General features: G+C 39.3%; 4 protein-coding genes across 6 annotated transcripts; all 4 read left to right on the forward strand.

The window, feature by feature from the left end:
- The first annotated feature begins 1,263 nt into the window (after positions 1 to 1,263).
- zgc:66474 (uncharacterized protein LOC327500 homolog) lies at positions 1,264 to 21,455 on the forward strand. 3 transcript variants are annotated; one of them, XM_053613680.1, is made up of 10 exons: positions 1,264 to 1,653; positions 4,423 to 4,883; positions 5,180 to 5,566; positions 10,768 to 10,971; positions 11,180 to 11,389; positions 12,203 to 12,784; positions 13,123 to 13,338; positions 13,423 to 13,653; positions 17,150 to 18,562; positions 18,799 to 21,455. In XM_053613680.1, exons 1-10 carry the CDS (start codon positions 1,464 to 1,466, stop codon positions 20,449 to 20,451), a joined length of 5,547 nt encoding a protein of 1,848 aa, XP_053469655.1. In that variant the 5' UTR covers positions 1,264 to 1,463; the 3' UTR covers positions 20,452 to 21,455. The 3 variants fall into 3 exon arrangements, with proteins under 3 accessions (XP_053469655.1, XP_053469666.1, XP_053469675.1); XM_053613691.1 differs by having other exon boundaries at positions 1,266 to 1,653; positions 17,150 to 18,935; XM_053613700.1 differs by lacking the exons at positions 17,150 to 18,562; positions 18,799 to 21,455 and adding an exon at positions 15,993 to 16,971 and having other exon boundaries at positions 1,273 to 1,653.
- Positions 21,456 to 22,666: 1,211 nt separating this feature from the next.
- LOC128600912 (zinc finger protein 281-like) lies at positions 22,667 to 27,273 on the forward strand. Its single transcript, XM_053613714.1, has 7 exons — positions 22,667 to 22,741; positions 22,828 to 23,166; positions 23,910 to 24,045; positions 24,138 to 24,221; positions 24,299 to 24,396; positions 24,513 to 24,588; positions 24,939 to 27,273. Exons 2-6 carry the CDS (start codon positions 23,002 to 23,004, stop codon positions 24,585 to 24,587), a joined length of 558 nt encoding a protein of 185 aa, XP_053469689.1. The 5' UTR covers positions 22,667 to 22,741; positions 22,828 to 23,001; the 3' UTR covers position 24,588; positions 24,939 to 27,273.
- Positions 27,274 to 34,642: 7,369 nt separating this feature from the next.
- LOC128600919 (myoneurin) lies at positions 34,643 to 42,677 on the forward strand. Its single transcript, XM_053613727.1, has 8 exons — positions 34,643 to 34,904; positions 37,053 to 37,210; positions 37,968 to 38,846; positions 40,781 to 40,913; positions 41,006 to 41,089; positions 41,172 to 41,269; positions 41,363 to 41,439; positions 42,351 to 42,677. Exons 1-7 carry the CDS (start codon positions 34,715 to 34,717, stop codon positions 41,423 to 41,425), a joined length of 1,605 nt encoding a protein of 534 aa, XP_053469702.1. The 5' UTR covers positions 34,643 to 34,714; the 3' UTR covers positions 41,426 to 41,439; positions 42,351 to 42,677.
- Positions 42,678 to 46,188: 3,511 nt separating this feature from the next.
- LOC128600929 (uncharacterized) lies at positions 46,189 to 51,741 on the forward strand. The gene is made up of 2 exons (XM_053613739.1): positions 46,189 to 46,632; positions 50,719 to 51,741. The coding sequence occupies exons 1-2, from the start codon at positions 46,443 to 46,445 to the stop codon at positions 51,453 to 51,455; spliced, it is 927 nt and encodes a 308-aa protein (XP_053469714.1). The 5' UTR covers positions 46,189 to 46,442; the 3' UTR covers positions 51,456 to 51,741.
- The last annotated feature ends 11,696 nt before the right edge of the window (positions 51,742 to 63,437 follow it).

Here is a 63,437-nt window from a genome sequence, read left to right on the forward strand (position 1 = left end):
AATCAGGATCTTTGGCTTGAAAATGTTGAATGGTTTTATGCTTTTTTTTATACTCCTGGCTTTGAGTGCAATGTGAAATGTTTTTTTTTTGGCTCATTTGGGAATGGGATGGGGGGGTGTAAAAATAATGGTAAGAAATTATTATTAAAAGAAATTATAATAATACAAATAATGGTGAAAATAATTTCATAATTGGTCAGTAATGGTTTTATTTGCCTGGGCATACCTGGCAACACAGTCAAGAATCACAGATTCAGAGATGACAGAATCAGACAGATGATTATAGAAAACAATCATTTGAAACTGCTGCCTCACACTTCTGGGGCTGGGGGATTCAAATCCCGCCTCCACCCTGTGTCTGCTCTCCTCTTGCTTTCGGGGTTTCCTCCAGGTACTCAGGTTTCCTCCCCTAGTTCAAAGACAGCCGTTGTAAGCTGATTGGCCTTTATAAATTGTCCAGAGTGTGCGTGTGATTGTGCCCTTGTCCAGGGTGTCCCCTGCTTTGTGTGCTGGGCTCCCTGGACAAGCGACCCTGTTTAGGATAAGTGTTATGGAAAATGAATGAATCATTTGAAACTGACTTTCACAGATTGACAGTGCTGGACAAGGAGTACCCCCTAGAATACTGCACATTTTAGCGTTTGCTCTGGTCTAACACACCTGATTCAAGTAATCACCTAGATTACAGCTTTCCTGAGTTGAAGTGGGGGTGTGTTAGAGCAGAGAAAACACTCAAATGTGCAGGATGGGGTAATTCCAGGGCTGGGAATCTGTGCTAAAGTTTCAAACCCTATAACAGATGGTTTCATGTTTGAAAAAAAGTATATTTAAAAAAAAACCCTTTTAGGAAATTAGACTTAATCATCCAAAGATCTCTTGAAATGGACTGACAAGAACAGGTGCACGGTGGCTTAGTGGTTAGCTCATTCGCCTCACGCCTCCAGGGTTAGGGAATCGAATCCTGTGTGTGCAGTTTGTATGCTGCAGGGGGTTCCTCCAGGTACTCCGGTTTCTTCCCCTAGTCCAAAGATGCACTGTAGGCTGATTGGCATGTCCATAATGTATGAATGTGTATGTGATTGTGCCCTGCGATGGATTGGCACCCCATCCAGAGTGTACTCCGCCTTGTGCCTGATGCTCCCTGGGATAGGCACCAGTGACCCAGTGGTATAAGGATAAGTGGTATAGAAGATGGATGGATGGACTAACAAGGTAAACCAGATTATATTTTGCTCTAAATTGAGTAACAAGGTAAACCATATTATATTTTGCTCTATATTGACCGCGCTCCATGCGCTAGGGGGCAGTAGAGATCCTGACACTGTACACACTAGCGGAGCGCTACACTGCCATAGGAAGAAGAGCTGCGCTAACGCGACGATAGCTAGCTAGTTATTATTATATATTTTTTTATATCCTGCTTCAAATCAGACACTGATCATTCTGGAGCAGAAACCTCGAAAATGACCAAGTTGCAGCTCTTGCACCGTGCTCTAAACGAGCGGCTGATGGCGGCGGTGGAGCAAATCATGGAGATGGTGGGCGGCACGGTGCTGGAGTATGAAGAGGAGACGGTGAGAGCGCGCAAAGAGAACGAGATCCTCAGACGGAGGCTCCGGTGGATGGAGGGAGAAAATCCGACCGACTGGCCAGGTAGTGAACATGCGGCCAGCTCGGCTTTTTTTCGCCCTTTACAGGCGATGCGTTTGCGCTCAGGTTGTGACATGAACCATATAATATATATTTCAGCCCTTTTCTATGTATACCAAATGACTATTTTGATGTTTAGCTAGCATACTGACACAGTAAACTAGCTTATTCTCTGTTATTATTAGCCCGGGTGTTTATGGTACGGCGTTTGCATGCTGTACACGGGGCTTCATCTTACATAATCTATAACCTGCACGGTTCCATCCCTAAGTCAATAAAATATTCTCAGTTGCACTAACAGCTTGCTATTAAATCAAATGAAAACAACTTATCGTTGTCTATCTTTGTCAGAGTCGTTTTAGCTCCGAAATAACGGTATCAGATTCGAATGGGAATCGTTGAATCATTTGAATCGGTTCGTTTAAATGAATCAGGTGACTCGGTTCACAAGTATTTTTTCTAGTCACGTTTTTTTTCTAGGTAAGATTCACGTTATTAATTGACTAGTCCTAATACATTAATTCGTTATAAATGAATTCATTAGTAATATTTATTAACTAATTAATTCACCTTAAATAATGCTTCATCTCGATCAAGATGAATAGTTTTCATACAAGTTAATGGTACATTTTCACACTTAATAAAAACTCAGAAAAACTATGAAACTCATAAAATTACAAGAGGTTTTGGGCTGCAGCTAAGGATTAGTTTTGATAATCGATTTTTTTCAGTAAGTGATTAGTTTGATTCATTTTAAAATATATTAAACACCAAAAATAATTATTTAAACATATTTCTTTGAAGTATTTCAAGCAACTAATCCTACGACAGAACTCTTACCAAGGCTTAATTAAACATCACGTCTGTAACTACAGTACAGTATTACTGATATTTATTAGATAACAGAACTGTCACACCATGACAATATTATTAAATGCTAATGAGGCACACAGACTAACGTAATGTATTCTGTACATTTTTACTGGTTACACACACTTATTTGTAACTACATGCGTTTCAGGCTCCGATTCCAACCAGACAAAATCAAAATAAAGGCTATATATAAAATATATTTTCATGACGTGCGCGCGCGAATCATTTTTTGGTTTGTGGAATCGACTCCGAAGCTTCAGGTTTGACTCTTAGTTTTCAATGTATGGAATCAGTGAATCGACTCTTTTTTTGGGGCTCGACTTCGATTTGAATCGAATGCAGGATGGCGACCTGATGACTTGACACTAAACATATAAAAATGTATATAATATATCGCTAAATAAATTAAGCAATGTACCGTTGCCAAGAATAGTTCAACTGCTTACAAGCTAGTTGACTCAGTTAGACTAGACACAGGTGGACATGGTAAACTACGTTTAATAAACATGATTCAAACAGGTAAACTCCGCTTACACTGTCTCTCACGATGACCAAAAAACAAATGATTACAAATCGAAATATTACTCATATGAAAACTTAATGTGCTGAGGCGAACAGAGCAGAGTAATGCAGAGTTTGCATGCTTTAGAGGAGGTTTTCTCTGTAGTATCCGCCATTTTCAGTCAGATGTGTTGTAGTGACGTAGCGTCGCGCGCCGCAGCTTGCTTCACAACACAGCCCAGCTAATCGATAATGAAATTCATCGCCAATTTTTATTAGTATTATATACTTTTTTTAAAAAAAAAATCGATTTCGTCCATTAGTTGTTGCAACCCTACATAAGATATCACATTGTAACCTTTAGATTAGGTCTTAACAGATAATAGTTTTTCCATTTTCAATACAGTGACAGAGCTCTGACTATTAGTCCATAGTCATTATGTACTGATCTTAATCTCAGTAATGATCTGAGTGAAGCTCTGCAAACCTCTCTTGCTAATTCATGCTAAACATCAGAGACATGATTATGGCATGTTAAATATCCAAATCTGATACCGATCCAGTGTTTCAGGTTGGTATCTGCCTGATACAGATGCTCAGTATTTAGACTGGTGCATCCCTATATTAAGTACAACCATTTTGAATTTGCGTATATTTTCTTTCTGTAGACTATAAACAGGACCTGTTTTTTTTGGTTGTGTTGTGTGCATACCACATCACTTCACCAATCTGATTTGTGAGTAAGTAGAAGTAACAGACATCTCAGACTTCTTTTCCCATGGTGGGTTTCCACTGAACTAGTGAACTAGCAGGTTGATTTTAAAATAAGTGGGATGTCAGCATTTGAATGAAACCAGTTTTTCTTCTAAATAAGTAGGATAAAAGTCTGTATTGTGGCCAGATGTGTATAAAATAGCAGGGATATGTGGATATGAAGTGTGAGGCGTTATACCAGCTGTAGCTGTCATTATAATGGCCAATTTGATCAACCTGCAGAATCACACACTTTGCTTCCCAGCAAAGATGCAGCGTGCAGCATAGGAGATTCATTCCAAAGCAAAACATCATCCATCATTCCATGATTTATACAGCTGTGGAAGTGAAAACGTCTGGTGGAAATTTGGTTTGTAATTGATCACACAGGGTCCCATTTTTCCCCTCAAAACAAAGTTAAGCCCATCTGCCTTCTATTTATTATTACTGCACTGAAACACAGAACTCTTGTGTTTTGGGCTCAGAGACTGCTCCTAGTAACTTTCACTTTTCTGTACAAACTGGTTTGACTAATGAAACACTGCCCCCTAGTGTGAATTCTTGAGTTTTGTGTTAAGAGAAATGAATGAACAGGAATTAAACTTGGATGCTTTTTGTGTCTTCTGCTATTTCTATGCCCCACAGATCCCGCTGCTTTCCCTGTCCCAGGTGAGGCCAGCCTGACAGACACACTAGCGCTAGAGTCCCTAATTATCAAAACGGAGCCCATTGACTCCTCAGATTTCCAGTTATATGGACCTGATGCAAGTCTCACAGCATCGGTATGCACTGGCAATATGGAAATGGTTTATCCTGGTACCAGTGCTCCTGTTGATGCTGGCATTCCTGACGGTATGGTATGGGACTCGGCACAAAGCTATATGGCTCCTCTAGACTTTGACCCCACTCTGTCCACCATGGCAAGGAACAGGAGTCAGAGGAGGTCCTTTGCCTGCCCAGACTGTGGGAAAGTCTTCGGGAGGGAGCAGAGACTGATGTTCCACATGCGTGTCCACTCTGACGAGAGGCCCTATACATACCGCAGGCGTAAAACATGCTTTTATGGGGACAAGAAACGGAAGAAGAAATTACGAGGCCTTTCCAAGGTATATGCAAGTTTGAAGGCTTCAGTCTGTGCATTAATGCTCATGTTCAAGAGCATGATGAAATGTAGCAGAAGCCATTGTCAGCATGACATAAAAAATTTTTTTGTGTTAATCTTTGGCAATAATAAACCCACAACCAATGTGAAAGAAGCCTTAGCAAATAGTTAGATTGTCTCAGCAGACCTAGTCTGGGTTAGATCTCAGAAAAATGCCCTGTCTATGTCCGTACAGTTTTGTAAGTGTACAAACTTTTTAATGTTTAAAAACTCACACATAATCGTTTCATTCCCATCTAGACATCAAGAGAGTTCATAGAGGACCTGTCTGACTCTTCAGAGCAGACAGAGCACAGTACTGGATCGGCTAACGTTGGTATCTCAACAAGTGCTGGCCCCACAGCTCCAGAAGTAGAGCCAAGCGAGGCATCAGATGAAGCCAGTGAACACACCAGCAGCAGCAAGCTCTCTGAGACCAGTGCAGCCAGACCTGTAGGCCTTAAAGCTAAGCAAGGAAGAGAAAAGGCCAAGACAGCTCAGTGCCTGCAGTGTAACAGAGCCTTCACTAATTTATCACGGCTGGCAGTTCACATGAAGACCCACAGAAAGCCACTTCCCAGCCAAGATGAACAGAATATACAGGGTGACTCCGACAGAACAGACAGTGGATCACAACATCTTGCAAAGGTACAGGAATGGAGGAAGTGTCTGTAATTAGCATAAAAACAAAAACCGAATGCGGTAGTGGTACTGGAGGGAACATTTTTGAAAAAGAATCCAGTTACAGGCATGCAATTACTATATAACCATCCTGATTTCTTCTGTTTTTGTGTACATCTCATACTAAATTGTTTCAGAAATGAAAACAAAATCTAAGCTAAAACAAAGGCAACCTGAGTAAACACAATACAGTTTTTAAGTGATAGTTATTTATTGAACAAAAAAGTTATCCAATACCAACTGGGCCTGTGTGAAAATGTATATGCCCCCATAGTTACTAATTCCCCAAATCTATGAAACTACATTCATAATGGGGTTCAACTGGACTAGACACAACCAGGCCTGATTAGTGTAAACCCTGTTCAATCAAATCAACACTTAAATAGAACTTTTTCATCAGCATGAAGTTGGTTAAAAGGTCTTACACAGTTACACACTATGCCAAAGTTGAAAGAAATTCCAGAAATGCTAAGGAAGAAGGTGATTGAAATTCACCAGTCTGGAGTACCAAAGCCTTTGAAATAGCTTTGTAACCCTTACAAAGGACACAGTGAGAGCCATTATCTCCAAATGGAAAAACTCTGCACGGTAGCGAACCTTCCCAGAAGTGGCTAACCTTCCAAAATTCCTTCAAGATCACAGCACCTGTTCATCCAGCAAGTCATAAAAGAGACAAGGACAACATCAAAGGACCTACAGGCCTCTCTTGCATCAATAAAGGTTACTGTTTATGACTCCACTAGAAGAAAGACACTGGGCAAAAATCGCATTCATGGAAGAGTGGTGAGGTGAAAACCACTGCTAACCCAGAAGAACATTAAGGCTCGTCTGAATTTTGCCAAAACACACCTTGATGATCCTCAAACATTTTGGGAGAATATTCTATAGATTGATGAGTTGAAAGTGGAACGGTTTGGAAGACAGGGGTCCCGTTAAATCTGGCGCAAACAAAAACACAGAATTCCACAAAAAGAACATCATACCTATGGTCAGGCATGGTGGTGGAAGTGTGATGGTGTGGGGATGCTCTGCTGCTTCAGGGCCTGGACAACTTACAGTAATTGAGGGAAACATGAATTCTGCTCTCTACCAAAAAATCCTAAAGGAGAATGTCCGGTCTTCAGTCCGTAAGTTGAAACTCAACTGCAATTGGATTCTGCAGCAAGACAACGATCCAAAGTATAGAAGTAAGTCCTAGTCCTAGAAGTAAGTGAAACACTGATCTCCAGTTATCGGAAGCGTTTGGTTGTAGTTATTGCTGCTAAAGGTAGCACAACCAGATTTTAAGTTTAAGGGGGCAATTAGTTTTTCACATAATAAAAAATACTTAAAATAAAAAATATTTTTTGCCATAAAATAAAAAACTGTAATGTGTGTTCACTCATTGCGTTTGTTTTATGTTGTATTCGGTTTGAATATGTGATATACACCAAAACAGAAGAAATCAGGATGGGGCAAATACTTTTTCACAGCACTGTGTTTAGAACCATGGTATTACAAATGAAATACATTGGTGGGGGTTTTTTCCACGTTGATACAACAATGCGTGGTTAAAATCAGGGAATGAATAAAGCTGACCTATGATAAGGAACAACATGACCGATCTGAAGGATCATTTACAGCAGCATCTTCGAGAGATGGTACAATGGTAAGAATCTCCACACCTCACTATTTTGTTGTGTTTATTTGTGTTGCATGCTGTGCATACCAGAGTATCAATATCTAATGCCTGTTCGTTAATTGTTGATGAAATTACAAATAGAAGAATGACATAATTGTTCTCCTGTTGTGTAGTTGATTTACCGTGAGTTGTTTTCCTTTTCAGATTTCTTAGTCAAAAGAGTGGAAAAAAGGGGTGGAGAATGAAGGAGAAAGAAGTGGCAGCATGTTATCTTGGTTTCAACATTATCTAGAATCTCTAAGCTAATGTGCTTATTATCAAAGTAGTTTTTAGGGGGCTTCTTATGTCATTAGTATTAATTCCAACTTAAATAATTTCACAGAACACATAAACCCTAATAAAATCCATAAGAAACATATCTTAATTTAATGCCATGTTATATTTTTTGTTAATCTTGGTTAATAAATGTGGTGTGGTCAAGACTTTATGGTTTTGTACCTATATATGGATTTATGTGTGTATATACACTCAGTGATCACTTTATTAGGAATACTATATTAATACTGGGTAGTGCCTAGGGCTGGGTGTTACAGCTAAAAAATTTATCAGGGTATAATGTTTCATATGATTCTGTATTGATTAATTATTGATCAATTTTAATCTTTTTTTTTTTTTAAACAAGGACCAGTAGATAAAAAGGTTTGAATTTAACCACTGTATTTTTCATTTACCCACTTTATTATGGCAAACAATAAATCATTTTAGTTGTAACAGTCAAAAACAAAATAGAATTTAAACAAATATCTTAAGAAGATGTAAAAACTGAGTGATAAAGAAACTCTTCAACTTATTTTGTAGCATTTTATTTATTGTGCACAATGTAAAAGTGTAAACGTAAAACAATCAAGGCAAACTTAATGGGAGATCAACATCGCAGAATGTGACTCTGGCTTGTGCTCAGCCTGTTAGCATAGTTAGCCTAGCCTCATAGAAATCTTCCACTTTATCACTTACTTCCAGATAACACTGTGCTGAGGTCTGCGTCTGACGAGTCGAGCTCCTGCTCTGGGGACTCTCACTGTCCTCCCCAGAGTCGACATTTTAACAGAAAACACAAAAAGCGACAAAATGTGACATTTCTTCTTTGCCCGCTGTTCAGAGTCACACGCGCTATACATGTGTGGAGCACTGCGCATGCGCACTACAAGTCTATCGCAGCTTGTTTCGCTGTATTTGGCTGAGACTTTTTTTTTTTTTTTTCTCTCCAAAGCTTACACACAACGGTGTTCTAATGTTATTCAGATAAAAAGAAACTAAAAAACTGCCACAGGGGTGAGCTGGCATGTCCTTTTTTATTCACAATCCTCCGACAGGCACTGAACTTCTTTTAACATATGTTTGTGTGTTCTGATGTCACATGGCGATGACTCAACCGAATCCCACAGATACGCAACTTACTGGCTGTTTGCTTTTCACTCGTAGCACATTTTATCTAGCGTTATACCGAACATTTTTTCTAGCGTTACTGATGAAGGTGTACCATCGATAAATACCGATAACGTGTATATATATATATATATATATAAAATCAGGTTGTCCCATCTATTCAGAGGACATCTGAAGCCCTTCTAGCCTGGTTACATAGATTTGACTTGAGTCCTGGTGGCTTCTTCTCTTTCACATTGATGGAGCCTACTGTGCTCCTAGGAACATTGCTAGCTTGCCCAGATCTATGCCTTGACACAATTTGATCACAGAGGTCTATGGAGAGTTCTTTGGACTTCATCCCTGGCCCTACATCCCAATTGGTGTACTTATACTATGTATTAAATGTATGTATGATTTTTGTGAAGAAAAATTACATAAATTTGAGTTTGTAGTAAAAGAGTATGTAAGTACTGGGATATACTAACATGTCATGTAACGGAAGAGAACATTGTTGCCCAGTGGAGAACACTATCAGCATAAACAAAAACGTTTCTTTATACATTCATTATTCCTTATATAATTTATACTACATAATTTTAGTCATCATTCCCTTAATTTATTTTTCCACATTTTATTTACACCTCTCTAAAATGCATCCTTGAATTCAGTGAAGCAATCAGTCACAAAACTCCTCCTCCTTCGTTGTGGCCAATATAACTTGAAAACGTGTCCACGGTTCCACACTTCAAACTCTACCGGAAGTAGTAGACCATGCTGGTACCTTTGGGATACTTGATTCAACATACTACGATTTGGGACACTAATTCTAATCTCGGATAATATTTTGTACAGATAGTATGCCAGTTGGGATGCCACTGCGTGCTGTGAATTGTGGGGCTTTATACACACAGGTCTGTGTGACTTTCTAAACGATGTCTGATCAATTGAATTTGCCATCGGTTGCCTCCAGTCAAGTTGTAGAGACGTCACAAGATATTCATGGCATGCAGTTGAGCTCAATTTGGAGTGCCTTAGCCAAGGGTCTGAATATGTATATAAATAAGAGATTTGTGTTTGTGATATTTAATACATTTGCACAAAATGTTTTGACTTTGTTGTTATGGGTTATTGTGTGTAGAACAATGATGACAAAAAACATCTGTTTTTGTTTGTTTTTTTTTCATTTTAAAATAAATGTAGACCACAGTAAAGTGTGCAGAAACTAAAAGTGTCTGAATAGTTTACAAACCCACTGTATGTATGAATGTAGTCCAATTCAATCCAATTTAGTCCAGTTAGCTCTCAATCTATCATTCATAGTTTGAGAGCTAAATTTATAAGTGCTTTATTGGTTTTAAATATTGAAGGTATAAACGGTAACTTTACCATTTAGCTTAATCAGATTGAAAATAACTAGAAACAAGTCACAAATATCCGTCTTTCGGATGAGACGTTAAACAGAGGTCCTGACTCTCTGTGGTCTTTAAAAATCCCAGGACACTTCTCGTAAAGGAGTAGGGGTATATCCCCAGGTCCTGGCGAAATTCCCCCATTGACTCTTCTAAATCATGGTCCCCTAAAAATCCCAATCCCTTAACTGGCTACATCACTCTCTCCTCTCCACTAATAGCTGGTGTGTGGTGATGTTCTGGTGCACTATGGCTGCCGTCACATCCTCTAGTTGGATGCTACAGACTAGTGGTGCTTGAGGAGATTCCCCCCATACTATGTAAAGCACTTTGAGTGTCTAGAAAAGTGTTATATAAATGTATCTGTAACTAACTAACTAACAAATAGGTAGATAAGGAATTGGGAACGTGACGTAGGCATCACCATGTCCTTTTTGCAGGGAAAAAAAATTCTATGGGTATTAAAGGACAGGAAAAATAACCCATACTTTACTGATAAATGTAAACGTATTCATTTTCATAAAATTCAGATGTCCTGTATTTCTGTCATTCTGTATTATAAGTAAATAAGTAAACAAATGTACTGTAATGTTGTATGAGCTGACAATTGCAATGTTTCTTGAACTTAACATAATTCAAATAAGTATTTAAGGACAGAATATACACAGTAACACATGCTAACCCCCACCTTCAACTTCCTCTTCTTTCAGACAATAAGGAACAACGACACTGAGGTGGAGAAGGCAAAAGCAATAGGTCAGAGGCTGTTTCAGTGCCCCGAGTGCAAGAAGATCTTTGCTCGCTCCTGTTGGCTCACCTTCCACTTGAAGTCACATGAACGAGAACGTAAGCGGCAGAAAAAGAAGCAGCTTCAAAATAACAGCCTGAAGGACGTCCCCCAGGTCTCAGAAGAGGTAAAACTACTCCGTTTTTCTCTCACAAAATAAAGAAATGTTCGATATAAACAGTTGTCTGTACGAAAAGTGTCTTTTCATTTAGTGTCTCCTGACTATCCAAAAATATCATAATATATCTCCTTAGTCAAGTTTGTTTTTAGACTGAGCATATTCTGATTCTTAACTTTTTTTAATATATACACATATATGTTTCTGCTCCATATAGCCGAAGAAAGAGGTAGCTACTGAAAGCAGCAAAGTTCAAGTACTAAAGAAAATCTTTGCTTGCCCGTACTGCGATAAGGTTTTTGCTCGTGAAGGGTGGCTTGGACCACATATTCGGAGTCATACTGCTAAAAAACAAAAGAGTGACATTATTTCCGACGCCATCTTGCCTAATTCTACTAAGAGAAGGACTCGGCGTGTCGATACCCAGGTTGGTTTTGGTTCTTTATATTATTTCCTATATACATACAGTGACCAGCACTATAACATGTAAGAAATAGCAATAAAAGTTGCTATATACACAGCTTATGATGTAAAAAGATGTATGCGTCCTTATATATTGTATACACACACGCACACACACACACTATGGCTAAAAGTAGTGGACACCTGACCATCACACCCATATTTCCCATTACAGATTTTATTGTAACCGTAACTCTTCTAGATTTTGGAGCGTGGCTGTAGGGATTTATGCTCATGAACAAATGTCGGATGAGAAGGCGTGGTCAGTCAGCGCTCCAGTTCTTCCCAAAGGTGTTCAGTGGGGTTGAGGTCATGGTTCTGTGCAGGACACTCGAGTTCTTCCACTCCGACCTTGGCACAACATGTCTTCATGGAGCTCGATTTGTACACAGAGGCACCATCTTGCTGGAACATGTTTGGTCCTCTTAGTTCCAGTGAAGGGAGATTGTAATGCTACAGTATACAAAGACATTAATTCCTATACAGTTGTGTGCTTCCAACTTTGTCGCAACAGTTTGGGGAAGAACCACACTGTGGGTGTGATGGTCAGCATTAACAAATATTTGACTATACGTATATGTGTGTGTATATACATATTATAAGCATATTTATGGTTAGGAATACATTTTTATGACTGTCAAAAACATTATGTATGTAAATATGAATTAGATACATACACTGGAAGTATATTCAATAACAAAGACAATACTGTGTATAAGTGTATTGTAATGATTTAAAATAATATATTTCTCTTCCCATTCTCTTTAAACCTGTTTAGCCATCAATAGAAACTGGCAACGAGCAAAAGAAAGTCTCTGAACAGTCATTAGGAGAAACTGAAAATTCTGAAATAGTCGACGAACAACCAAAAAACGACACTTCTGTATCTCAAAACATCACCGTGGAGTCAATAACAAACCCAGAAACCCAAGTAATAATCAGTAATAACTCTGAAGATATCAGTATTGAACCTGAAAGTATCAGTAATGAAACTGAAACAATCTCAAACAAAATCACAGAGGAATCGACTCCAGTCCCTGAGGAATCTTCCGAACAAAAAGGAGGAGTCAAAAAATCAAAAAAGAGATTCCCATGTCGAGAGTGCGGCAAAGTTTATTTGCTGGCCGGTTGGTTGAGGACCCACAAGAAGATGCATAAAAAAGAGAGAATTCTGGAGGAGCACAGGAGACAGCTAATGATGTTGAAAGAGATTGGACCAAATGACAACGAAGATGGAGGACAGAGCCTGGTGGAAACAAATGTCGTCGAAAAGAAGCAAAGGAAGAAAAAGAAGACTTTGGGTCTGCAGGATAGTCTTGATGACAAAAAGAAGAAAAAGAGCCAGCTTACAAATGCAGTGGTATGTTGTTTTTGTTGTTGTTTTTTCCATCCAGTGACTTTTCATTTGTCTATGCCATTTGTTTATTAGCATTAAAATGGATTTAGCTTTTATACTGTAGAACAAGCTGACTAACAGAGGAGCAAACTAGAAATGTACATAAGCCTCTTGTCAGGTCACGTTATATACATGTCAGCTCACAAAATCCCTAAGAATTAACCTGACTAAGTATGATTGTTGAACTGTAACACTAATGCAACTGTAATGCACAATGTTGTGTGTGGTGTAGTTCATGTTAGATTAGTTTTTGTTTTTTTTATGTATATATGTATGATTTTTTTTTTCTTTCTACTTATAAGCTGCTGAAGACTATGGATAACTCTTCTGATGTTCAGACAGCCGCAGACAAAAGCAAAAAACCTGGTGGTGCAACTCGTGGCCAGTGCGTCTGCAAAGACTGCGGCAAAGTGTACGCTAGAAAAAACTGGCTGAGCTTGCACATGCTTGGCCACAGAAAAGCACTAATGGCCTTGCCTCAAAAAGCAAATGATGAGGCACCGAACAATGATGGGCAGGTATTTGGTTCTTTAGTCATTCATTGGATGATTTGTTTCATTTTTCATCAGTGTTCAAACATAGATTTCTTTCCCCTGTTTCAGACGACACAAGAGGGTTCATCCACTGAGAATTCGAAAGGTCAAAAAGGAAAAGACGGTGGTAAAGCATCATTTCCGTGTCCCTTTTGCGATAAAGTCTTTCCACGAGCAATGCGGCTGATGGTGCACATGCAGATCCACTCGGGCGAGAAACCGTACTCCTATAGACAACGTAAAGAACAGTTTTACACTGACCCAACAAGATCCAGAGTGCCAGATACAGCCAAACAGGAGGTAGGAAAATATATGCTGAAACCCATGATGACAACACAAGACTGCATGTCAGACTGACCTGATTCACAAATATGTGTTCTTTTTTTTTTTTTTTTTTTTTTTCTTCCTTTGTAAATAAAATCAACTGTTCACTTGTTGAAGATGTACAATCCCAGACAAACGGGCTGGGGATTGTTGATTTTGTTGTAGTGTTAATGGAAATTATTTTAATGACCGTTTTAGAAGTATACGTTTTCACAGTTCATCTACAGTGCATCAGGAAAGTATTCACAGCACTTCACTTTTTCCACATTTTGTTATGTTACAGCCTTTTTCAAAAATGGATTAAATTCATTATTTTCCTCAAAATTCTACAAACAATACCCCACAATGACAACGTGGGGACAAATGTTTGTTTGAAATCATTGCAAATTTATTAAAAATAAAAAACCAAAAAAGCACATGTACATAAGTATTCACAGCCTTTGCTCAATACTTTGTTGAAGCACCTTTGGCACCAATTACAGCCTCAAGTCTTTTTGAGTATGATGCTACAAGCTTGGCACACCTATTTTTGGGCAGTTTCTCCCATTCATCTTCTCAGGACCTCTCAAGTTCCATCAGGTTGGATGGAGAGCGTCGATGCACAGCTATTTTCAGATCTCTCCAGAGATGTTCAATCAGGTTCGAGTCTGGGCTCTGGCTGGGCCACTCCAAGGACATTCACAGAGTTGTCCTGTAGCCACTCCTTTGTTATCTTGGCTGTGTGCTTAGAGTCGTTGTACAGCTGGAAGATGAACCTTCGCCCCAGTTTGAGGTCCAGAGCGCTCTGGAGCAGGTTTTCATCAAGGATGTCTCTGTACATTGCTGCATTCATCTTTGCCTCGATCCTGACTAGTCTCCCAGTTCCTGCTGCTGAAAAACATCCCCACAGCATGATGCTTCCACCACCATGCTTCACTGTAGGGATGTTATTGGCCAGGTTATGACTGGTGCCTGGTTTCCTCCAGACATGACGCCTTCCTTTCAGGCCAAAGAGTTCAATCTTTGTTTCATCAGACCAGAGAATTTTGCTCTCATGGTCTGGGAGTCTTTCAGGTGCCTTTTGGCAAACTCCAGGCGGGCTGTCATGTGCCTTTTACTGAGGAGTGGCTTCTGTCTGGCCACTCTACTATACAGGCCTGTTTGGTGGAGTGCTGCAGAGATGGTTGTTCTTCTAGAAGGTTCTCCTCTTTCCACAGAGACATGCTGGAGCTCTGTCAGAGAGACCATCTGGTTTTTGGTCACCTCCCTGACTAAGGCCCTTCTCCCCCAATCGCTCAGTTTGGCTGGGCGGCCAGCCCTAGGAAGAGTCCTGCTGGTTCCAAACTTCTTCCATTTATGGATGATGGAGGCCACTGTGCTCATTGGGACCTTCAATGCTGCAGAAATGTTTCTATACCCTTCCCCAGATCTGTGCCTCGATACGGTACTGTCTCAGAGGTCTACAGACAATTCCTTGGACTTCATGGCTTGGTTTGTGCTCTGACATGCATTGTTAACTGTGGGACCTTATATAGACTAGGGATGTCACGAGAACCGATACTTAGGTACCAAGTCGGTACCAACATTCTTAAAACGTGATGGTACTTGTTTTTCTGCACTAGCGTAGAGAACCAATTCTAATGGAGGTACTGAGGTTGCAATTCTTCCAGACCTGATGGGGGCAGCAAATAAGTGCAAGTGTTTTAGTTGGTCCACAAGTGGTGAAGAAGAAGAATGCCTGCAAGCACACGGGAAAAACTACAGAAGATTAGCTTAGCTTAACAAGTTTAGCTCCGCCCCGACTCGTTGAGAGGAAAAGAGAGGAAAGCTAGTATCGGTTTCCGGTGTGCAACCGATGCTATCGTTCGTTTCAAACAAAGCGAGGAAGCACCTGGAATATGGCGAAGCACCTGAAAGACGGTTCTATATTATGTTTGTTTGAGGCAGATGGAATTGTTGCTGTGAAACCAGCTAACGTTATGCTCCATGTAATGTTTGCGATAGCCTGTTATTTGTTCACGACTCTAACACATTGCAATGTTATAAACTACCTCCGAATGGGCCCCCATGCATCGCTATTCAGCCCGTGTCCTGTCAGCTAAATGTAGCCTAATGTCACTAATAATTATTCAAATGTTCATGCTTTTAATAAATCTTTTTGGCCTGCCACCATATCAGTGAATTTAAACTAATGCTTGCATTCAGAGTATAAGGTGTGTGTGTGTGTGTGTGTGTGTGTGTGTGTTTAGGAGTGCACCTCCACTCATTGTCAGACAGTGTTTGATAACTAAAATACTCTCTCTCTCTCTCTCTCTCTCTCTCTCTCTCTCTGCCAGTATCAGCCAGAGGAGGATGTACTCCAGGAAAGTTTTTAATTAATTTTATTTTATTTTATTTTTATACCACACTGTGGTATCAACTTTGGTATCGAGTATCATGTACTTTTGGTGGTATCGGTACCAACTACTAGATTTTTGATATCGTGACATCCCTAATATAGACAGGTGTGTGCCTTTCCAAATCATGTCCAATCAACTGAATTTACCACAGGTGGACTCCAATCAAGTTGCAGAAACATCTCAAGGATGATCAGTGGAAACTGGATGCACCTGAGCTCAATTTTGAGTGTCATGGCAAAGGCTGTGAATACTTATGTACATGTGCTTTTTTGTTTTTTTATTTTTAATAAATTTGCAATGATTTCAAACAAACTTCTTTCACGTTGTCATTATGGGGTATTGTTTGTAGAATTTTGAGGAAAATAATGAATTTAATCCATTTTGGAATAAAGCTGTAACATAACAAAATGTGGAAAAAGTGAAGCGCTGTGAATACTTTCCGGATGCACTGTATAAGAGTAACAATGAATACTAACAGGACTCAGTAAGACAGAGTGCGAATGTTTGCAAGCAGCAATGCTGTATCAAGTAGTTTGATGTAGGCCATTCTTATCAAAATCAAACTTTTTTTTTCTTGTTTCAGTACAAAATACAGCAGAAAATGTTGTGGTTGTTTAAAAAGTATTCATTACTATCTGTGTTCAAGCGCTTAATTCATGGATTTATTTGATGAAGTTTATTTGTTCCAGAATATATCAGGCACTTAGTACAAGCACTGAGTAATTTCAGTTGTGGTTAGAATAGTGGAAAACAGCCTCACAAGTTGAATCATTTGTCCTGCTAGAATTTTGTTTTAAGGACGGAGAGTCTACACTGGCTAACACAAGATTGCCATCACACACTCTTGGACTGTGGTTCATAACACAAACGGTTTGCAAATATACATTCTCAATAAACTTGTTTTTTTTCCCCCTGACACTTGAGTACCTTGACATGACACTTTGTTGTTTCATTATTATTATTTTTTGCCTTTTTTTATTTTATTTTTAAAAACACAATAAACTAAATACCACTTTAGTCATATTCTAATGTGGTATGTGGATAATAATCTTCTCTCCTTGAGAATTACTAATTGCCAACTTTCCTCCCTGCAGCCTGCAGTAGAAGGCAATGATGAAAAGGGGAAGGATGGAGAAAACGAAGTGACTTCTGCAGTGTCGCAAGACCATGCAAGCACTACAGAGCCTATGGAAACCGTTCAACCTCAATCAGTTTGCACTGGTAGAAAATTCAGCCTCCTTCCTCTGCAGTCATCTGGTGCTGCTACCATCCACAGCACAACTCTTACAAGAACTGACTCAAAATCAGACAGTAATTTCAGTTTGCAGCCTAGAATTGTTCTAGATCCAGTTATAGCGGAATCCAGCCACTCTACATCATCTGAAGGGGGTGAATTTAAACCAGTAATTGTGGAAACTAGTGACATTCAGTTGCACCAAATGCCTGACTTAGAAACGAATTATGCTGCTACAGGTGGGCAGGTGAAGAGTCACCTTCCTCAAACTCCACTTGAAAATTCAAACACTTATGTCATCCAAAACCCATTGGCTGAGACGGATCATCCAGATATTGTTTGTGTTAAAGTAGGTTCAGTTCATAAATATCATGAAAATACCTCCAGCTCTGAAAAGCTGCTTGTCAGTATAGGAGACCAGCAGACCTCCGAGTCCCCAGAACTCAGAAAGTCTGAAATTTGCAAAAGGAAGGGTCAGGTAGAAAGCCGAGACTGCTCTTTGTTTGATGTGAAGCAGCACAAGGTGCGAGGTGACCCAGAACTTGTGGAAATGGATATACAATCACAGCAGTCAGGAAGCCAAATTCATACCAATGAGAAGTCAAGGTTTCTTGATATTGTAGCAACTAAAAATATTCCACCCCACTCTGAATTTCTAAAACGTGGTACAGATCAAACCTGTATTTCTGATAGAAGGTCCACTGATATAGCTCTAACAACAGTTCCAGAATTTATCTTAACTGAATCAAGTTCCAGTGCCATACATCAGGTGTCTCGTACCGAGTCAGGCTATATGATCCTCTCAGATGTTAGTGATGATGATGATGATGAGTGGGCAATTGTGTCCAATAACCCTGATGAGAAGAAAGAAAAGAAAGCTTTGAAAATCTCTACCCCGCTTCCTGAGGGGTTGGCTGACGCAGGATCCGTCCCTAGCTCCTCTCATAAAGCTAGTGACTCTGACTCAGATGTTACGTTTATGTTAGAAAAGACTGGCGAACAAAATTTCCCTGATGGTACACTCACTAACAGAGATGAGATGGCAGCCACTTCTGTCCAACAAACAAACGAGTCAAGTTCCACAGGGCAGAAGAGGTGGTTTACATGTTTGGCATGTGGTTTAACATTTGCTGGTGAGGCGTCCTTGACACAGCACATGAAGGTGCACTCTGTGTCTGCGGGGACCTACCAGAAGTCAAACGCCTTCAAGTCACTCAAGAAGAGGGTCAAGAACAGTGAAACAAAGATTAAACAGCAGGTTGTCCAAGTTCAGGTATGCGACTCAATCAAAGGAAAGAGTGCTACAAAAACTAGCAAAATTTTAAAATAGCTGTCATTGTTCAATATATGGTCATATAGAATGACAAGCGTAGCAGTGACTGGGGGTTAATGTGTCATTCATAGCTATTTTAAGTAATATATCTTGAGCCTTGTATATATTCAATTAGAAAGAATATTGATCCATACATTTTTTTTTTTTGTATTCTCTTAAACCTTCCCTTTCTGAAGACATCAGAAGTATATAGTGCTGATTCAACAGACAACTCTGAAATCTCAGGAAAAAGCGACTCAACACTGATAAATGTCAATACAGCTAAGTTATCTGGAAGTTGCCCAGACATTGGCGCAACCAGTCAAAGTTCCAGGGCGGCCTCAAAGACAGTTGACAGAAAATCAAAGAAAGGAAAAAGAATTCTGCGCTGTTATTATTGTGGGAAAGCTTGCGAAAAAATAGAACTGCATCTCATGCATGATCACCCAAAGGAACCTAAGGTGATAGAAGCTTTGCATTTTAGCAACACCTTAGAAGAAAGGAAGAGATTATTGAGACTTCTTTGCAGTAGCAAAAAAAAGAAACATGATTACACTACTAGGAACAAAAAGGAGGAAGACCTTGTTCATTGTATCTTTTGTCAGGGGTATTATCAACGAAATCAGTTTTGGAAACATGCTTTGATATGTGAGCAGAAACAACCAAAAAAGTTCAGTGTAACTGAACCTGGCAGCAGTACAGAACTTCCCAACACTAGCCTAAGATCAAGGCCCAGCTTAGCACAGAAAACCTTTGATCCAGAATCTGGGAACCTCATCAATACTGTAAAACAGGCCACTCCAGAGTCTGTGAATCGTTCTTCACCTAAAGCTGAACACCACACTACACATTATGTATATTCCATTTCTCCTGTTTCAGAAACTGGCAGTACTGAGGTAAACGCTATCCCTGATCACGGATCAGAGAGCTTGTCCATTTTATACACTGGTAACAGCTCAGCAATGATGACTCTTGATTCAGAATGTTCTGAACCACTCATTCTAGACTCACTCCACAATGCACTGGAGTTTCAGGAGTCTTGCCCCAGCACAGTACAGGAAGCTCCCCCACTTGGAACCAAGGGCATTTCAGAAAAAGTACACCAGTCCACTTTGGAACCTGAAAATGGACTCGATACCGTTCTACCAACCCATACCCCAGTTTTAAGCAGTTCTTACCTCCTAGACACTGGGAGCAGCAATCTACAACAAAACACTGATCATGATTGCCAGAGTTCCTCGAAGCACACATTAGATTGCAGCGGAAAACATGTTACGCCTCAAGAATCAGTAAGCCATTCGCATACTGTCAAATCAGACTGGACTATCATACCAACAGCTGTAAGTGTGGACTTGGAGCAAAATCTTGGCTCTGCTACAGAACCAGAGAGAACCGCCATAACAATGCCAGAACTTGCATCGGAGAGGACTGCCAGAAATAATCCTCATTCAGAATCAATCAATTGTCTAGTTGCAAACTTTTTTAGCAGTGATGCACAGAAAAATGCTAACCCAGAAACAGGAAACATTTCCTTTCAAGTTTTTGGAAATGATGAACATAGAGCCCCTGACATAGAATCACATTATCGTCTAATTCCAAATCATATTCCTAGAGAAAAAAAACAAACCACCGGTCCAGAAATATACAGTGCAGCAACAAAGCAGTTTGATTCTGAAGGTCACATCAGAGATGACACAGAAGAGGGTGGTAAATGTACTGGTCAAGACAGTGATTTGAAACCTCTTGGCTTAAATTCCACCACAACAGTAAAGTGGAAATGGGACAGTCCGAGCAGGGATACAAAGAGAAGACGACAAAGTGACCACTTACAGGTACACTTAATGTGTTAATTGTTTATTATGTATCTTGAATAAATAAGGTTTGATCATGTACTCTGTTGTTTTATTTTAAGGGCTTTGGTATGGATTATTCGGTGCCAGGGTTATTGGGGTAATCAAAGCAGTGGTTCTCAAACTTTTTCACCTTGTTTACGGTGCGTACCCTTTGTGGCCCCCTAGAATCGACAAATTTTCACAATATATTATTTTTTTTCATGCTAGGCTCTTCTGTATTAACTACGTCCTCGATCTAAAAATTTATCCATTTTAAATAGTCTTGGGTTTTATCAGCGTGTGGCTAACAACACTAGTATATCAACGGATGTCTCTGTTTGGTGTGTCTTATGCTTTGTATAATTGATTTAATTTATTAATATTTCTCATTTTTGTGTACATTATAGTTCAAAGGTTGACAATCGCGACTTACATACAGGTAAAATTAATTGAAAAATAATAATGTTCTAAAATTTCTATGCAGCCCCCCTGGAGCCATCTGGCAGCCCCCAGTTTGAGAACCACTGATCTAAAGATACAAGATAATGTAATAGTGTAATGAGAAATTATGTGAGAAATTTACATTAATAATAAATGACATACTACACACCGATCAGCCATAACATTCAAACCACTGACAGGTGACGTAAATAATATTGATAACATCTTACAGTGGCATCTGTCAAGGGGTGGGATATATTAGGCAGCAAGTGAACAGTCAGCTCTCTAAGTCGACGTGTTGCAAGCAGGGAAAATGGGCAAGCGTAAGGATCTGAGTGACTTTGACGAGGGCCAAATTGTGCTGGCTAGACGACTGGGTCAGAGCATCTCCAAAACAGCAGGTCTTGAATGGTGTTCCTGGTATGCAGTGGTTAGTACCTACCAAAAGTGGTCCAAGGAAGGACAACTGGGTGTCATGGGTGCCCAAGGCTCATTGATGTGCATGGGGAGTGAAGGCTATCAGAATTATTTTTTAGTTTTCATACAAAATGACTGTTAGGCATAATGTGTGGTCAGTACTAATGCCCAATTGGTATTTGTTAATTTTGATGCAAAAATAACGGGCCCATGAAGTGTGCTAATTAGGAATGTAAAATCATGATGAAAAAAATGTGACAATTTGCATCATAGAAATGTGCGATTCAGATCATGGAAACCAGCATTCTATAAATTATGCATCTAATGCAGTTGCACTGTTTGAACACCTGAGAGATAAAATATATATAGAGCACGCTGGTCACATGATCGCATTCTTTCACGGAGAGCATGTGCCGTTACTGGGAATCATCTGCAATCGTGAAGTGACCGATTGCTCCAGATCACAATGGCTGACACAGCTTAGAGGTTATATTGTTACACAACCACGTTATAACCATTAAAAAGAGCTCTTTGATAACTTTCAAACCACACCATCCCTGACTTTGGAGCTCCATATCCAATTAAAATGACAATTCAGGCGATGCTATGGAGCTCATTAGTTTCAACCGATCATTTTCCCTGGGTCAGAGACTTTAGTACATTTTGTTTACAATATTAAATCTCAGTTTGGAGATTTTTTTTTGTCCATACAGGCAAACGTGCATATAATTTTGTATTGTTTATGATTTTAAAATGGAGTCCTTTCATTCTAAATTTTGTTCAAAATATTCCAAGAAGCAAATCAAATCGAATCATGAAGCCAGTGTCATGACTCGAATAGAATCGTGACCAGAGTGTATCATTACACCCCTAGTGCTAATAGATCGTGTAAAAAATATATATAACCGTGTGAAGCTGATGGCACTGAAAAAGCTCATTTGAAGAAAAATCACTGTACTTGAATTCAGTCTTTGCTGTATGTAGCCATGTCACAGCTGAATCTTTGCACATTTTAATAAAGACACTTAAATGTAAAAACTCTTTAACTGTGCATATGTACCACAAACTCACAGGTTGCAGAATGATCCTCTAATGTTTTCCTACTTTCTCAGTTAATCTTATATATTTTCCCCATAGCAGACATCAACAGAAGAGAGAAAAACATCACCAGTCACTTCCCAAGCTCCTGAGATGAAGCGCTGTTTACAAATATCTGATGTCTGGAACAGTTTGAAAAAGAGCAAAGGAAAAGCTAAATTAAAACTGAAGAAAAAGCATTACTGCTTGTATTGTAAGAAACCTTCCCTCCGAATGACACAGCATCTCCTATCAGCACATGCTAGAGAACCAGAGGTGGCAAAGGCCCTTAGTTATGACAAGAAGGCAAAGGAAAGGAAACAGTTGCTGGATCTTCTGCAGAGCAAAGGAAACCTCTTACACAAAGATATGGGTAGGAGTATACCTTTAAGTGAAGCTCTACTACCAACTAATCAAGCAAGTTCTCCTAATTCAAATAGGTCCTGTACTTCCAAACAGGAAACTCCTAATCCTGAATCTGTTAGCACCCCTGTATCAGACACTCGTCACTGTACAACACAGCTTTACGCTGACCCAGAATCTACAGGTTCTCCCTGTGAAGACTTGGGGTTAGTTGGTGAACAACTACTTGCTGATCTTGAATCGCAAAGTGATCTCGCTCCAGACACCAGCATGGTCAGACACGACCATGTGCACAACAATCCAACCTGTAGCTCTCCAGCCTACGATCAGACTGAAACAAGCAAGAGTGAGCACAAGAAAACTGACGCTGAACAAAGCAGCCAGAACGGACACACGGTAGAGAATAGGAGGAGAAGCTCTCGTATTCAAGCTCGGGTAAACCATATTCTAGTTATAAGTTTCTTACATTACTGTTGCAGACATGGTAGCTGTATTTTCATAGCGTATGTTTGGGGAATGATTACCACTATACGTGTCATTAATTTACTAATTTACTCTCGCATTTCTACTGCAATAGCCGAAATCCTGAGCAACATAAAAGCTACTTGGTATAAAATGTTTATTTATTAGGGTGCCAGGAGTGCAGTGTGTGCTCGCAAAGTTAAAGGAAACCAGCGATGTTAGCAGGTGGTTAAATCATTAGTCGTGACAATGTTTCAGCTCATGAACCACCTGCGTGCACACTGTGTGTTATGCTACTGTGGCACTTTTGAGCGAGACGACGAATACAGCCATGACTCACTCAACCCATTCATTCACTTCATACATTTGTTCAGTAATATTCATCAGCACATAGGATGGCACGGTGGCTTAGTGATTAGCATGTTTGCCTCACACCTCCAGGGTTAGGGTTTGAATCCTGCCTCTTCCCTGTGTGCGCAGACTTTGCGTTTTCTCCTCATGCTTTAATATGTATTTCTTTTTGTTTAGAATAAGCATGTTTTGATATAGCAGCTTAATTCTGGCAGAAGACAAAGTAGTTTTACTACTGGTTCTGAAACAACTGGCTTTTTAATGACGATGTAGCTTTTGTGTAGGTTTTTATATGCTTCCAAACAACAATTTTACTTGTAATTTGTGTCTATTTACTTGTAATTTGTGTCTATTTCCATGCAAAGCCAATGAGGGTGAAGGACAACTCTTCAGATAAAGTGGCGAGAAGGTCACGGAGCTCAAAACTGCACGTTTGTCAGCGCTGCAGCGCTACCTTCTGCAGTTCCTACAACCTTCGCAGACATGAATACACTCACACGGGTCAATTAACAGAATTGAATTATTTATTCCCCTTTAAACATGCTGTTGTTAATTTCATGTTTACTTAGTACCAGTTTTCTTTTGCTTTTTAGATGAAAGGCCTTACTGGTGCAGCCAGTGTAATATAGGCTTCATTCAGAAATATCGCTATCGTAACCACAGAATAACCCACCACGGTGAGTCCAAGGTAGCTTTCTGGAAATGTTCAGGCAATAGGTTTACAGAGTTTTACAGTCTGTGTTTTGTTCTTCAGGAGAGAGACAGTCATGCAAGTACAAGAATCCATCAAAAAGGTGCAAAATACGATCTCACAGTGGAGAGAAGCCAGTGGAGAATGAGCTTCATCAACAGGTGTATTACATGTCGCCTAATTATTATTTATTTTTATTTAAATGTAACCTTGACATGACAGTGCTGGGGAAAATGTACCATTACATTCATTTTAAAAGTAGCATTCTTGTATGCAGCAGTTAGACGATAGCACTGCAGTTACATCTGAGCTTTCCAGCAATGCTGAAGAAAGACCAGACTTGACAGATTAAGGTAAGAAAAGGTATATGTACATCTATACATATAAAGACTCTCGAACACATTTATGGTCACAAGAAAACTATAAGAACTGGACAGTTGCAACACGTTTTCACTGAATGTTATACTGTATATTCAAAATATTGGTGTAGGTAATAAAACATTATTATCCAAGGTATATCTATGGTGTTATAGTGGACTAGTAGGAAGATAAGGTCATATCTTATCAAGAAAATGGACAAATCGTGATAAGGCTCTCTTCAGTAGAAGTCATATCACCGGTATATAATTGTCTCAATCATCCATGGATTTTGTTATATTTATTACTTTTGCATTAAAATGTGGTCTGACGTCATCTGTTTCAGACACAGGAAGTTTGAGGAGGGTCCACGATGAATAATTACCTGACTGCAGACAGGTATCAGACAGTTTATCTCAGAAAAGGTGCCTCAAGAAGTATTTGCAACATAGAACGGTATGAGAACATTAGCTTACAGCATATTGTGAAAGTATGAATATATATATACATATAACATACTTTTTTTATATAAATGGAGACATTCATTATTTGTATTTTTTGTTTAAATTTGATTTTATATGTTAATCTTAATCTGATATTTTGATCAAAGGAACATTACAAAAAACTGACTAAAAGTATGTTAATTTTACTGTATCATCCAGGTGCTTATTGGTGTGTATAGTTATAAGCATTACAAAAATTAAAGAGACAGCGAGTGAGTGTGATTGAGTTTTGAATTAGCAGAATCATTCCTTTTCTTGTGCATTTAAACAGGAAGTGAAGCACAGTAGTAAAAGTCCAAATAGGAGTTTCTATAAAGTTAAATGAAATCTAAATGTTGGACTGAGATCCAGTTGTATAGTGGAGTAGCACAAAAAAAAGAGTTAAGAAATAGTCTCCAATTGGGAGAATGGGATGGTGTAAGTCTTTTAAATATTTGATTTGGGTTTTATAGGGGAAAACATGACTTTCTGAGGACTGCTAGTTTGCCTAGTGTTTATTGATGAATTAGTGCCTACACTGCTTTTATGTCTGGAAATTTTAGTTTCTCAATTGATATATTGTCTGTATCATTACTTTTATGACATTTTGCTTCTTAATTAGAGAGCAACATATATATAAATATATTACATTTACGTTTTGAGAACATCAAGTATTACTGAAGTTGCACACATACTGTACATGTACTGTACATGAATCGTCATCACCGACGTTCCCTATGTCCACTGTAAATATGAACTGAGAAAAAAATTAATACACCACATCTGATTTTGTAGATCGTGTACTTTTTCAATACAGAAACTTGCTTGTTTTTGTAACCAGGCATTCCACGTGTCAATGACTCAAAAGCCAGTTGGTTCACTTTTACCTAACGAGAAGCAGAGTCTGAAGACCTAGTAGCTCCTCAGGCCACCATCCAGCACGTGTTGCACAGTGCAAAGTGGAGATTAAAAATAAGAGATAATGTTTGATGTGAATGTCAGCACAGTGACTCTACGAATGATCTCATTAGCAATGCTGACAATTACCATAGGAAGAAGAGGGGATATGAGGAAGAAAACGGGTATGAATGACCATGCTGGGAGTCCTCTAATGGTAAGAAGTCTTTGAGCAAAGCGATATACATGGAGATTCCCCGATCCACTAAAATGTAGCAAACCCTTAGCCCAGACTGTTGAGCACCAACAGCACCTCTTCATATTCAGGTAAGAGGCTGCACCGTTGCCCCATGTGATCTAGATGCTTCTACCACCTGGAAGACCTCAGGAAGCACCAGCAGACTCATGAAGGCATAAAGCAGCATAGATGTCGGCTGTGGTTCAGGTGGTAGAGCGGGTTGTCCACTAATCGTAGGGTTGGCGGTTCAATTCCCGGCCCGCATGACTTCACATGCCGAAGTGTCCTTGGGCAAGACACTGAACCCCAAGTTCAGTGTGGCAGATGGCAAGTTAGCGCCTTGCATGGCAGCTCTGCTACCATTGGTGTGTGAGTGTGTGTGTGAATGGGTGAATGAGACACAGTGTAAAGCGCTTTGGATAAAAGCGCTATTCAAGTGCGCCATTTACCATTTACCATTTAGATGTCCATAGATGAGTTCTAGCGATGTGCTTAATTACGGCTTTCCTTTACAGGCCTCAACCCCTTTTCAGTGCAAAGTGGGTTTTCAGCCCCCATTATATCTGTGAAATCCAACACAGTGGCTCTAGAAATGGCAAAATGGCAGTATATGGGAGGTAGATGCCAACAGCAGGAAGACTGAGTGCTGACCCAGAGGTTGGCTCTGGTTATCACCCAGGACCTCAGCCTCAGTGTTTTAAAATCAAGCCTAAATCATAGGAAAAATTAAACCGGTCAGAAAAAGATCTCAGGCTCATTTTCCATCTAAACTCGAGCCCTTAAATACAATCTTAACATTAAAATTAAGATAAACAAAAAAGACCCTTACCTATCAGCAATTTCTTTTCTCCATCGGTATATCGACATGAAATGACTGGTACCTTTATGAACCAGTTACCACAATAAAAAAATGTTTTGACTGAATATCGCTTGTTCCCCAAAATTAAAATTGAACAACAACCTATCAGTTCTGGGGGTGGTCTATAATACATCATTATGGCTAGGCCAACCCTTAGAGCCACCCCTGAGACCTGTTTCACAAAGCCGGTGGCTACCCAGGTAAGTTTGAGTTTAGTTTGAGCAAAGCCTGTTTTTTCGGTCTCATCAAGGTGGATTGGTTTTTAGTGGGTTTCAAAGCCATGGTAACTTGCACTACATGGCTAACCTGCTCCGGAGCAGGTTGTATTGTGGGTAAGAAACCTCAAACCCTACTTGGACCAGTCAGCTGCGAGCAAAGTGATACAGGCTAAATCTGAAGCATCAAAGTTGATCCTTTAGGGGTTGTAGAGGTGGCTTCACCATTTATGGAGCTCGGAGCACAAATAATAAAGACACTTCAAAGGGAAAGAACTTTTAGGGACAGACACAATCCCCTGGCTTTTCCTGATGACCATCTGTACGAAATATATGGATGTTTGGCAGAGGGTACAGTTCATCTATGCTTGCTTGTTGTGTCGAACTCTGTTTCCCAACCGGTATAGGTTTCCCCCAGCCCCTCCCAAACGCCAAAAAAAAAAAAAAAACACTCTTGCACGAAAAACTCGCCCTTGAGATGCTGTGCTCGTACCAATGAGGTACTATGGAAAGCCCTAAGGCTCAAAACTAACATTTTTAAGGACTTTAATCTCTAGAATGTTGTATTCCAGAAGTGAAAGGTATATAAAACTGTCTAGTTATATTTTGAAAATGGGGTAGCAGAACTTATGTTTGTTGCGTTTTTTATGTCTTTATTAACATAAACACCTACTGTTATTTCTTTCGATGAATAATGTTATATTCATGAGAGCTTTCATTTTGAATATTGTAGACTTCTACAAGAAATGTGTGCTCACTCACATAACTGATTTTCTGGGCTAAATATGTGACCATGGAACAGTCCTTAAGACACGGACAGTTTACAGGTGGTAGGTAATTAAGGTCACAGTTACAATAACTTAGGACACTAAAGAGACCTTTCTACTGACTCCGAAAAACACCAGAAGAAAGATGTCTAGTGTTCCTGGTCACCTGCGTGAACATGCCATAGACCTGCTGCAGGGAGGCATGAGGACTGCAGATGTGGCCAGAGCAATAAACTGCAATGTCTGTAATGTAAGACACCTAAGACAGTGCTACAGGGAGACAGGAAGGACAGCTGATCGTCCTCGCAGTGGAAAATTACATGTAACCATGTGTCCCCCAGACATGATCGAGAACTTGCAGATGCCTTGGTGGAAGAGTGGAGTAACATCTCACAGCAAGAACTGACTAATCTGGTGCAGTCCATGAGGATGAGTTGCACTGTAGTACTTAAAGCATCTGGAGGCCACCAGATACTGACTGGTACTATTAATATTGTATTTTTTACAATAATTTACAACCCTCCCTTTGTTCATGGACTCATTACTCCATATCTGTTTGTCAAATATCTCTGAAACTTGTTCAGTTTATGTCCGTTGTTGAATGTTTTTATGTTAATACAAATATGTTAATACACATACAGGGGTGCAACTGCACATTTGCTGAGGGGTATACGAGATCAATGTTGGCGCCCCTCAAAAAAATTTTGCTTTAACTTAATTTGGAAAAATAAATCTCACTATGTAAATAAAAATGATTTGGTATGCCATTATGAAGATAATTCAAAAGTAACTGATTTAGAAATAATGAATGGAGTTTTTAAGATTCAGATTGAGATCATTGTCTCTTCTTCAGTGTTTGAGAAACTGGCAGGCACAGTATGGAATTTTTGCTAAAGTGTGAATTTGAAATTTCAAAGCTGCCTTCAAAATGATCCACCTTTCATCAGCAATTGTTCTTATGTTGTAAACTGGCATATTCACACAATTTCAGGCCTCACAAAACTTCTGTTTGGAATAATTGTTTTATTGCACACCATAACAAATCTTTGTTCTATGAAAAATGGTTTATTCTGTGAATGATATAATAGATCATCATGGAAATGTTTTTAGCCACATTTATTTTTGCTTAAAACATGGATTTGGGTCACCTTAAGGAATTTTATGTAGTTTCAAATGCCATCCCTAAGAATCTGATCGTATTGCTAAAAGGCAATTCTTGCATATTCTAATGTGACACCTTCACTCCTGGCTGTATGCAACCACCACACTGTGTGGTGTACTCGATTACAAAAAAATCTGGGCACAGCACTTAAAACAGGTATTAGAAACTGTCCATCCATCTTCTATACCACTTATCCTTCCTTCAGTGTCACGGGGAAACCTGGGGCCTATCCCAGGGAGCATCAGGCACAAGGCGGGGTACACCCTGGACAGGGTGCCAATCCATCGGAGGGCACACTCACATACACATTCACACACCCGTTCATACACTACGGATGTAGGTTGGACATGCCATGGACTGGGGGAGGAAACCGGAGTACCTGGAGAACATGCAAACTCCGCACACACAGGGCCACGGTGGGAATCGAACCCCCGACCCTGGAGGTGTGAGGCAAACGTGCTAACCACTAAGCCACCGTGCGCCCAGGTAACACTGTATTTAAAAAAAATTTCCCACAAGTGTGTGCAGAATAAGAGGAAAAAATACAAAACATACATTTTTCCTGTCATGTAAACAGGGACTGGAGACGGATGCAAGTGAAGTTAAAGCTTTTAATGAAGATCGGCAGACAGACAAATCCAAATCTATGGCAAGTTCAAGGTCAAAACAGGTGAGGGGTCAAGCGAGCGGCAAACAGGGTAGACAGGGCAAAGGCAGAACATGAAAACGAGAAACTGGGAACAAGATCAAAGAACCTGAAACGAGAAACTGGGAACACAGATGAAGACACTTGTCGATTTTGTCAGAGCGATATTGAAAACACTGAACATGTTTTTTGGGTTGTTTTTTTTGCAATTACTCAAGTATTGTTTTGGGTTCAGTTATGTAACCGGATGTCCCGTAATAACATTTATATGAATGATAAATATTATAAGCTGATTAAATTTGGTGTATTTAAGAAAGACTCTAAGCATCACTTTCTGATGAAAAAAATATTTCTAATTGCTCAATTTTTCATGCATAAGTGTAGATGAATTAAAACCCCTCCATCATTTTAACACTATAAAAATTATTTTGGTAAGATAAGAGCATCTCTACTCCTAACTTCAAGTAAGAATGCTATTACACAAGCAGAACTGCTAAATGATTTGGATGATTGGGATGTATTGTCATATCATCTTACCTCCAATATAATTACTCCCCTTTTTATTTTAAGAGCTAAAAAGAAGTGATGTTAACTTTGTTCAACCAAGGTTTGTTAATGTTTAAGTCTGCTTTTTTGCTACGATTTGGTATACATTTGTTTGTTTGTTCATGCTCAAAATATAGAATTTAAAAAAAAAAAAAAAATGTTCACACCAAACATCACAATGGGGGAAAAATTGTGATCTCAGGCTCACCGGAACTGGAAAGCTGAAGATTAGAAAAACAAAAATCACCTGGTCTTTTTCCAGTATTCAGCTGTCCAGTGTGTCTGAGTCTGTGCCCATGATAGCCTCAGAGTCTTGTTCTTGGCTGACAGAAGTGGAACCTGATATGGTCTTCTCCTTTTGTAACCCATCCACCTCAAGGTCTGATCTGTTGTGCGTTCTGTGATGCTTTTTTTTTTTTGTAAATAGTGGTTATTTGAGTTACTATAGACTTCCTGTCAGCTCAGACCAGTCTGATACAGAAGATGCAGGCTCAAGTCAACCAGTGGCTGCCAGAGAATACCAAGAATTTCACTATGGACAAGTCTCGCCACAGCAAGAACACAAAGGTACAGACTGTCTACAGATCACAGTCCTGAGAGGACATGTCTTTGTGCCCATATTTGGACATGGGGGTGTGTCTCCTAGTTTGTCTGTGGATGGAAATGTTGGCGTGTCATTTAGTCTTTTAGGGACTTTGGAAGTTCAGAACATTAAAATGTAGAACTGTGTGTACATGTTCAGAAAAATAACTACATTTATGGCATTTGGCAGATACCCTTGTCCAGGGCGACTTACATACATTTCATTTATATAACCGAGCAGTTAAGGGTTAAGGGCCTTGCTCAAGGGCCCAGCAGTGGCAGCTTGGTGGTGCTGGGATTTGAACTCATGACATTCCAGTCAGAAGTCTTAACCACTGAGTCACCACTGCCCCTGACTAATTATTGCATACACTAATTCTCGCATTTTTTAGCTGTTTGATTGGTTTAATTAACACACTTGGTGTTGACTTTGCACTATGTTCTGTAGAGAGTCGAACTGTTCATAAGTAACCTTGACTACAGCGTGGACGACAAGCACCTGTACAAAGATTTCCTCCCATTCAAAGCCATCATCAGTGCAAATGTCAACTACTAATCCCTACATTTTCTTCCTTTTCCCAATGTTTTTTATATATTGTATTTTGAATAGTTGCTGCCTGAAATTATCTTTAACATAGAAGACGTAAATATGGATTATGGGGGGGTGCAATACCAGTACCCTGATACTAACAAAACATAGCTGTTCTGTTTAGATTTTAGTGTGTGTGTAAGGCTCATTCTTTGCTTTCTTTATCTCCTCGCTGTCCCCTACAGTTGATGATGGAGAATGGCAACGCCAAAGGATTTGGCTATGTTAGTTATTCATCTACTACAGAAGCCATGGAGGCCATTACAGGAATGGATGGGAGGATGGTTGGGCAGGAGGCTGGTGTGTGTTGCTCTGTCTAAGAACAGAGAGGAGCACAAGCCTTACCTCACCTGGACAGAACAGAGGATGTGGAGCAGCCGGCCTACCAACCCCAGGCAGAATCAGCATAAGGACACACAGAGGGTCCAGTCACAGCGTGAGTCACAGCCGTCCTTTTAATGTCTTATTGAATGGGTCTTTCTGCCCACTACCTAGGGAGCTTCCTATTAAATAAAGCACATGTGGAGAGACAATACTTTTGAATGCAATAGTGCAATGGTAATACAGTTTTGTAATAATATTATATACTAAGATAAAAGGTTTGATAATTATTTATATAAAAAATATCTAATATCTGTATTGTACCTGTAAAACTCTCTCTCTCACACACACACACACACACACACACACGTAAAGTAACATGATTCATTTTTTCTCTTTCAGGTTGTCCCTCTGTAACACCGACCCACCAGGGAAATAAATAAAAGATGAAAAAATAAACACTGCAAGTTAAAAAATGCTGCACAAATAGTCTGGTTCTTTATCCTAATAAATAAATGTTGGTATAAACGACTCACAGCAACAGCAGCAAATGTGCTGCTCTGTAAATCCAGTTAAATAATCAGCTATAAAATTCCACCTCAATAAAATGGATTTTAATCCCCAATTCCAAAAAAGTTGGGACACTGTGTAAAATTTAAATAAAAACAGAATGCAATGATTTGCAAATGTTACAAACCCACATGTTATTCACAGTAGAACATAGAAAACATATCAAATGTTTAAACTGAGGAAATGTACCATTTTAAGGAAAAAATTTGATAGATTTTGAATTTGATTGCCGCAACACGTATCAAAAAAGTTGGGACGGGGCAACAAACGGCTGGAAAGGGAGCTAAGTGTTACTAAAAAGAAACAGCTGGAGGAACATTTTGTAACTAATTAGGTTAATTGGCAACAGGTCAGTAACATGATTGGGTATTTAAAAAAAAAGAGTATCTTGGCCAACAGTATCAACAAGGGCTCTCTTCTTTTTTTTTTCTTCTCCGCCTTAAGCCTTGTTTATAGATCCGCCTGGATCCGCACCGCAAGCCTCCGCTCCCCGACCGGACCAGGCGTTTATACTGGACGCGCTCGCCGTTGTAATATTCTTTGAAGCGAAAGGGGGCGACTCTGAGTAATCTTCCTATAAACCAACAAGTAGTAGCTAAGAGAAGAAGTAGTTTGTCGGAACAACCATAGCAATGCTTACAAACAAGGCGTCTCGCGTGGAGTCGCTGAATGCTGAGGAGGAGTTGTTGTGTTTGTTGTTGACGATGTTTGTTTTCAGTAAACTTCACTAAAACCCACAGTATGAAAAAAAGAGCTAAGAATCATCACTTGTCACATTACAACCAAATATTGCTATAAATATGAGAACATGTATACAAGTAAATTGAACAACCTCAATTGTTTTCATTTTATTCATTTCATTACGATTTTTTATTAAACATTGACCTTTACTATCATTAACTAGACTTATTATTTATTGTAGTTTCATTTACAAAATGTTAGCGATTACTGTAGACAGAAGCAAAAAGTGAGAGCTTCTTGCAAATGTCATGTCTCACATTTACAGTATCATGTGATTATGTTTGCCCATCAATATAAATATCTCTTTATGTACCAAGACAAAATAAAGTTATTACAGAATGATCACCCTGTATGGCCACTCATCAGTGTAAATGTCTCTTTATGTACAGAGACAAAAGAATGAGGTTTAATCACTGTCTGACAGTGTAGTATAGTGACTGTGTTTATTTGTGAAGATACTGATGAATGAAAACAGGCTTCACCTCCCAAAAAAACTCCCTCGCGCTCCCTCGTGCTATTATGGAACGCGTCGAGTATAAACCAAGCTTTAAGAGGCCGGTGTTTTGCTTACCTTTAAATACAGTGCAGAAAGCAAAAGCTTGTATTATATTTTCGTCTGAATCCTTTGCAAATTGCACCATTTTTACTTCCTTTTTGGCCTAAGCTTTTCCGGTGATGTCTACCTTGGGTTGTTTCATGAAGTGTATAGTGTAAATGCAGATATCCGATATGGGTCACTTTTAAAAGAAGATGTAAGCGTGTCGTCAAAAAAAAATATAGTCAACAAATCGGAATTGGACATCAAGACCTGCAGTGTAAATGCAGCCTTAGAGAGGCAGAGTCTCTCAGAAGTAAAGATGGAAAGAGGTTCACCAATCTGTGAAAAACTGCATCTAGAAATTGTGCAAACAAAGTGATATGCAATCACTTGATAAAATAAAATACAATTTTGAACTCCCTTAAAACGTCAAATAAAAGTTTAAATAAAAATGTTTCCTTTTATTATTTTTCAACCAATGAGCTTTTGATTATTTATAACGTTTTGTGAAAGAAGATTTTCAAAGAAGGATTTTGGCACAATGGCGCCCCCTATGCACTCCATATACTACTGCATACCCCATTGTTGCACCCCTGTAAAGTATGTGTGTGTGTGTGTGTGGGTGTGTGTACGCACACACCCACACACACAGATATATACATATGGTGTGAGAAATTATTGAGTTTCAGAACAAGTAATGTTTGGATTTGTTTATGGTTGAGATAATTTTTTTCCTGTCCAGTAAGTGGCAGTAGAGCATCGAGAATAAATACCAAATAGCTTCCTACTTCCTACATAGGCGCCCTACAAACAGTATGAATGAATGCCTTGTGCACCCTCTGTAGTGCCCTATAAATATAACAGTGAGCGGGTTTGGATTTCAGCCCAAGTGTGGATTAGCGTCACGGCAAGCGAGTACACTAGACGAGGTATACTCGGTAATATTCGACGAGAGAGTAAACCAGTAAAATGAGTAAACTGGAGCAGTTAAACGTGTTCCTGAGTGAGAGACTGTCCGCGGCGGTGAATGAGATCCTCGACACAGTGAGCAGGATGATGCAGGAGTACGAGGAGGAAACGGCTCGGATACGCAAAGAGAACGATTATCTGAAGGAAATGTTGAAGATTACAGGATGGAGTTTTACAGAAATAAACCCGGGTAGGATTAATAAAAATGCTAATGCAACACTTTAGCTAACAAAAGATGACGAAAAATGGCAGAGAGAAAGAGGTGTACGAGGCTAAATCCGCCACTGAGAGTGCTAGGGTTTGCCTGAGGTCTGTTTTGTTCAGGCTCATACTGCTGGGTTTGACTGTTAATACAGTAGGACTGAAACGCAGAAAACACTGCTGTATTTAATACATTTCTGAGGTAAACAGCCCACTGTTACCAACCAGGACTTTAATAGTTAATAGGCCTACATTCAGATAGTTCAGTACGGTTAACAAAATCAGCTACAGGAGTTAAAGCTCCTAGATATATAGCATGCAGTCGTTTGTTTATTAGAGATGGCTACTGTGTATGTATTTCTATGTAAACATCTATCCAGATTATTACAGACTCAGTGTTTAAAATGGTCCAGAACTATAACAGACTGGTATTCAAAGTTTGCAATGACTTAGTTATCTGAGGTATGCAAATTCTGGTATCCATTCATTCATTCATTCAAAGTACCAAAAAATAAATATTTGAAAGAGCTCCACGTTAACATGGAGTATGCTGGATTTCACTCCAAACCAGCAGCCTTTTCCTATCATAAATCCAGCAGATGAGTAAATAGACATTTGAACAGGATCGACAGGAGTTTTGAATTCTCTGATAGGATCTATTTGATACTATTCTCTGATATTATTTCATCCGATTATCTCTTTTGAGCAAAGAAGGCGGTGAAAATTTGTTTTTATTGTTTAATCTTCTGATATTTTGTTAAAAAAATAATTCACAAACATACTCTGCTCTCATGGATATCAAACAATTGCAAATGCAACACAGGTTTATATATATAAAAAATCTTTGTTGAATATAGGTGTGCAACAATTATTGGCACCCCTATGAATACATATGAGAAAAATATATTTGAAGTATATTTACATTTTTTTGTACACCTGGGTGACTAGGAACAGGAAATTGTTCAACCATGACTTCCTGTTTCACAGGGGTATAAATATGAAGTAACACATAGGCCAAATTTCCTTAGTCATTCATAACAATGGGTAAGACCAAGGAATATAGATGTGATGTGCGGCAAAAGGTTGTTGAGCTTCACAAAATGGGAAGTGGCTATAAGAAAATAGCGCAAGCATTGAAAATGCCCATTTCCATCATCAGGGCAATAATTAAGAAGTTCCAGTCAACTGGAAATGTTATGAATCAACCTGGAATTGGATGTGTGTCTATATTAGGGCTGCGTGATTAATCATTTTTAAATTGCGATTTGAAAGGGTGCGATTTTCAAATCCCAAATGCTGCGATTAGTTAGATCAAGGACCATCAATTATGGTAACAAGCATTGTTGATGAAATTTGAAGGATCTGGAGAGATTCTGTATGGAGGAATGGTCTCAGATCCCTTGCCATGTATTCTCCAACCTCATCAGGCATTATAGGAGAAGACTCGGAGCTGTTATCTTGGCAAAGGGAGGTAGCACAAAGTATTGATTAAAAGGGTGCCAATAATTGTTACACACCTATATTTAAAAAGATATATTTTTTGGATAATCCTGTGTTGCAGTTGTTTGATATCCATGAGAGCAGTGTATTTTTGTGAATTTTTTAACAAAAGATCAAAAGGTTAAACAATATAGACAATTTTTCACAGCCTTTGCTCATACTTACAGAGGGTGCCAATATTAGTGGAGGGCACTGTAGACTTTTGGGACACCCTGCATAGTTATATAACAATAACTGTTCAAAATTGTATATGGACATAAATGAAGTCATGTTCATTACTGTAAGCTGATTATTGGCTCTCTCATCAATATAGGTGTGCATATCTGATCCTGTATGTATGGGGTCCAGCTCAGTTTGATGATTTCCCAATGACCTGGTTTAATAGGTAGGTTAAATCTGGTGTTCTGAGCTCTGGTTTCCTCAGTACACACAATCCACCTTATTGAAAGCTTGATAATAAGTTGAAGATCTGGTGTGTTCTGAGGTAGGGAAACTAGTGATTGACTTAAAACAGTGGTTTAACATGACTGGAGTTGATCATTTCATTTCAGCATGGAAATCACCAAACTGTCCTGGACTCTGATGGTTTATGTCTGCACTGGAGTTCCTCTGATGTGGGCTTTTCAATCCCTCACAGGTGTGTTCCTGGGAGAACAAGATGGTTTGTCAAACCTGCAGCATGATTCTCAGGAGGGCTTGTGTCAAAACCCAGAGCTGAAGGAAGAAAGCACAAGCATTAAAATAGAGCAGCCTGACCCACCATACCCTGCACATCCCGACTCTGAGCATACATTTGTATGTACAGCCCCAATTCCAAAAATTTTGGGACACTGTGTAAAGTGTAAAGAAAAATTCTAATGCAATGCTTTGCAAATTTCATAAACCCATATTTTATTTACAATACAACATATAAAACATGTCAAACGTTTAAACTGAGTAAATGTACCACTTTAAGAAAAACAAAAATCAGGTAATTTTGAATTTCATGGCCGCAACACATCTCAAAAAAGTTGAGACGGGGCAACAAAAGGCTGGAAATGTAAGTGTTACTAAAAACAAACAGCTGGAGGTTAAATGGCAACAGGTCAGTAACATGATTGGGTATAAAAAGAGTATCTTAGAGAGAAGTAAAGATGGGCAGAGGTTGACTATTTTACACAGCATCCCAACTTTTTTGGAATTGGGGTTGTAGTCCACAAGCTTATTTATACATCTGAGACCTAAATGCTGCTAAATGTATTTGGAGATTGCATTTCCTCTGCTTCCAGTTGTGGTTGAACCAATTTCACAAAACTACTAGAGTATAGGTAGTACTGGAAGGTTCTAATAATTATGTTAAACAATATGGTATTGGAAGCAAATATTTGTTCTTCATTTACATTTACAGCATTTAGCAGACGGCCGTATCCATGGCGATATAGAGCAAATTCACAATTTGCATGTGCATATACTACAGACTAGCCCTAACTCGATTGTTGAACATTTTCATCTTTTCTCAGCTTAAACTCAAAGCTCATACTCGCTAACTATTATAATATACTTTCCCCTACAGCCAGTTCCTGCTGTGGAGACGGGTTCACCAATATCTGATGTCTGGAACAGGTTGAAAAACAGCAAACGAAAAGCTAAATTAAAGCTGAAGAAAAAACATTACTGTTTATATTGTAAGAAACCTTCCCTCCGAATGACACAGCATCTCCTATCAGCACATGCTAGAGAACCAGAGGTGGCAAAGGCCCTTAGTTATGACAAGAAGTCAAAGGAAAGGAAACAGTTGCTGGATCTTCTGCAGAGCAAAGGAAACCTCTTACACAAAGATGTGGGTATGAGTAAAACCTTAATGTCATCTGAACTGCATGCCACAGCTGGATCTAATAAGGACAACATGCAGTGCATTTATTGTCTTGGATTATATAGCAGTAAGAGTATTGCTAATCATGTAAAGAGATGCAAGCATAAATATCCATATAGAGCTGAAGCTAGCACTGCTAGTCCTGTGTCCAATACCATTGCTTCTCGACCAGGTACCTCTTTAAGTGGAGAACTGCTACCAGCTAAGCAAGTAAGTTTGCCTAGGTCATGTAGTACCAAACAGGAAACTCCTAATCCTGAATCTGTTAGCACCCCTGAATCAGACACTCGTCACTGTACAACACAGCTTTACGCCGACCCAGAATCTACAGGTTCTCCCTGTGAAAACTTGGGGTTAGTTGGTGAACAACTACTTGCTAATCTTGAATCGCAAAGTGATCTCGCTCCAGACACCAGCATGGTCAGACACGACCATGTGCACAACAATCCAACCTGCAGCTCTCCAACCTATGATCAGACTGAAACAAGCAAGAGTGAGCACAAGAAAACTGACGCTGATCAAAGCAGCCAGAACGGACACACGGTAGAATGGAGGAGGAGCTCTCATGTTGAAACTCAGGTAAGATATCATGTAATATCTTTAATCTTTATTAAAATGAGGGATTTCACCTTTAGTACATCCTTCTCCAATTCTATGTTTTTCTTCTATAAACAAAAAATAAAAACACACACACAATATATATATATATATATATATATATATATATATATATATATACACACACACACACACACACACACACACACACACACACACATCTTTATGTTGTAGGTCCACCACTGAGGTGTGACCTAAAACATATAGTTATGAAATATATAATATCATAACATATATCTGATGATGTTTTATATTTCTGCATAAATATGACCTAAAACATCATCAGAAGTCCTAAAAGTAGACAACGAGCACCTAAGTAAACAATTGAGACAAAAGTATGTGAACCTTTGCTTTCAGTATCTGATGTGACCCCCTTGTGCAGCAATAGCTGCAACTGAACGTCTCCAGTAACTGTTGATGAATCCTGTACATCGGCTTGGAGGAATGTTGGCTCTGGGACGTTGGTGGGTTTCATCACATGAACTGCTTGCTTCAGGTCCTTCCACAACATTTCTATTGGACTACAGTCAGGACTTTGACTTGGCCATTCCAAAATATTAACTTTATTCTTCTTTAACTATTCTTTGGTAGAATGTTGTGCGCTTAGGGTCATTGTCTTGCTGCATGACCCGCTTTCTCTTGAGATGTCCTGACGTTTTCCTTTAGAATTCGCTGGAATAATTCAGATTTCATAGTTCCATCAATGTCATCTTGGCCCAGATGCAGCAAAACAGGCCTAAGCCATGATACTACCACCTCCACATATCACAGATGGGATAAAGTTATTATGCTGGAATTCAGTGTTGTCCTTTCACTAAACATGACACTTCTCATTTAAACCAAAAATTCTATTTTGGTCTCATCCGTTGACAAAAATTTTTTCCAATAGCCTTCTGGCTTGTCCATGTGACCTTTAGCAAATGCAGAAGGGAAGCAATGTTTATTTTGGAGAGCAGTGACTTTCTCTTTGCAATCCTGCGATGTGCACCATTGTTGTTCAGTGTTCTCCAGATGGTGGACTAAAACATTACCATTAGCCAATATGAGAGAGGCCTTTAGTTGCTTAGAAGTTACCCTGGGTTCCTTTGTGACCTTGTGGACTATTACACATCTTGCTCTTGGAGTGATCTTTGTTCGTCGAGCACTCCTGGGGGGTGTAACAGTGGTCTTGAATTTCCTCCATTTGTACACAGTCTGCCTGACTGTAGCTTGGTGGATTCCAAACTCTTTAGAAATGGTTTTGTAACATTTTCCAGTCTGATGAATATCAACAACTCTTTTTCTGAGGTCCTCAGGAATCTCCTTTGTTCATATCATGATACACCTCCACAAACATGTGTTGGGAAGATCAGACTTTGATAGATCCCTGTTCTTTAAATAAAACAAGGCGCTCACTCACACCTGATCGTCATCCCATTGATTGAAAACACCTGACTCTAATTTGACCTTCAAATTAACTGCTAATCTTAGCGGTTCACTTACTTTTACTACTCACAGATATGTAATATTGGATCATTTTCTTCAATAAATAAATGACCAAGTAGAATACTTTTCTCATTTGCTTAATTTGGTTCTCGCTGTCTACTTTAAGGACTTGTGTGAAAATACGATTGCTTTAAGTCATATTTATGCAGAAATATAGATAATTCTACTTTCTACCACTGTAGTCACACCTCAGTGGTAATTTTGGTTGTTTTTTTTCTGTAGAATGGACAATTTTCCTTGTATGTGCTATTTATTACAAGAGTTTATATATATATTATATACATCACCACTGCAAATTAGGTTTTAAACAGCATTTAAATCAGCTTTTAATAAAGTCTTCATATGCAAACAAGAGTGATTCAATTCGCTTATTGCATACAATTTACCTATAATTGTGTTTCCATACACAGTCAAGAGTGATTGACAACCCTTCAGACGAGGAGGCGAGTGCAGCACAGAACGCACAGCTGCATATTTGTCAGCACTGCAACGCTGCTTTCTGCAGTGCATATCACCTACGCAGACATGAGTACACTCATACAGGTCAGTATGAGCAATTAAATATTTCCACACCTAAAAACATTCAACTGAGTAATTCATGGTTACTTAGTTCCAGTTTTCTTTTGCTTTTATAGATGAAAGGCCTTTCTGGTGTAGTGAGTGTAACATTGGGTTCATTCAGAAGTATCGCTATCGAAACCACAGAATGATCCATCATGGTGAGTCCAAGGCACCATTCTTGATACTGTACGTTCAGTCAATAAGTTGTACAGTGTTTTACAGTGTTTGTTCATTCTTCAGAAGAGAGACATTTAAGCATTTACAAGGATCAATCAAGAAGGCGTAAAAACCGATCTTCCAGTGGAGAGAAGTCAGCAGACAGTGAGCTCCATCAACAGGTTGCCCTAGAAGTCATTTCATTTTTATTTTATTGTAATCTGATGTCATAAAGTAGCTGGGAAAATGTACCATTTTATTTATTTTACATGTAGCCGTTGGCTGAGAGCACGGCAGGTACATCAGAGCCTTCCAACAATTCAGAGGAAAGAGTTTGACTCAACAAACAGAGGTAAAGTAACAGCACTAGTGTTATATGATTTGATTAACTATGAAACACTACAATCTCAAATTTTATAGTTAATAATTGGGTGTTGTTTTAGAACAGTATTTCTCAACCAGGAGTCATAATTACAGGGGGTTCGTGGTCTGCACTTATATAGCGCTTTTTTTAACCTTAGTGGTTGCACAGTGCTTTACACTGGTTCTCATTCACACACACTCGCACACCAATGGTAGATGTAAGGCGCTAGCTTGCCATCATGAGCAACTTGGGGTTCATTGTCTTGCCCAAGGACACTTCGGCATGTGGAGTCATGTGGGCCGGGAATCGGACCGCCAACCATACGATTAGTGGACAACCCGCTCTACCACCTGAGCCAAGTTAAAAAAATGTTTAAGTGGTAGTTTAGTTAAATATTTAAAAAATATATTTGAAGTACTTGTATTTTAATTAAATTTCAGAAAAGTTGCAGATTTGTTTTTAAATGAACCTATATGCTTCGTCTTAGGAGTTCCATGTTTAATCAATGTTCACCGTGGTGTTATTCGTGCGAGGAATGCATTGTGTCCAAGACTAATGGGTTAGATAAATGATCATTCAGAGTGATCATCAAATTAAATGTAATGTTCGCAATAAACGAAATGTGTATTTCAGTGTGTAATGTGAAATGATAACGTCAATGAATGACAGTGTCACTGTGACTGTTAAAGCAATGTGAATAGCATGCAGTCTATCAAATCTAATATTGAACTGAAAATGTATTAAATTTGACGTGCTGGTTCCCGAAAACGTCTAGTGTAGACTACTTGTATAGAATACGATATTCTATATCTATCTAATCAGTTGTGTATTATCAGGCCATCAATAGCTTTCATGTATGATGTTAATGTTTTTTAAAGCCTCGTTTATTTCAAATACAGGACGCTTAAGGAAGTTTCACAATGAAGGAATAACTGACTGCAAAGAAGAGGGAGAACCTGTGAATGGTGTGCCAGGGAGAGAATCGGTGAACAGTGTTCGATTATGAATTTTTATTCATTTTTTTAAAATAAATTTTAATAATTCATATTAACATTTTAGGTACATCTTTATTTTGTATTGGTTTTTATACCTTGCTTCATATAATATTTTGAAACAGTGAACACTTACATCAAGTACAGTTGCTTTTGTTTTTTTTTATATCATCCAAATAGTTATTATTGTGCATAATTAAGTGCAGGTTCAAAATAAACTTGGATAAACTTGGATACTTGGATTTCAAGTGTGTGTGTTTTGTAGTAGCAGAAACATTCCATTGATAGCTTGTGTAAACGAGTGCCACCAATGCTAATCTGTGCTACTCATTTCTAAGAAGTGAAAATACAAGATGACCTGTTGGGAATGTCTATCTGTGGTGAAGTGAGATATTTTTGGCATGGTGGAAGATGTTGTGACTGAGTAGTGGAAGAGTTCAAACTACCTTTTGGATTTACACACACCCACAAAAAAAAAAGTCACAGGAGCAGGTAGTTTTAATTTTCATGCCGGCAGTAGTGGGTGGTCAGGGACCCATAAATAAAGGTTCTGATTTTTAACATGGGGGCTTAATATGTGCTCACGTGGTGTTTTACAATACATTTACCATGTTCTTTTAATCGTCTTCAGTGATTGCTTTACCTTGGTGAGAGTCCTGATTTAAATTGCTGTTCTTTCTGTTTTGGGAAATCGAACCAATTAAGCTTTTTAGAAAATACTGCAGGTCTGGGTTGGTGCTGGATGCTGGCAGGCAGAGGATGGCACAAATGTCAGTTTACAAAATACATTCCTGCTGAAAGGCTGTACCCTAGTCACTCTAAAGCCAGCCTAAATGTTCAAGGGGGTTCAAGCAAGAGAACTGCCACAATCCCAAGAATGTCATAAAAATGTAATTGTCACTGTCTTTGTTCCTCATCCCAGCTTCACACACACAACCCTGTCTAAGGGCAATATTGCACATCCATTTTATACTATATTATACTGTTTAATTATGTTATTGGGTTGTTATTTCTGTGTTTGTTTGATTTGATTTTTGTAATTACGGCATTAACAATCAAACAGCATCAACTGAACTTGTTCAACTTGGCATTTTCTTAGTATTCAAATAAAAACAAAAACTTTTAGCTTTTTTTTATATTAAAGTATGTTGGGGGCAAGGTTGCTTAGTGGTTTGCATGTCTGCCTCGCACCTCCAGGGTTGAGGGTTTGAATCCCGCCTCCGTCCTGTGTGCGCCAAGTTTGCATGTTATCCCTTGGGGGTTTTCTCCAGGTACTCCGGTTTCCTCTCTCAGTACAAAAACATGCGTTGTAGGCTGATTGGCATCTCTAAAATTGTCCGTAATGTGTGAATGGGTGTTTGAGAGTGTGTGTGATTGTGCCCTGCGATTGGTTGGCAACCTGTCCAGGGTGTCCCCTGCCCTGTGCCCTGGGATAGGCTCCAGGCTTCCCCATGACCATGTGTAGGATAAGCAGCACGGAAAATGGATGGGTAATAAATCCATTTTACTTTTTAATTTTACTTTTAAAAGTACTTTTTTAATTTTATTTTATTATTTTTTTCAAAAGTATTGTATACATAAATAGGCATAAATGAATAATAGTACATAATTGTTATCTGGAACGTTCTTCCAGAGCTCCGATGAGAAAGAGTAGTAGCCAAAATGTTTAGCTAACAGCAAACGATTTGCTGCTAATATTTGTTTACATAGTAGTATATATTTATTTGTTCTTAAATAAATTTAAAATGAAATACTATTTTAATAAAGTGATAAAATTGTCTGATGTACGTTATGTTCCAGACTTCATATTATCTCTGGATGGGGGCTCAAATCCCACCTCTGCATGTGAGGAGTCTTCTCCCCGTGCTTCAGGGGTTTCCCTGGGTACTCCGATTTCCTCCCCAAGTCCAAAAACATGTGCTGTAGGCATAGTGGCATTTCCAAAAATGTCTGTAGTGTGTGCATGAGTGTGCCCTGTGATGGGTTGGGACCCCTTCCAGGATGTCTCTGCCTTGTGCCCCGAGTTCCCTGGGATAGGCTCCAGGTTCCCCTGCAACCCTGTGTAGGATAAGCGGTATGGAAAATGGATGGATGGATGGATATTAAGCGTGTGTGGGTATGATTTTTGTTTTTTATTTATATGAAAAGTGTGCATGTTAGGGTGACTCTACTCTGTCTGTCATTATTCCGTATAAACCACCCTGGTGCGGATTATATTCTTGTAACAGCACAATGCTTCCCACTAGACTCGTAAGTAAATGTAATGAATATTCCTTTGGTTTTTAGTCATGTATTTTACATGTATACATACATTATGTTATTAACATAATACAGTGATCAAATGCTACAGTAGTGCTATGTTGTGACTCTAAAATTGAAAAATATTGGGTGATAAAGACTTGTGGTATAAAAAAAGAATTCATATTTTTTTCACAATATTCATATGCTGGAGTTTGAGAACACCTGACTTAGGAACTATTTGCAGTCATTTGTGAGAGGGGTAGTGATGTGTCGTTCATGAGCGAATCTTTAATATGACTCGGGAACAACGAGTTGTCTCAGAGAGTGATTCGTTCATTTTTGACTACGCATGCGCTGCAACATACCCATAGGTTCTGTACAGGAAACAGAAATTATTAGTTCACCTCTCGAGTCTTCGGGTTCGAGTCGTTCGCTCTTCCGGTGACCGTCCCATAGGCAATGCACCATGCAGTAACCGAAACAGAAATTATTAGTTCATCTCTCCAGTCTTTGGTTTAGAGTCGAATTGTTTTCAAGAAAAAAAAACACAGACAGGGCATCATTTGGGTACTAGGTGTATTTTATTGCTTTTCAAATAGAATGTGTATAAATGAAAAACCCTGCATTCCCTCTCCCTCTGTATTTTCTTTTTGCTGGGGAGAGGCGGAGCTTAGCTGCCTTTTATCTAGCTGTCAGTGCAGACCAGTGTTGCCAACTTAGCAACGTTTCAGACCCCTTTAGTGACTTTTTTTTTTTTTTTTTAAAAAAAGCGCCTAGCAACAAATCTAAAGACTTTCCAAATGTCGGCAGTACTGTCCTGCAGGTGCGAGGTCTTGCTTTCCCGCTGAACTCACACCTCTCTCTGCGTCTGCTCTGTTCAGTGAGGGGCTGAGAGGAGGAGATTTAACAATGTCATGGATAACGAGACGCGCCCTTCGTCCCAGTTTACATAATTCACGTGAATATTTTGGTTACGCAAGACGAATGTAATGCAACATGTTTTACATGTAAAATCGTTCACGTTATTACAGGCTAGTTCTCTTGTTCAAAGTAATTATAGTGTTCAGAAACATTTTTTATCATTCATGTTCCATACCTGTCCGTTATATAGTTTTATAAAAGTCATAAAAGTTATTTTTTAAAAATCATAAAAGTTTTGAAAAGTAATTTAAAAAAGTACAAAAACACAAACGCAAAAAAAAATCTATCTATCAAAGACAGATTATAGATTAGGTAGATATATAGATAGCTAGATAGATTTTATATAGAATAGATAATCATTATACCTGGTCTCCTCCAATATTGGGGGGGCGTGCCACATGATAGGGAAGGCTTGGGGGGGTTTAGTTACAAAAGGTTGAGAACCTCTGCTTTAGGTGAAACGCTTTTTGCTTTTGTTTATGTAGGAGAAACTCAAATCAAGTGTGTCTTCCCTCTGAAGTGTGAACGCAGATTTGATTACATCTCCTGTCCTGTAGGGGGCAGTAGAGTATGTTTTCTTTGTTGCTCCATCTAGGTTGAATCCCAAATGACTTCCGAGCCCTACACAGACGCGCTACATAGGGTGCACACAAACCATTACTCTATAGCTTATGTAGTGGACTTAAAGTCTAACAGCGGGCTGTTTTTGGACTCGGCCACAGTCAGTGTGGATTAAGGTCTTCGGCGTCACGGCGAGCTAGAGTGCAGTGGACGAGCTCGACTCCCTAATTCATACTCGACTAGTGAAAGAAAGCGTTTTGGAGCACGCTGAGTAAAATGAGTAAACTGGAGCAGTTAAACGTGTTCCTGAGTGAGAGACTGTCCGCGGCGGTGAATGAGATCCTCGACACAGTGAGCAGGATGATGCAGGAGTACGAGGAGGAAACGGCTCGGATACGCAAAGAGAACGATTATCTGAAGGAAATGTTAAAGGTTACAGGATGCAGTATTACTGAAACAAGTCCGGGTAGGAGGATTTTACTGTATACGAGGTTGAATTAAATGCACGTGCTCTGTAGGAGGAGGAGGATGGACCATTCCTAAAGTAATCTAGAAAGTAACTGGAAGGAAGGGGGGGGGGAAGTAAATAGGAAGTGCTGATGTAATAAAGCAGTGCTGAGAGGTTTGTCTCTGAGAGCCATGTTTATTACTGTAAGGTGACTTTACTCTCACGGAGGAGGGGAGGGGGTGTGTATATATCTGCTCATGTGTGTCTGATGATGGTTTCCTTTATCTAATACACCTCATCCAACTCGTCATGTAAAGCAGGACATTGTTTGCAGACGAATAGGGTTTGTTTGTTTTTTTTTAATGAAAGGAAAGATAAATTATTTTTTTGCAGTCGATTTGCTGATTTTCTTAGTGGGCTTTTTGTTTGTTTGTTTGTTTGTTTGTTTGTTTTTCTATTGTAGCTTATAATATAAAAAAAATAAGTGTTACTTGTTACTAATTGGTACACCTGAAATACCCTTAAATACAATATTCTTCCAAACAGAAAGGAAGCTATTGAAGAAAAACTCCTTCAGGCATTTGATCTGGCCGTGACAGTTCGTCTGCCTGTCACACAACAATATGGAAATAAGTGGTTTTGAATTTCTTCTGTTATCTGTATGGTTGTGGCTAAAGTGGTAGAGTCGTAGGGTTGGTGGTTCGATTACCGGCCAACGTGACTCCACATGCCGAAGTGTCCTTGGGCAAGACACTGAGCCCCAGGTTGCTCCCGATGGCAGCTCTGCTACCATTGGTGCGTGTGTGAATGGGTGAATGAGAACCTGTTAAAAAGTGCTAAATAAGACTGTTTACCATCTGGAGGGCTGGGCATATCGATATCATGATAAACGATTACACGATACACTTTTCTGAGATCTCGTTGGTACGGTGATGTATTTTTTAAAAAGTACAAATTAAAATGGTACTGAATGTATGCTGTTGATTTGACGTAATTATTTTTTAGAAGAGAAGAAGAAAAAACAGTCACATGTACATTACAGCATATCCCAGTTTGTTAGGAAGTCAAGGTCAGAGTGCAGGGTCAGCCATGATACAGCGCCCCTGGAGCAGAGAGGGTTAAAGGCCTATCAGTGGCAGTTTGGCAGTGCTGTGGCTTGAACCCCTGACCTTCTGATCAGTAACCCAGAGCCTTAACCATTGAGCCACCGCTTAATCTTTGTGGGCTTTTTAGGCATAAAAGAAAAGTATCGTAAAACTCAGTTTAACATTTTTTTTCTGTTTAGTTTACTACTGTTTTGCAGACAGTTTCTTAGCTAAGTTATATATCATGACACACATCGTGTGTGGTAGAACTTTCCTCAAGTATCGTGATATGATGTTTTTGTCATATCATCCAGCCCTAGTTATCCATGTATTATAATGTGGAATTTAATGTGAATTTTTTTTTGTATGTTATTTTACTCAATTAATGGTTAGCATATTTGCCTCACATCTCCAGGACGGGGGATCAAATACTGCCTCTGCTATGTGTGCGCTGAGTTTGCAGGTTCTCCATGTGCGTCGGGGGTTTCCTCTGGGTACTCCGGTTTCCTCTCCTAGTCCAAAGACAAGCGTTGTAGGCTAACTGGCATCTCCAAATTGTCCATAGTGTCCATAGGATAAGCGGTATGGAAAATTAATGGATGGATTTTACTCAATCAAATTAAATCAAATACAATGCTTAGAAGCAGAGGCTTAAAAATACACTGACCATCCCATCATGTGTGATTTTTGAACATCCCATTCCAGATTTGGTCGCTGCTATAATAATCTCCACTCTCCAGGGAAGGCTTTCTACTTGATTTTAGAGTGTGGCTGTGGAGATTCGTCCATTCAGTCACAAGAGCATTAGTGAAGGCAGGTACAGATGTTCAAATTCATCCCAAAGTTCAGTTCATTGTTCACTGGGGATGAGGTCATGGCTCATGCGCAGGACACTCGAGTTCTTCCACTCCAACTTTGACAAACCCATGTCTTCATGGAGCTCGCGTTCATGCTGGAACATGTTTGAGGCTCTTAGGTCCAAATTTTAATAACTGTGTGCTTCCACCTTTGTGGCCACAGGTTGGGAAAGAACCATATTATGGGTGTGAAAAAAGTGCATACTTAATAAAATACTTATTAAAAATCCAAAAATATAGTCTTGAATTGAAAGGATGTTAAATTAATGAGAAAATATACGTTTAATTAGTAATAGACATGAACATGTAACATGTCATGAATGCTTCTGGTTCTGAACATTAAAACAAAACTGATTTTAAAGTAAACATTTAATGTGTTTCCACTGTAAGTAGTCAGGGTTATAAACTAAATTGACACTTATGGCTTAAAGACACATACAAAACAGGTTTTTCAGGAATATATTACATGATGTGATTCTGCCATATGGGTGGTGCTTCTCCATAATTTGCTTAGTACTGCTGAATAGTTGCATTTTTATTTTTAAGTTTTAAGACCTTTTTCAGTTTTAAACATGTTTGTAATTTATCCAAAAATCTGATGTGACTGACATGGACAAAGTTATTTCTACCTGTAGTGTTTTGCCTTAATAACAAAGGTTAGTATGTGTGTTACAGAGCATGTTCTAACATACAGTGTCTCCAGTGCACATGATTCATCTGAATGGAGTTTTCGGATAAACTGAGGAGCGTGAGCAGGTGTGAGGAGCGCTGGAAAAACCTGAAAGTAACCTTATGTTCACATGAGCAAGCAGCAGTGTGACAGGCAGTCATTTGTTTCCTATAGACAAATTCTGCAATGTCGGCAACAAGTGACATTTAAATTCAGATTTTCTTAGCTCTGTGCAAATTTCATTTGACGTGGTAAAGCGACAAATCTAAACACTTGGCTTGAATGAGTCCTCTGACCAATCCTATGGCTTGTGCAGTCTGATGTTTCTTCAGTTCCCCACAACTTGTAATTCCTACCTGCAGTTCGTTCCCATTTACTGTTTGATGCTGAAATATTTAATAAAAACTTGCGGTTTCATCTTATCCTGTCATACAGTCCTTCCAGGATTTTGAGATTGCAGAAATTAATGTAAAATATTCTGAGGAACTTTCCACAGATTTGGGCCAAGACGTGTGATGTGACGTCATCACAACACGCAATTCAGCCAGAGCCCTCTTCGATTCACATATGAATATGAGTCCAGCTTTAAAGATCTCTTTTAACAACAACCATCACTGAGAAAGGCCGTGAAAAACCATTTTGTGCAATAGCAGTTTCGCCAATTCATGTATTTTTCCACAAAAAAACTTGCAAAAACTTACAAAAAAGTTGCATCGCAAAATTTGAAAAAAGCCACAGCAAAATGAAGCATTTTTGGCCACAACAATCACAAAAAAAACTCAAAATCTCATTAAATGTTTTATAAAGCTTGGCAGAAAGTAGCAGAGTTTGTACATATAGGGGCAGTGGGGGTTTGACGGTTAAGGCGCAGGGTTACTGATCGGAAGGTTGGGGGTTCAAGCCCCAGCATTGCCAAGCTGCCACTGTTGGGCCCTTGAGTAAGGCCCTTAACCCTCTCTGCTCCAGGGGTGCTGTATCATGCCTGATCCTGCCTTCTGACCCCAACTTCCTAACATGCTGGGGTATGTGAAGAAAAGACTTTCACTGTGCTGTAATGTGTGTGTGATCAATAAAGACTCATTATCATTATATCTAGTACAGTTAGCTCGTTTTGCTAATCTGCCAATTTCCTGGCTTGGGACCGGCACTGACAGTGTACTGGTTCATTCAATCCTCCAGTGGCTGGGGTTAGTTCCCTAACCAGGAATCAAACCCAGACTGTGGCGTTGAGAGCACCGCATACTAGCCACTCACCAGGGAACCATGTGACATATTAATTAAACTACCAGTTTTCACTGATTGTTTTGCTATTTATTTTGTCTTTGGTTAGCTTTAGAAGCATTGATAGTTTTGCTAATACTTCTTCTCATCGGAATTTTGCTACAGTAGATGGGGTAAGATGAGCTGTTGAATCTCTTGTACTTGTACTGGGCCGTGGTGCTTCATGATCACATCTGGGCTCCTCTGATGTGGGCTTTTCTGTCATTCACAGGTGGGGTTCCTTCTGTGTCTCATGGAAAACAAGACTGTATCTCAAGCTTGGAGCAGGAAACGGAGCCCCAGGAGAGCCTGAGTCAACACCGAGCAGCAAAGAAAGAAAATGCGAGCATAAAATCAGAATATCCCACCCCTCAGTACCCTGCACATTCTGACTCCGAGTCTGAAACTAGGCCGACAGACAACACTGTGGAACCTCCCCAGTGCACCTCTCAGTTAAACTCGCACACTGTCGATCAAGACATAATAGACTTTGATTTTCCCATAAAAGTTAAAGTCGAGTCAATGAATATAGAGTCACATTTAGGTGATACCACAGACAATATGGATACCAGCAACCAGAGCTGGTCTCCACAGAACTGGGATTTGTTTTCAGAGCGAAATTATCAGAATAGAGTGCAACAAGGAGCTGGTCTGCATCCATATAGCACCGAAGGTCCACGTTCTGCAGAAACCACGATTCAGAACCAGCCTGTAGAGTTCCAAGCGGCTTTCAGCTACACAAACCGGACCATATGCAATAACAGGCTGCACTGCACCAGCAGACACTGTGAACTTCAGAAAAGGACCACGTCAAAGTCGAGCCCTGTTTGGCAGTATTTCTCACTGAAAGAGGGTGATTGTAGTAAGGCGGTGTGTCTGATGTGCAAGGCAGTAATATCTCGTGGTGTTAAAGAGTACACAACATCAGCACTGTTAAAACACCTCCGTATGAAACATGGCAAATGTTGATCTATGATGTTTTGTACTTTTCTACTCTTGACTCAGTAGTTAGGTTTACGATTACAAAAAAACAACAGCAAAAAAAAAACCAAATAGGACATTCTCTACAAATGTATGAATGACACCAGTCTCTAATGTAGCAAATGAAAACTATACTGACCAAATTTGCAAAGCCACATTCACTTGATTTTGATTGATGATGCAGACCTGAGCCTGCTAAATACCTTCCCATGGTTTTTACTGAGATACAACTATAGCAGATAAAAAAAACCTAAACATGCACAAGATTTGAGGTGCTTGCATCATTGGTTATATACAGATGAGTAGCCAATTAAAGGAAAAACACATGACTTTGACTGTTATGTTTTAGGAGCATTTTGCTTGCATGTTCTTCTGACTGATCACCTTCATCTATGAGGAAATATTTCTTTCCCGATAGGAGTGGGCTCTTCTAAGATGACCTTGCCCCCATCCACAGTTCACAAGGGCCTACTGAATGGTTTGATGGGTATGAAAATAAAGTAAATCATATGCCATAGCCTTCTCAGGCACCAGATATCAACCCAGCTGAACACTTCTGGGGGATTTTGGAGAGATGTGTTAGATAGATAGCGCTCTTGACCACCATCATCAACACACCAATTGAGAATCTTTTGGAAGAGTGGTGTTCAACCCTAAGGTACAGTTCCAAATATGTGTAGAATCAAAGGTACATTGAAGCGGTTGTAGTAGCTCATGCGGGACACAATACCTTACTACGGATGTTTTCACACCTAGTTCGTTTGAGCCTTAAAAACGCTCTCGGAGCGGTTCAGCATGTATATGTGAACAAACCAAGTGATCTCAGACCCCCCCCTAAAAGGACCCAAAACTGAACCGTAATCAGACCACCTCCGGAGGTTGTCCTGAGTACGGTTCGTTTGTGGGTCCGTTTGTGGTTTGATTTGTTTGTGATATGTGAAAGCAATGAGGTCCCGGATCGCTTTGCGTTTCGTTTCGACATGTGTGCCTGGAGGCTTGCCGTACCTCCAGCCATGTTCCGTCACTGCTGAAAACAACACGAAACTTTTCAGCATGTCAGATCACACATGTGTGGTCTCAGGGGGAGAGCTGTGCACTTCTTGAAATTTACACACATAAGAATATAAAAGTGTTTTTGTTTTCTCAAAAAATGAAGGAAAGAGGCTATAACAGAACGACACTTCAATGCAGGGTAAAAGTAAAAAAAAAAAAAAAAAGTGATGAGTCCACTGAAATGAAGGATTCCTGTCCCTTCTATGACGACTTGGATGAAATTTTTGGTGTAAGCTGGGGTCTGAGTTCTTATGAAGTTATGGTGTGAACAAGAAAGGGTCTGAGATCACTTCATTGCTGAAGAGGATCAAAAACAGAACCAGGTTCTCTTTTGAGTCCACTACATTGTGAACACCAAAAGGACTGAGCTCAATTTCGGCTGCTTCCTTTCTGGTTCACTTTAAGTGAACTGGGTTTGGTACTTTTAAAATGAACTATATGTGAAAACACCCTATGACACGTTATTATTTTTTCCTTTAATTTGTCACCAGCTCATAGTTCCAACTTGGGTATCTGAAGTGATTGTTAGAAATGTTCACATAGTAAAAATGATCTAGAATAATTTTTTTTCAGTATCCTAGTCATTATTGGTACTTGGATCAGAGAGGTTGTTCCTGGGTCGGAATTGTTACTGATAAAATCCGTTATCAAAACATATTTAAAAAGGTAAAATAATAGCTGCACTGTTTTTTTTTTTTTTTTTTTTAAGATGTTTGAACTACTCAGAAAGCGATCATGCTTGAACCTTGACCCATGATATGTGGATTTGAGCTGTGTTTTGTTTTCATGGTTTTTTAATATGCTTTGGACTTTATACTTCATTATTTCAGGAATAAACTGCAGTCATGTGGGATGCAAACTTTTGCACACAATGTTGCCTTCTAAGTAACTTCTTTTGTTGGTACATGAATGAATAATTTTAAGAAAACGTAATGGTGAATGCATAGTGGTGCCATCTCACAGAGCCAGGGTTCCCAGGTTTGACCCTGAGCTCAGGTCACATCTTCTCCTTATGTTCACATGGGTTTCCTCTAGGTTCTCTGGTTATCTACCAATATGCCAATATGTGGATGGGCATCCCATCCAGGGTATATTCCCCTCCTCACAACCGGTCTTCCCAGTACAGTCTCTGGTTCCATCATGACCAGGGCAAAAGTGATTACTGAAGATGGATGAATGAAATGTAATGGTTTACAATTAAAATGGCACTAGTTACCTGAATACTCAGACACTGTAACATCATAAATCTGTTTGTGTGAAAGTAACTGTTTTCTCGAGACCAAGGCCATATATAATACAAGCACTACAACCTCACCAAATCTTATGTAATATTTAGAAAAGTCCTATCTTTGACCCATTGCCCCCCCCCCCATTATCTCCACTAAACTAGCAACAGCCAGTGAGTCTCTCTCGTACATCCACAAGTACTGTGAATCTATGAATAAGATATTAACAAGCTTCTCAGATCAGAGATCAGAAAGCCATCTGTCACATGTCCTGTTTCTCTAGTTTCTCCCGACCCTTTGCACTCTCCTTGTTTTCATCAAAAGACACTATTGTACCAGTCTCCAAAAAGCATGAGTCACCACATTTCTGGTGTATGTAGTTATGAAAACTTTGGAGGTGATTGTACCTCAAATCCATTACCTACTTTTTGCTGGATCCTGTTCAGGAAACAGGTCTGTAGACAATGCTGTAATCATGCAAGTATCATACACTGTTCTATCTCTACATTTCTTCTGAAATTAGTATGAAATTATATAGAATATACATATACAGTGCTGTGAAAAAGTATTCGCCCCATCCTGATTTCTTCTGTTTTTGTGTATAGCTCATATTAATTGTTTCAGAAATGAAAACAAAAGCTAAGATAAAACAAACGCAAGCTGAGTAAACACAAAATACAGTTTTAAAACGATAATGTTATTTATTGAAGCAAAAAAGTTATCCGATCCCAACTGGGCTTGTGTGAAATTGTATTTGCCCCCATAGTTACTAATTCCCCAAATCTCTGAAACTGCATTCATAATGGGGTTCAGCTGGAATAGACGCAACCAGGCCTGATTACTGCAAACCCTGTTCAATCAGATCAACACTTAAATAGACATTTTTGAACAGCATGGAGTTGGTTAAAAGGTCTTACGCAGTAACACACTATGCCAAAGTTGAAAGAAATTCCAGAAATGATGACGAAGAAGGTGATTGAAATACATCAGTCTGGGAAGGGTTACAAAGCTATTTCAAAGGCTCTGGGACTCCAAAGAACCCCAGCGAGAGCCATTATCTCCAAATGGAAAAACTCGACACAGTAGTGAACCTTCCCAGAAGTGGCTAACCTTCCAAAGTTCCTCCAAGAGCACAGCAACGACTTATCCAGGAATTCACAAAAGAGCCAAGGACAACATCAAAGGAACTACAGGCCTCTCTTGCATCAATAAAGGTCACTGTTCATGACTCCACTATCAGAAAGACACTGGGCAAAAATGGCATTCATGGAAGACTGGCGAGGCGAAAACCACTGCTAACCCAGAAGAGCATTAAGGCTCGTCTGAATTTTGCCAAAACACACCTTGATGATCCTCAAACCTTTTGGGACAATGTTCTGTGGATTGATGAGTTGAATGTGGAACTATTTGCTAGACAGGGGTCCCGTTACATCTGGCGCAAACCCAACACCGAATTCCACAGTAAGAACATCATACCTACGGTCAAGCATGGTGGTGGAAGTGTGATGGTGTGGGGATGCTTTGCTGCTTCAGGGCCTGGGCAACTTGCAGTAATTGAGGGAAACATGAATTCTGCTCTCTACCAGAAAATCCTAAAGGAGAATGTCCGGTCTTCAGTCCGTAAGTTGAAACTCAAGCACCACTGGATTCTGCAGCAAGACAACGATCCAAAGCATAGAAGTAAGTCCTAGTCCTAGAAGTAAGTGAAACACTGATCTTCAGTTATCGGAAGCGTTTGGTTGCAGTTATTGGTGGTAATGGTGGCACAAACAGAATTTAAGTTAAGGAGGCAATTCGTTTTTCACATTGATGAAAGGTGTATGTAAATAAATAAATGGTTTTTGAAACAAAGGTTTCCTTTGTTTTATGTTATATTTCATTTGAAGTTCTAAAACTATTAATATGAGATGTACACAAAAACAGAAGAAATCAAATACTTTTTCACAGCACTGTATGCTTTAATTTCACCACTGCTAAAAACTTAAAATGTATATCATCTGCTGGTGAATCACTGATTTTCATTCCTGACAGCTCTGGAGCTCAAGGATGTACAGGTGAACCTCAAAAACTTTTAATATCGTGGAAAAGTACTTTTCAGGGCACGAGACATGACAGCCATATGCCAGAATATTGGGCTGGATTAAAAACCTCTGCCTCACACCTGTTCTGTGCATACCATCTGAAGTGAGCCAAACCTTAATATCTTGTTTATTCAGGCAGTATAATAAGCACAAAATCCCTGTTAATATCTCCCCAAAATCTGTAGATCCTCATGTGATGACAGCAGGTAGTGATTGCAAGCGCGTGCATGTGTCTGAGCGTGTTCTTTGTGTAACGTAGCTAAGGGAAAAAATGTATAATTTAAAGACTAAAGCAAAGCATTAAACAGGATTATTTATAAAACTTTGTCCTGTCCTGAGTAGTATTCTCAAATCAACACTGTTACCATATTTAACAACCTGTTACAAAATGCATCAAAATATAATGTACACTAATGTCTGTAGTATCTTAATACTGGCATATAGCTCACTGTTTTTTTTTCTAATCTGTCTTCTGTGGAAAAGATAACTAAAGCTAGATAATCATCTTCAACCTACTGGTTCCAGTAATACGTATGGTGTCTTGATCGAAGATGTTGGCCCTTCATCTTCTTTACTGAAAAGGTTTAGTAGTGTATTCAGTGGGGGAAACAAGTATTGGACAAAAAGCCTTATTATAGACCATCAATTTACTATGTTCCTTGCCTTAACTTGCCTTTTCTTAGCAACTATTCTTTCTTAGCATGTTCAATACTTTTTTCCTGTGTCATTCCACTTTATTACACACAACGTCATTCATGGACTTTAATGTTGTGAATTATTTATTTTTCCGGATTTCTTGAGTTAATACTGATGTCTGGTGAAAATTTAATTTGTATAGCCTCATTGGAAATATATTTACTGAAAAAAATGTTGATGCGTTCAATACCTATTTCCCCAACTGTGTGTGTGTGTGTATATATATATATATATATATATATATATATATATATATATATATATACACACACACACAGTATCTCACAAAAGTGAGTACACCCCTCACATTTTTGTAAATATTTGATTATATCTTTTCATGTGACAACACTGAAGAAATGATTGATACTTTTCTACAATGTAAAGTAGTGAGTGTACAGCTTGTGTAACAGTGTAAATTTGTTGTCCCCTCAAAATAACTCAACACACAGCCATTAATGTCTAAACCGCTGGCAACAAAAGTGAGTACACCCCTAAGTGAAAATGTCGATGCCATGGTCGACCAAAGAAGTTGCGTGCACGTGCTCAGCGTCATATTCAGAGGTTGTCTTTGGGAAATAGACATATGAGTGCTGCCAGCATTGCTGCAGAGGTTGAAGGGTTGGGGGGTCAGCCTGTCAGTGCTCAGACCATACGCCGCACACTGCATCAAATTGGTCTGCATGGCTGTCGTCCCAGAAGGAAGCCTCTTCTAAAGATGATGCACAAGAAAGCCCGCAAACAGTTTGCTGAAGACAAGAAGACTAAGGACATGGATTACTGGAACCATGTCCTGTGGTCTGATGAGACCAAGATAAACTTATTTGGTTCAGATGGTGTCAAGCGTGTGTGGCGTTAACCAGGTGAGTACAAAGACAAGTGTGTCTTGCCATGCAGTCAAGCATGGTGGTGGGAGTGTCATGGTCTGGGGCTGCATGAGTGCTGCTGGCACTGGGGAGCTACAGTTCATTGAGGGAACCATGAATGCCAACATGTACTGTGACATAGTGAGGTAGAGCATGGCCGCAGGGCAGTATTCCAGCATGATAACGACCCCAAACACACCTCCAAGACGACCACTGACTTGCTAAAGAAGCTGAGGGTGAAGGTGATGGACTGGCCAAGCATGTCTCCAGACCTAAACCCTATTGAGCATCTGTGGGGCATCCTCAAATGGAAGGTTTAGGAGCACAAGGTCTCTAACATCCACCAGCTCTGTGATGTCGTCATGGAGGAGTGGAAGAGGACTCCAGTGGCAACCTGTGAAGCTCTGGTGAACTCCATGCCCAAGAGGTTTAAGGCAGTGCTGGAAAATAATGGTGGCCACACAAAATATTGACACTTTGGGCCCAATTTGGACATTTTCACTTAAGGGTGTACTCACTTTTGTTGCCAGTGGTTTATACATTAATGGCTGTGTGTTGAGTTATTTTGAGGGGACAGCAAATTTACACTGTTACACAAGCTGTACACTCACTACTTTACATTGTAGCATAGTGTCATTTCTTCAGTGTTGTCACATGAAAAGATATAATCAAATATTTATAAAAATGTGAGGGGTGTACTCACTTTTGTGAGATACTGTGTGTGTGTGTGTGTGTGTATGTGTATATATATATATATATATATATATATATATATATATATATATATATATATATATCCCGTTATTTAATTAAAAAAAGTGGAACTTTCACATATTCTAGATTCATTACACATAAAGTGAAATATTTTTTTGTTTTAATCTTGATGATTACAGCTCATGTAAATCAAAAGTCCAGCCTCTCAAATTAGTGAAAAATTTATAATACAGAAATGTCGACCTGAGAAGAGATCTAATTAGCTAGGTAACTCAAAACACTTGCAAAGGTTTCCTGAGCCTTTAATCTCTGTCTGGTTCAGTACACACAAACGCAATCATGGGGAAGATGAAAGTAAATTTTGCAATTCATTTGGAAATCAAGGAGTTTTGAGGAAGAGTGGAGAGGCACAGAATCCAGTGTGAAGTTTCCACAGTCGGTGATGATTTGGGGTGCCATGTCATCTCCTGCTGTTGGTCCACTGTGTTTTCTCAAGTCGAGAGTCAGTGCAGTGTCTTCCAGGAGATTTTAGAGCACTTCATGCTTCCATCTGCTGACAAGCTTTGTGGAGATGCTGATTTCCTTTTCCAGCAGGACTTGGCACCTGCCCGCAGTGCCAAAACTACTAGTAACTGGTTTGCTGACCATGGTATCATGCTATCAAAGCAACCTGGACTTCCAGAACACCTCAGCAGTGCCACAGGCTGATTGCCTCCATGTTATGCCGCAGTGATGCAGTAATTCGTGCCAAAGGCGCTCCGACCAAGTATTGAGTGCATAAATTAACATACTTTTCAGAAGGTCGACATTTCTTTATTATAAATTCTTTCTTCGCGGGTGCATGGTGGCTTAGTGGTTAGCATGTTTGCCTCACATCTCCAGGGTCCAGGGTTTGAGTCCTGCCAGGGCCAAGTATGTGTGGAGTTTGCATGTTCTCCCCATGTTGCAGGGGTTTCCTCTGGGTACTCTGGTTTCCTCCCCCAGTCCAAAGACATGTGTGGTAGGCTGATTGGCGTGTCTAAAGTGTCCATAGTGTATGAATGGGTGTGTGAGTGTGTATGTGATTGTGCCCTGCGATGGATTGGCACCCTGTCCAGGGTGTACCCCGCCTTGTGCCCGATGCTCCCTGGGAGAGGCTCCAGGTTCCCTGTGACCCTGAAAAGGAGTAAGCGGTAGAAGATGGATGGATAATTTCTTTATTTGAATATTCTGAGATACTGGACTTTTGATTTCTATGAGCTGTAAGCCATAAATATCGATATTAAAACAAAAAAAAGGCTTGAAATGTTTCACTTTATGTTTAATGAATCTAGAATATATGAAAGTTCCACTTTCTGAGTTAAATTACAGAAACAAATACGATATTCTAAATTTATTTTTTTTTGATGCACCTGTATGGTCTCCACTGTTTGCACTATATTAAAATGGGAACAAGTCTGCATACAAACATGAGGTTGACCAGTCTGTGTCTTGTTGCAGTGTGAACAATCTGACTTCAGAAGAGAAATGTTCTTAAATAGATCAGTGGTAATACAAGTCATTGCTCTTTCTTGGAGCCATAATTTTCACAGAGCTCAGAGCACAACACTGATTCAATCTATAACAAGTTCAGCAGAGGGTGTACTTTCTGCAGCAGCAGGACATCTTTTAACTTACTACAAGCATTACCGTCGGTTCTGGAGGCCTCATTAAATGTCTGGTTTGGCTCAACCACAACAAAAGAGAAGGTGAAGCTAAAGTCCACCATTCAGTCAGGAGAGAGGATCATTTGCAGCTACATGCTTACAACTCATTACCCTTACAATAAAGGCAAAACGAGAGAAGACAAATTGCCACCAATCCCTCACATCCATTTCAAGCAATTTTTCAAGCTGCCGTGAGATACCAGATAATTGAAACAAGACGATCAATACAGAAAAGTCAGTGCCAAGAAAAACCTCCTGAGATTACATTCAAAAGAAACCTTGAGTTTCCATATAAGTGTACAAGCTGGGAATGGTTCATTGAAACTTGCTTACGTAGTACATAAAATTTTCCATGTCAAAAAAAGCAAGGAGCATGTTTTCTACAATATAGACACTTTAAGAAGCATTTGAGCAGTTAAAGCTGTATTTTCTGTATGATAAACTTGCCTAATTATTTGGAATGACATGCATGATAGATTAATAAAATTCAGCATGCTTGAAATGCTACCTTTGTTTTTTTACTGGACACTATCGAACACTTTTTAATAAAAAAAAACAATCATTCACGGCCACAGCTTACTAACACAAGGGAACAGGTTCCTTATTTGTGGCCACAATTTAGTAAGGCATTGGAATGAGATAATTAAATCCTGGCCAAGACTTAGAAACGTGTGGAAATGAGATCATGACTTAGTAAGGCAAGGAAAAGAGATTATTTATCTGTGGCTACAGCTTATTAAACAAAAGTGTGTATTTCACAGGCTTTTTTTTCTGAATCCCAGCAGCAGCATGTCAACTCCTCACAGTATTAGTAAAGGCTGACTATAAGTTCAGCTGATGCTGTTTGCTTGTTGCATTCACCTGCAACACCTCGTTAAGTGCTGCACAGAAAATTAAATCGCTTTGATATTTGTTTGTAAATGAGACCTTTTAGCTCTACTCATGTTCGATGCATGGAAATCAAAGAAGGCTTTGGCTGAATGCATGTTGTGATGAAGTGACATGATGCAGAAAATCTGCGGTAATTTAAAAAAACCGCGAGCTCCTCCGAATACTGCGGAGTTTGCTTGATTTTGCGTTCCTGGAGGGACTGAAAATACAGTATATACATAATACCAACCGAATGTGCACACAATAATATAATAATAACAATCCATTCCAGTTGCAAAAGCAGGAAAGGAAAATCACAGCAAACACAAAATAGAAGTAATATATTCAATAATCGATTTTGTGTTCTTCACACTAGTGATGGAGGCTTGCGAAATGGAAGAAAAAAAAAAACGAACAATGCTCTACAGAAGATAGACTAGCACAGTATTATAAAGTTATGTCAGCACTTGTGTATGTACAAATTCTTATCAAGTTTTTATTTACAGTCAACAATTATGGTAACCCAACCCACCTTGATGTTAATTAACCTTTCCTTACTCTAGATAGTTGTTTTTCAGCCTTCTGTTTATGTTCCCACTGAGTCTCCCTGCCTACTTGAAATTTCTCCTCATCCATTCTAAGTTCGACCAAGAGTGTGTTCAGGGAGCGCTGACTATCCTGTACTACATAAGATAAGACTCTACCTTTAAACAAATTAAGAAATGTTCAGCAGAATCAAAGCTAATACTATATTACTTAGCTAATGCTAAGTTACTGACTGACCATTGTGCTAACCGAAACACCACGTAGAATTCTTTTTGCAACTGTCTTGTTTAGGGCCTACTGTAGCTCGGAAAATGTGTTTGGACCTGTGGGGCCCTCTGCTTCACCAGTACACCAATACAGATGGTACGCATGACCTTTATTTATCTGATGTGAATTAAACTAATAACTAATTGAGCCCACTGAAATACATAAGCACATATCTCCAGCTCTGGCACCATCTGGAACCCATTGAGTCAATTTAATGATTTGGAGTCAGCCGTGCTGGCAACAGTAACAGATCTGCCTCGTTTGGCCCAGACTCCTCCACTATCTAGGAAAGCATCATTGCTAATTGGTACAGATGTGTTATATTATTATTATATAGAAGTATATTTCTCTTGAGATCAGGTATCATTATCTAGTATAAAAGGACACTTTCACAGATTTTGCATATAAATTTAGCCAGATGTGCTTTTGAGCAAGATAGAAAACAAAAGTAATCAGCCCCAATACAAAATCAGCTCCCTGGGGGGTTTATGTACTTGTATAATCTCAGGGCTATGCCACCAGGAACTTAAGGCTCCCAGTAGGGCCATCCTTCAATAAACTCAAAATCTTGAGTAGCACAAACACTGTCCTGAGGTCCGCCATTGTAGTTTTGAATGCCTTGTGTGTTGTTTTGATGTACTCGAATGTATGCCTATAGACCTAACACGTAATACGCATGCGCATGACATCATCGTTTTCACAAATTCGTCTTTTTGTATGTTTACACGGACACGATAACGGGATTGTTTTCAAAAACGTGCACTTTGAAGCCTGTTTACAAAAGTTTGCATTTTCAGGCCACAAAACTCTGTTGCCATGTTAACAAACAGCCAAAACGCATAAAAAGTTTTCCGTTTTTAGTTGAAACCATTGTCGCATAAACAGCCCCTAAGTGGACCCTGCTGAGATTAGGGATCCAGGCCTGGGGGTGGTGTCCAAAGCCGAGCAGCTGGTAACTGGGCCGCTGACGTAACCCAAAATGGTGTGCTGGAGCCATCTTATGTGCTGACTACCTGCAAGATGATGGGTTGGTAAAGTGCAATGCTAGTTAGACATCAGACATGTGATAGACATGTCTAGCCTTACATGGACTAGATTGCTACAATAGAAATTGACTTTGGGAACTGGCTGGAACTCATAAGGGTACTTTGCATGTCTCTCTGGGGAAACCCTTAAAATTTATTTGTAGAATGTTCCTCTATCAGTTCCAAGTAGAACCATTTTAGAAAAACCCTTTACATGTAGTTTTTTTTTTTTTTTTTAATTTCTTTTGTGTAGCAACATGCATTTTTAAATATAAATTTGAATGTTTACATACACTAGGTGGCAGTGTTGTAGAATATATTCAGAGATGGAAGACAAGGGACTCCAAGCACAGCTTGAATGCATTACAATCATGTAATCAGCAGTTGTCTATGCTTTTTTTGTTGTGTAAGTTAGAGTTAGAAGCTCAGTCAGACCAAATTGTTTGTTTTCGCTTTTCTTCACTTGGTTTGACAGAAACAGTATATGACATTGTGCTGTACAGCAGGAGTGTGCAATTTCTGGGCTGGAGTCCAGCATGGTTTGATGGCTTCCTGCCTCATAGACACTTGATTCAATTCGCAAGTTCATTACTAAGTTTAGAAAGTGGTATGGATTTTATGGCCCATTATATACATTATGAAGTTGTCTGATATTGGGAAAACTAGATTCTATGTTATGTGTTTCTTCATAAAAATAAAAATAAAAAACAACATCTGATATCCATCCATCCATTTTCCATACCGCTTCTCCTAAAAAGGGTCATGAGGGAGCCTGAAGCCTATCCCAGGGAACTCAGGACACAAGGCAGGGGACATCCTGGACAGGGTGCCAACCCATTGCAGGGTGCCATCACACACACCCATTCATACACTTCAGACAATTTGGAAATGCCAATCAGCCTACAACATATGTCTTTGGACTGCGGATGAAACCGGAGTACGCA

The sequence above is a fragment of the Ictalurus furcatus genome, chromosome 2 (assembly GCF_023375685.1).
Source record: "Ictalurus furcatus strain D&B chromosome 2, Billie_1.0, whole genome shotgun sequence".
NCBI lineage: Eukaryota > Metazoa > Chordata > Actinopteri > Siluriformes > Ictaluridae > Ictalurus > Ictalurus furcatus.

Bases quoted from the DNA above. Each gene is read 5' to 3' on its own strand.
- zgc:66474 (XM_053613680.1), top strand. From the start codon at position 1,464: ATGACCAAGTTGCAGCTCTTGCACCGTGCTCTAAACGAGCGGCTGATG. The intron at 5,567-10,767 runs GTACAGGAATGG...CTCTTCTTTCAG, and splicing joins GATCACAACATCTTGCAAAG to ACAATAAGGAACAACGACAC. The intron at 13,339-13,422 runs GTATTTGGTTCT...CCCCTGTTTCAG, and splicing joins CACCGAACAATGATGGGCAG to ACGACACAAGAGGGTTCATC.
- LOC128600929 (XM_053613739.1), top strand. From the start codon at position 46,443: ATGAGTAAACTGGAGCAGTTAAACGTGTTCCTGAGTGAGAGACTGTCC. The intron at 46,633-50,718 runs GTAGGAGGATTT...TGTCATTCACAG, and splicing joins TATTACTGAAACAAGTCCGG to GTGGGGTTCCTTCTGTGTCT.
- LOC128600919 (XM_053613727.1), top strand. From the start codon at position 34,715: ATGAGTAAACTGGAGCAGTTAAACGTGTTCCTGAGTGAGAGACTGTCC. The intron at 38,847-40,780 runs GTAAGATATCAT...TTCCATACACAG, and splicing joins GCTCTCATGTTGAAACTCAG to TCAAGAGTGATTGACAACCC. The intron at 40,914-41,005 runs GTCAGTATGAGC...TTGCTTTTATAG, and splicing joins ACATGAGTACACTCATACAG to ATGAAAGGCCTTTCTGGTGT.
- LOC128600912 (XM_053613714.1), top strand. From the start codon at position 23,002: ATGGTCAGACACGACCATGTGCACAACAATCCAACCTGTAGCTCTCCA. The intron at 24,046-24,137 runs GTCAATTAACAG...TTTGCTTTTTAG, and splicing joins ACATGAATACACTCACACGG to ATGAAAGGCCTTACTGGTGC. The intron at 24,222-24,298 runs GTGAGTCCAAGG...TTTGTTCTTCAG, and splicing joins CCACAGAATAACCCACCACG to GAGAGAGACAGTCATGCAAG.